The sequence below is a fragment of the Pseudoliparis swirei genome, chromosome 23, assembly GCF_029220125.1.
Source record: "Pseudoliparis swirei isolate HS2019 ecotype Mariana Trench chromosome 23, NWPU_hadal_v1, whole genome shotgun sequence".
NCBI lineage: Eukaryota > Metazoa > Chordata > Actinopteri > Perciformes > Liparidae > Pseudoliparis > Pseudoliparis swirei.
The window spans coordinates 22,657,622-22,729,463 of record NC_079410.1 but is presented as its reverse complement, the minus strand read 5'-3'; the positions used below and the strand labels follow the sequence as shown (position 1 = coordinate 22,729,463).

The 71,842-nt window shown below is 46.5% G+C and overlaps 3 protein-coding genes, 2 long non-coding RNA genes and 1 pseudogene across 9 annotated transcripts in view; 5 read left to right on the top strand and 1 right to left on the bottom strand.

Moving 5' to 3' along the window:
* The first annotated feature begins 19,948 nt into the window (after positions 1–19,948).
* Positions 19,949–21,743, top strand: LOC130189213 (uncharacterized). Of its 2 annotated transcripts, none has more exons than XR_008830728.1 (3): positions 19,949–20,096; positions 20,937–21,039; positions 21,602–21,743. It is a non-coding gene; the product is annotated as an uncharacterized LOC130189213 (long non-coding RNA). The 2 variants fall into 2 exon arrangements; XR_008830729.1 differs by lacking the exon at positions 19,949–20,096 and adding an exon at positions 20,608–20,785.
* Positions 21,744–21,988: 245 nt separating this feature from the next.
* LOC130189209 (uncharacterized) lies at positions 21,989–24,178 on the top strand (annotated as a pseudogene).
* A 2,339-nt stretch (positions 24,179–26,517) lies between these two features.
* LOC130189210 (transmembrane ascorbate-dependent reductase CYB561) lies at positions 26,518–38,951 on the top strand. 3 transcript variants are annotated; one of them, XM_056407945.1, is made up of 6 exons: positions 26,518–26,633; positions 27,134–27,335; positions 34,357–34,455; positions 37,584–37,687; positions 37,821–37,978; positions 38,055–38,951. In XM_056407945.1, exons 2-6 carry the CDS (start codon positions 27,137–27,139, stop codon positions 38,245–38,247), a joined length of 753 nt encoding a protein of 250 aa, XP_056263920.1. In that variant the 5' UTR covers positions 26,518–26,633; positions 27,134–27,136; the 3' UTR covers positions 38,248–38,951. The 3 variants fall into 3 exon arrangements, with proteins under 3 accessions (XP_056263920.1, XP_056263919.1, XP_056263918.1); XM_056407944.1 differs by having other exon boundaries at positions 26,518–26,651; XM_056407943.1 differs by having other exon boundaries at positions 26,573–26,716.
* LOC130189214 (uncharacterized) lies at positions 38,380–40,386 on the bottom strand. The gene is made up of 2 exons (XR_008830730.1): positions 40,079–40,386; positions 38,380–39,988 (listed from the first exon to the last, which is right to left on the bottom strand). It is a non-coding gene; the product is annotated as an uncharacterized LOC130189214 (long non-coding RNA).
* A 10,598-nt stretch (positions 40,387–50,984) lies between these two features.
* Positions 50,985–58,983, top strand: LOC130188631 (ornithine decarboxylase-like). Its single transcript, XM_056407041.1, has 8 exons — positions 50,985–51,101; positions 51,242–51,415; positions 51,511–51,683; positions 51,773–51,989; positions 55,848–55,931; positions 56,169–56,331; positions 56,718–56,839; positions 58,702–58,983. The coding sequence occupies exons 1-8, from the start codon at positions 50,985–50,987 to the stop codon at positions 58,981–58,983; spliced, it is 1,332 nt and encodes a 443-aa protein (XP_056263016.1).
* Positions 58,984–67,971: 8,988 nt separating this feature from the next.
* Positions 67,972–71,842, top strand: part of LOC130189300 (protein TANC2-like) — a 63,757-nt gene continuing 59,886 nt past the window's right edge. Inside the window, exon 1 of one of the 2 annotated variants that reach the window (XM_056408086.1) lies at positions 67,972–68,262. The gene's annotated coding sequence lies outside the window, so the exon portion shown is untranslated. Of the gene's footprint in view, positions 68,263–68,978; positions 69,034–71,842 lie in introns of those variants that run through there. The other variant, XM_056408087.1, reaches the window with a different exon arrangement.

Sequence of the window (71,842 nt, the reverse complement as noted above, 5' to 3'; positions counted from 1 at the left end):
TGTGTGTGTGTGTGTGTGTGTGTCTGTGTGTGTGTGTGTGTGTGTGTGTGCTGCAGTAGTTCAGCGGATGACTCATCCCTGCGTTTCTATTTGAGGCGCATGAACCCCTGGAGTCACATCACTGTGTGTGTGTGTGTGTGTTTTGTACTACATCTGTATCCATGACAACCGCATTACAGTCAAGTCAGTGGACCTGTCACTCACGGAGTCAGGTGTCTTCACTGACCCAACACACACACAGTGTATGGATCGATGGCGTCCTCACTGATTGGTCTGACGACATGTCGATGCATCTTAACAACGTGGTGACCAGACGGCGTCCACGTTGTTTCTGCTGCGTCCGTCTTGACGCTCGGAGCTCCAGGGCCTCGTTGCCGAGCGGCGCTGCGTCTCTCTTGGACGTTGTTTAACAAAAAGCAAGAAGACAAACACGGTCCGGACAACCACTTCCTGCCAAGTTTTCAGAATAAAATCAGATGACGCAGGTAATCACCAGCTGTGCGGGACCTTTGATGACGTCACACCACACGATCCATTGCAAGGACTGCAAACAACAACAACAACAACAACAAACTATTTGAAGCTTTGTGCTCTGCCCAAAATGTTATAAAATACTTCAAAATAAAATTCTGCAGCTGCAAAGACACATGAGCACCGACTGTGCTGGCTAGCACGCTAACATGCTAAACTAAGATGTTGACCGTGGTAAACATTAAATCTGCAGCATACTCATGTTAGCACGCTCATGTTAGCACGCTCATGTTAGCACCCTCATGTTAGCACGCTCATGTTAGCACCCTCATGTTAGCACGCTCATGTTAGCACGCTCATGTTAGCACACTGATGTTAGCACGCTCATGTTAGCATGCTCATGTTAGCACACTCATGTTAGCACCCTCATGTTAGCACGCTCATGTCTGCACCCTCATGTTAGCACCCTCATATTAGCACGCTCATATTAGCACGCTCATGTTAGCACCCTCATGTTAGCACCCTCATATTAGCACGCTCATATTAGCACGCTCATATTAGCACGCTCATGTTAGCACCCTCATATTAGCACGCTCATATTAGCACGCTCATGTTAGCACGCTCATGTCTGCACCCTCATGTTAGCACCCTCATATTAGCACGCTCATGTTAGCACCTTTATGTTAGCACCCTCATATTAGCACGCTCATGTCTGCACCCTCATGTTAGCACGCTCATATTAGCACCCTCATGTTAGCACCCTCATGTTAGCACGCTCATGTTAGCATGCTCATGTCTGCACCCTCATGTTAGCACCCTCATATTAGCACCCTCATGTTAGCACGCTCATGTTAGCACCCTCATATTAGCACACTCATGTTAGCACCCTTATGTTAGCACCCTCATATTAGCATGCTCATATTAGCACCCTCATATTAGCATGCTCATGTTAGCACCCTCATGTTAGCACGCTCATGTTAGCACGCTCATGTTAGCACCCTCATGTTTCCACGCTCAAGTTAGTACGCTCAAGTTAGCACCCTCATTAGCACCCTCATGTTAGCACCCTCATATTAGCATGCTCAAGTTAGCACCCTCATGTTAGCACCCTCATATTGACAAATCACACAAGATAAAAAGGCTATACAGCCCTCACTGCTCATAAGGATTCCCCAAACCACCAATGAACTGGCCAGACGGCGTGTCATTGGTCCGGCCCGGCCCTCCCCAGCTGCTCTTTGAGAGCGACTTACCTGAGGCGTGTGAGGAATTCATGAACCTGGACTCCCGATCCCTCCGCCGTGCGTACGCGTCTGTTAAAGTGGGTCCTCTGAGTCGGCCATGTGTCGGGGGCGGACCAATCAGGCGCTCCCCTCAAGAACAGCTTCTCTGCAACAGACACAGTCGTGTGTTTCAGCACTTTGGTTTTGTTCCTCAGTTGTTGTTGTTGTTGTTTTTCTGTTCTGCTTTGGGAGCTGCATAAGAAGCCCATTGATAGTGATGTCATGATGAGCCCCTGTGGACCTTAGTGATGTCATGATGAGCCCCTGTGGACCTGAGTGATGTCATGATGAGCCCCTGTGGACCTGAGTGATGTCATGATGAGCCCCTGTGGACCTGAGTGATGTCATGATGAGCCCCTGTGGACCTGAGTGATGTCATGATGAGCCCCTGTGGACCTGAGTGATGTCATGATGAGCCCCTGTGGACCTGAGTGATGTCATGATGAGCCCCTGTGGACCTGAGTGATGTCATGATGAGCCCCTGTGGACCTGAGTGATGTCATGATGAGCCCCTGTGGACCTGAGTGATGTCATGATGAGCCCCTGTGGACCTGAGTGATGTCATGATGAGCCCCTGTGGACCTGAGTGATGTCATGATGAGCCCCTGTGGACCTGAGTGATGTCATGATGAGCCCCTGTGGACCTTAGTGATGTCATGATGAGCCCCTGTGGACCTGAGTGATGTCATGATGAGCCCCTATGGACCTGAGTGATGTCATGATGAGCCCCTGTGGACCTGAGTGAAGTCATGATGAGCCCCTATGGACCTGAGTGATGTCATGATGAGCCCCTGTGGACCTGAGTGATGTCATGATGAGCCCCTGTGGACCTGAGTGATGTCATGATGAGCCCCTGTGGACCTGAGTGATGTCATGATGAGCCCCTGTGGACCTGAGTGATGTCATGATGAGCCCCTGTGGACCTGAGTGATGTCATGATGAGCCCCTGTGGACCTGAGTGATGTCATGATGAGCCCCTGTGGACCTGAGTGATGTCATGATGAGCCCCTGTGGACCTCTAGTGATGTCATGATGAGCCCCTATGGACCTGAGTGATGTCATGATGAGCCCCTATGGACCTGAGTGATGTCATGATGAGCCCCTGTGGACCTGAGTGATGTCATGATGAGCCCCTGTGGACCTCTAGTGATGTCATGATGAGCCCCTGTGGACCTCTAGTGATGTCATGATGAGCCCCTGTGGACCTGAGTGATGTCATGATGAGCCCCTGTGGACCTGAGTGATGTCATGATGAGCCCCTGTGGACCTGAGTGATGTCATGATGAGCCCCTATGGACCTGAGTGATGTCATGATGAGCCCCTGTGGACCTGAGTGATGTCATGATGAGCCCCTGTGGACCTGAGTGATGTCATGATGAGCCCCTGTGGACCTTAGTGATGTCATGATGAGCCCCTGTGGACCTCTAGTGATGTCATGATGAGCCCCTGTGGACCTGAGTGATGTCATGATGAGCCCCTGTGGACCTGAGTGATGTCATGATGAGCCCCTGTGGACCTGAGTGATGTCATGATGAGCCCCTATGGACCTGAGTGATGTCATGATGAGCCCCTGTGGACCTGAGTGAAGTCATGATGAGCCCCTGTGGACCTGAGTGATGTCATGATGAGCCCCTGTGGACCTTAGTGATGTCATGATGAGCCCCTATGGACCTGAGTGATGTCATGATGAGCCCCTGTGGACCTGAGTGATGTCATGATGAGCCCCTGTGGACCTTAGTGATGTCATGATGAGCCCCTGTGGACCTCTAGTGATGTCATGATGAGCCCCTGTGGACCTGAGTGATGTCATGATGAGCCCCTGTGGACCTGAGTGATGTCATGATGAGCCCCTGTGGACCTTAGTGATGTCATGATGAGCCCCTGTGGACCTCTAGTGATGTCATGATGAGCCCCTGTGGATCTGAGTGATGTCATGATGAGCCCCTATGGACCTGAGTGATGTCATGATGAGCCCCTGTGGACCTGAGTGAAGTCATGATGAGCCCCTATGGACCTGAGTGATGTCATGATGAGCCCCTGTGGACCTGAGTGATGTCATGATGAGCCCCTGTGGATCTGAGTGAAGTCATGATGAGCCCCTGTGGACCTTAGTGATGTCATGATGAGCCCCTATGGACCTGAGTGATGTCATGATGAGCCCCTGTGGACCTGAGTGATGTCATGATGAGCCCCTGTGGACCTTAGTGATGTCATGATGAGCCCCTGTGGACCTCTAGTGATGTCATGATGAGCCCCTGTGGACCTGAGTGATGTCATGATGAGCCCCTGTGGACCTGAGTGATGTCATGATGAGCCCCTATGGACCTGAGTGATGTCATGATGAGCCCCTGTGGACCTTAGTGATGTCATGATGAGCCCCTGTGGACCTTAGTGATGTCATGATGAGCCCCTGTGGACCTCTAGTGATGTCATGATGAGCCCCTGTGGACCTGAGTGATGTCATGATGAGCCCCTGTGGACCTTAGTGATGTCATGATGAGACCCTGTGGACCTGAGTGATGTCATGATGAGCCCCTGTGGACCTGAGTGATGTCATGATGAGCCCCTGTGGACCTGAGTGATGTCATGATGAGCCCCTGTGGACCTGAGTGATGTCATGATGAGCCCCTGTGGACCTGAGTGATGTCATGATGAGCCCCTGTGGACCTTAGTGATGTCATGATGAGCCCCTGTGGATCTGAGTGATGTCATGATGAGCCCCTGTGGATCTGAGTGAAGTCATGATGAGCCCCTGTGGACCTGAGTGATGTCATGATGAGCCCCTGTGGACCTTAGTGATGTCATGATGAGCCCCTATGGACCTGAGTGATGTCATGATGAGCCCCTGTGGACCTGAGTGATGTCATGATGAGCCCCTATGGACCTGAGTGATGTCATGATGAGCCCCTGTGGACCTGAGTGATGTCATGATGAGCCCCTGTGGACCTTAGTGATGTCATGATGAGCCCCTATGGACCTGAGTGATGTCATGATGAGCCCCTATGGACCTGAGTGATGTCATGATGAGCCCCTGTGGACCTTAGTGATGTCATGATGAGCCCCTGTGGACCTGAGTGATGTCATGATGAGCCCCTGTGGACCTTAGTGATGTCATGATGAGCCCCTGTGGACCTTAGTGATGTCATGATGAGCCCCTGTGGACCTGAGTGATGTCATGATGAGCCCCTGTGGACCTTAGTGATGTCATGATGAGCCCCTATGGACCTGAGTGATGTCATGATGAGCCCCTATGGACCTGAGTGATGTCATGATGAGCCCCTGTGGACCTTAGTGATGTCATGATGAGCCCCTGTGGACCTTAGTGATGTCATGATGAGCCCCTATGGACCTGAGTGATGTCATGATGAGCCCCTGTGGACCTTAGTGATGTCATGATGAGCCCCTATGGACCTGAGTGATGTCATGATGAGCCCCTGTGGACCTGAGTGATGTCATGATGAGCCCCTGTGGACCTTAGTGATGTCATGATGAGCCCCTGTGGACCTGAGTGATGTCATGATGAGCCCCTGTGGACCTCCAGTGATGTCAGAACCAGTCAGAATCCCTCAGAACTCCTCTGAAGCCATCAGGATATTCGTATGAAGCTCCAGTGACGTCACGGAGTCACAGGAGAGCGATCTAGTCACAGAGATATCATAGATTAAAATATATCTAAATGTCGGGAATATTTCCTAAAACTTAACCGCTGATTGTTAATGACAGGTGACATTTGAGTGTGAGCCAGCAGCAGAGCATCGGGTTGGGCGCCACGCGTCATCGCCCTGACGCCATGTGACCCTGAATGGATGGATCGATAAAGGCAGCGGCGAGGGCTGCAGAGGCCTCGTGTAACCATGGGTTACCACAAGGTGACGGACCCCTGATGTCACGCGTGTCATCCGTCTGTAGACTGATTTCATTTCTTATTTATTCTATTTTTTGTCTACGTTTTGTGTGTTTTTAGACCGGGATAAATGATATTTCCATACAACGCAGAAATTCTGTCGCACTGCTCGACATTCCTGAATGTACCTGTGTGTGTGTGTGTGTGCACACAGGAGTAACACAAATTTAATAAGAACAAGCTGCGCCCTGTTGCTCTCTGAGGCTCCCTGGTCCTCTGGCGCCACCTACTGGTCGGGTACAAATGTATAATGTATAATATCCAATATAATATAATATATTCAATACGACAGACCCGAAATATATATTGAAATGCAGCAATGTTGTGTCTAATGTTATATCTAAATACTCTTAATAACTAAAGATGGTTAAATACTCTTAATAACTAAAGATGGTTAAATACTCTGAATAACTAAAGATGGTTAAATACTCTTAATAAATAAAGACGGTTAAATACTCTTAATAAATAAAGACGATTAAATACTCTTAATAAATAAAGACGGTTAAATACTCTTAATAACTAAAGACGGTTAAAATCTCTTTATAAATAAAGATGGTTAAATACTCTTAATAACTAAAGACGGTTAAATACTCTTAATAACTAAAGATGGTTAAATACTCTTAATAACTAAAGATGGTTAAATACTCTTAATAACTAAAGATGGTTAAATACTCTGAATAACTAAAGATGGTTAAATACTCTTAATAAATAAAGATGGTTAAATACTCTTCATTAATAAAGATGGTTAAATACTCTTCATAAATAAAGATGGTTAAATACTCTTAATAAATAAAGATGGTTAAATACTCTTAATAACTAAAGATGGTTAAATACTCTTAATAACTAAAGATGGTTAAATACTCTTCATAAATAAAGATGGTTAAATACTCTTAATAACTAAAGATGGTTAAATACTCTTAATAACTAAAGATGGTTAAATACTCTTAATAAATAAAGATGGTTAAATACTCTTCATAAATAAAGATGGTTAAATACTCTTAATAACTAAAGATGGTTAAATACTCTTAATAACTAAAGATGGTTAAATACTCTTAATAAATAAAGATGGTTAAATACTCTTAATAAATAAAGATGGTTAAATACTCTTCATAACTAAAGATGGTTAAATACTCTTCATAAATAAAGATGGTTAAATACTCTTAATAACTAAAGATGGTTAAATACTCTTAATAACTAAAGATGGTTAAATACTCTTAATAAATAAAGATGGTTAAATACTCTTCATAAATAAAGATGGTTAAATACTCTTAATAACTAAAGATGGTTAAATACTCTTAATAACTAAAGATGGTTAAATACTCTTAATAAATAAAGATGGTTAAATACTCTTAATAACTAAAGATGGTTAAATACTCTTAATAACTAAAGACGGTTAAATACTCTTAATAACTAAAGATGGTTAAATACTCTGAATAAATAAAGATGGTTAAATACTCTTAATAACTAAAGATGGTTAAATACTCTTAATCACTAAAGATGGTTAAATACTCTTAATAACTAAAGATGGTTAAATACTCTTAATTACTAAAGACGGTTAAATACTCTTAATAACTAAAGACGGTTAAATACTCTTAATAAATAAAGATGGTTAAATACTCTTAATAACTAAAGATGGTTAAATACTCTTAATAACTAAAGATGGTTAAATACTCTTAATAACTAAAGATGGTTAAATACTCTTCATAACTAAAGACGGTTAAATACTCTTAATAAATAAAGATGCTTAAATACTCTTAATAAATAAAGATGATTAAATACTCTTAATAAATAAAGATGATTAAATACTCTTAATAAATAAAGATGGTTAAATACTCTTAATAAATAAAGATGATTAAATACTCTTAATAACTAAAGATGGTTAAATACTCTTAATAACTAAAGATGGTTAAATACTCTTAATAAATAAAGATGATTAAATACTCTTAATAACTAAAGATGGTTAAATACTCTTAATAACTAAAGACGGTTAAATACTCTTTATAAATAAAGATGGTTAAATATTCTTAATAACTAAAGATGGTTAAATACTCTTAATAACTAAAGATGGTTAAATATTCTTAATAACTAAAGATGGTTAAATACTCTTAATAAAGATGGTTAAATACTCTGAATAACTAAAGATGGTTAAATACTCTTAATAACTAAAGATGGTTAAATACTCTTAATAAATAAAGATGGTTAAATACTCTTAATAACTAAAGATGGTTAAATACTCTTAATAAATAAAGATGGTTAAATACTCTTAATAACTAAAGATGGTTAAATACTCTTAATAACTAAATATGTTAAATACTCTTAATAACTAAAGATGGTTAAATACTCTTAATAACTAAAGATGGTTAAATACTCTTAATAACTAAAGATGGTTAAATACTCTTAATGAATAGAGATGGTTAAATACTCTTAAGAACTAAAGATGAATAAAGAGAATAACATCTCATATATAAATGCAACTATCTGTAGTTAAATCAAATATCGATGTATGTTTACTATGTTAAGACATTATTGTGGCCGCTCGTTAATCGAGACGAACATTTTTCTCTATTTTATGACAATTTATGAAGTAAATTATTAATCCTTTTTAAAAAATCACAAACCAAAAAAATATCTCCTCACAAAGAAGATCCAGGAATATAAATGCTGCTGGCTCCTCCCCCTCACACCAAAATGTCCTAAAATACATGGCCCCTCCCATCCTGAGAGGAGCAGGAAGTGCTGCCAGGCAACCGGGGAGCCGGCTGCCGTGGCAACGCGCCACCTGAACACCTCTTCCCTAAACAAACAGCAAGACGTGGAGCGCACGTCACACCAGGCCTAGTCACACACACACACACACACACGTCACACCAGGCCTAGTCACACACACACACACACACACACACGTCACACCAGGCCTAGTCACACACACACACACACACACACACACGTCACACCAGGCCTAGTCACACACACACACACACACACACACACGTCACACCAGGCCTAGTCACACACACACACACACACACACACGTCACACCAGGCCTAGTCACACACACACACACACACACACGTCACACCAGGCCTAGTCACACACACACACACACACGTCACACCAGGCCTAGTCACACACACACACACACGTCACACCAGGCCTAGTCACACACACACACACACACACGTCACACCAGGCCTAGTCACACACACACACACACACACACACGTCACACCAGGCCTAGTCACACACACACACACACACACACCAGGCCTAGTCACACACACACACACACACGTCACACCAGGCCTAGTCACACACACACACACACACACGTCACACCAGGCCTAGTCACACACACACACACACGTCACACACCACACACACAGTCACACACACACACACACACACACGTTACACCAGGCCTAGTCACACACACACACACACACACACGTCACACCAGGCCTAGTCACACACACACACACACACACACACCACAGGCCTAGTCACACACACACACACACACGTCACACCAGGCCTAGTCACACACACACACACACACACACACACACACACGTTACACCAGGCCTAGTCACACACACACACACGTCACACCAGGCCTAGTCACACACACACACACACACACACGTTACACCAGGCCTAGTCACACACACACACACACACACACACACACGTCACACCAGGCCTAGTCACACACACACACACACACACACACGTTACACCAGGCCTAGTCACACACACACACGTCACACCAGGCCTAGTCACACACACACACACACACACACACACACACACGTTACACCAGGCCTAGTCACACACACACACACACACACGTCACACCAGGCCTAGTCACACACACACACACACACACGTTACACCAGGCCTAGTCACACACACACACACACACACACACGTCACACCAGGCCTAGTCACACACACACACACACACACACGTTACACCAGGCCTAGTCACACACACACACACACGTCACACCAGGCCTAGTCACACACACACACACACACGTCACACCAGGCCTAGTCACACACACACACGTTTAACCAGGCCTAGTCACACACACACACACACACACGTCACACCAGGCCTAGTCACACACACGTCACACCAGGCCTAGTCACACACACACACACACACACACGTTACACCAGGCCTAGTCACACACACACACACACGTCACACCAGGCCTAGTCACACACACACACACACGTCACACCAGGCCTAGTCACACACACACACACACACACACACGTCACACACACACACACACGTTTAACCAGGCCTACAGTATCTCTCACACACACACACTCACACGGGACTGCATGGTTGTTCCTGTTGCACAGTGCATGTGTATTAGGGCTGCAACTAACGATTATTTTGATAATCGATTAATCGGTTGATTATTTTTTAGATTAATCGATTAATCGGATTAAAAAAACTAAAAAAACTGTAATTTTTAACCCTTTATTCAAAACAGGGTTCATACGGTCATGGAACACCTGGAAAAGTCATGGAATTTTTAAATGGCTATTAGCAGGCCTGGAAAAGTAATTGAAAAAAATAAAATCCCAAGATTTTTTGAAAAGTAATGCAAATATGTCATGACTTGTCTCCTCGGCATCGGGAGGCTTGTTTGACAGCACTGGGGAAAAGTCACGAAACAAACGTGTGACCGGCGAGGGGGGAAACCCCCCGGCGTGGGCGAGGAGCCCAGAAGACTGCCGCCGCTGTGTGAACGTCGTGTTCAAACGGCGGCGGAACACTGGCGCCTCTAGAGGAGCGAGACGAGGAGGCCGGCGGAGACGTTTCCACGCGGGCGCTCTGGACGGCTGCCACCGCGTTCTGGAGAGCTCCAAACATCTGCAGCGCGGAACACGGAGAGCACGCCGCGCTGAGACACTCAAACGCACCACGACACTCAAACGCACCACGACAACCGCCACCTCCCGAAGACCTCCGGTCCAACGTAAACACGACACGAGCCTTTATAACCAAAAGCACAAGAATAGATGAGCAGGTAGGCCACGCTACCATTACCAATAGAAACACAAGAGAATACAATAGAACATAAGAATATAATATAACAAAAATCAAATAAAAAGGAATAGAATATAATAACAAATAATACAATAAAATAGAACAGAGGAGAATAAAATAGAACATAAGATAATAAAATAGAACATAACAGAATAAAATAACAGAATGAAATAGAACATATAAAGAGAATAAAATAGAAGAGAATAAAATATATAAAGAAAAGAAAATAGGATAATAAAATAGAACAGAAGAGCATAGAATAGAACAGAAGAGAATAAAATAGAACAGAGAATAAAATAGAGAAGAGAATAAAATAGAACATAAGAGAATAAAATAGAACAGAAGAGAATAAAATAGAACATAGGAGAATAAAATAAAACAGAGGAGAATAAAAAAGTGAATAAAATAGAACGGAAGATAATAAAATAGAAGAGAAGACAATCTAATAAAATAGAATGCAACAGAATAGAATAGGTACATCACATCTGGATGATGGAGTTGAAGGTTAGTGGCGTCGCCTTAAAGCTTGTATGAAAGGGAGTGACCTTTGACCTGTGAGGCCTGACCTCTGGGCTTTAGTGTAGCTGCATGAGAGCTGAACATCCCTCCAACCAGAAGAGATCGACTACAACTGGATCCTCCTCCAGACACGCCCCTTATCTCCTTATAAGGCAACTGAAGAGATCGCCAACAACCGGATCCTCCTCTAGACACGCCCCTTATCTCCTTATAAGGCAACGGAAGAGATCGACTACAACCGGATCCTCCTCCAGACACGCCCCTTATCTCCTTATAAGACAACAGAAGAGTCAGTGGTCAGTCAGTCAGTCCATTAGGTAGGCGGCCCAGTATTAGTTCGGTGGAACCGTGTGGTATGTGGCTTGTGGACTAGGTGCGTGGCCCCGGGCCAGAGAGACAGGTACAGGTGCCTCGCGTGCAGCTGACCTGAAGTCACCCAGCCGAAGTGACAGCGGCTCATTCGTGAACCGGAAGCAGCTCTCTTGTGCACAACGTTAGCCTGCAGTGTTTAAGCCGAGCGGACCCGGATGTTCCGTCTCATAAGGGGACCTCATAGGTGTACTGATGAGGGCATGACGTCATACTAACGCCGCACATGTAGCTGCTGCGTGTGCTAGCTCGGGCTGCAGCGGGTCCCCGCTAGCCGCTTAGCCGTCCACGAGCCCCCTCCAGAGGGTCCTCTGCTGCCGCCTCCCGGCGCAGCGACGCGGGCCACACTGCGTAAGCACCCACCGGGGAGCCGTAACGCGTTACCTGTGCCCCGGTGAGCCGCCGTGGCTGTCAGGTGCCCTTTAGCTAGCCGCTGCTAGCCCCGCGAGAACAGTCCCGACTAGCCGCGGTGGTAACGGCGGTTATCCGTCACCGTTCTCACTCCTCCAGCAACACACACACCTTTCACTCTGTCGGCGTGTCCCTTCGTGACCGGTCACGCACACACGCTCTCTCTCTCTCTCTCTCGGTACCGTGGATGTCGGCGGGTCCTCCTCAGACCGCGTACCCGCGCAGAGGTCGCCTCTTCCCGGCTGTGGTCGCCCGCCAAGCCGCGCTGAGTGCTCCTCCTCCGCGGAGCTTTTATTAACACATTAAGACGAAGAATTCACCACCGAGCAGGACGCGAGTTCAGCCCCTCCATTATTTACAGTCTCTCTCTCTCTCCCTCTCCCACCCACAACAACATTATTGACGTCTTCCTCCTGCCACGTGACCAGTCTGCTGGGGCTAAAAATAGACCCAATAGAAACCAACGGAGGCAGAGAGACAGACAGGGAAATAGACAGAGATAGGCAGGCAGAGAGACAGGCAGTCAGACAGACAGAGAAAAAGAAAGACAGACAGGTAGACAGACAGAGAGAGAGACAGACAGACAGGTAGACAGAGAAACAGACAATCAGACAGACAGGTAGACAAACAGACAAGTAGACATAAAGAGAGACAGACAGACAGACAGAGAATCGTCTGCTCTTCTCTCTGTGGGTCTTGACTCGCTCCTTCAACGTATTTACATGAGTCAGCGAGTCGAGCGTCGGCTCTGATCCGTGAAGACTCTGAAGCCAGAACCTCCAACAGAACTCTGGGAAGTATTTCAGAATCCTCCAAGTCTGTCCTGGCCACCTGGACGAAAACAATGTTCCTTCAGACGCTAGAATATGAATGCAATACTGAGTGACATAAGAGGCAGCTGAGTACAGCCGGCCTCGGGGCTCCGGGCCCCCCAAAGACCGCCAGGAGCCACCAAAGGCCTCCAATGGCCTCCAGCGGCCATCAGGGGCCTCCAAATACCTCAAAATGCCTCCAGGGGTCTCCAAAGGCAACTGACGTTTTACATGTTTGCCCGTCCGTAACACCAAGAGCCCTTCCATTGCCTCTCAACCAGTGTTACTGTAATTCCACTACTTTTAACGGTAACGAGCGTGTAACAAAGTATTTTTTTAACTCAACTAACGCAGTTACAATGACTGAAATGTAAATGAGTTCGTTACTCGCGTTACTCTCTTTTGTGAAAAATGAACACTTGCAGACAAGAAGACAAGCTAGGCTACTTTAGCTGCTTCTGATCCGATATCGCAGGACCTTGGTGGCGCAATGATGTAACGTCTCGGACGTTATGGACTGATGACACGGAGACGGGACGACGGTATCAATCCTCCTTTATTGGGCATCCACCAACACAGACAGCTGCTCCTCTCGGCTCAGCAGCTCCAACGTCAACCACCCTTAACTCCCGTTTTCCGGCAGGTTAACCCCGCCTCCCCTCTACTCCGCCAATCACAGGCCCGCCCCCTCGACCAGCATCACGGTGCCACACTGTGATTGACAGCCACTTCCAGTGTTGCCAGGTCCGCGGTTTTCCCGCGGAATTGGGCTACTTTTGAAGTGTTGCCGCGGGTTGAATTTTTTTGTCCGCTGGTTCGGGTAGACCTATTTTGCATGCAAATTACATGAATATCTTTAAATAAAAATCCATATTTTAAATGAAATAATTTATTAATACCCAAATCCTACCAAACTGACTCCAGATCAGCACGTACACGCCGACACATCCGCGCACACAGGTGAGCACACGCTCACTAGCACCCCCCCCCCCCTCAATTATATGCAGCACCTCAAGGCACCTTTGTTTTCTCTTTTAATTAGTGTTAATACTGTAGGCCAATCACTTTTATTTCATTGGGCCTAATGTCGTAAAAAAAACACTGTTAAATGACAGACAGTTATTTTGTATTAAGTTAAGTATTAAAAGGGTCTTTTGTACTCCTGCTTGATTTGAAGGCCTGTTGCCCTGTTGATTGCAATAAATAGGTCTACAACATGTTTATTGTGTTTGACTGTTCAGTACATTAAAAAAGCAGACATAAAAGTAACTTAAAAGTTACTTTCCCTAGTATATACAGTAACTAGTAAAGTAATTAAATTACTTTTAAAAGAAGTAACTAGTAACTGTAACTAATTACTAATTTTCAGTAACTTGCCCAACACTGCTCTCAACGGCTCTCAACATGGCGACGCACAGAGAAGGAAAGGGACTCTGGTCGTCTGGTCTCCCCTGTATCTTGACATGGAGAATCCAACATGGCTCCTCTTCGTCTCATTTGAAGAGCGTCGTTGTTCTAGTGTTGTGCTCAAATCTTTCATAATCCAAAATGAAAGTGTTGAACACATTTACCAAATGATATCCCAAAGAAAAGCTTTATGGAAAGAGAGGAGTACCCAGCGGGTTGTATGAATGTTCTGGTATATGGTGTATAATACTGGAACAACCCCAACACACGGTGACCAGCCATTGGTTGTTGTTGCTGCTGGATGTGCGTGAACAACGTTAGCATAGCTTAGCATAGCCTTCATATCACCACACAACGTTGTCCTGGATGACCCTGAGATGCCTGCTGCTAAAGGATTCTAGTGGCTCTACTGGTGGAAATGAAATTCAACATTCATCACCATGTTGTCGGCGGTGTAAAAACAACCGAGGCGTGGTTGTGTTTGGCTTTGAGCCGAGAGCGTCGGCCATGTTTCACCGTGTCGACGGCGGCCTGGAACGGACAAACCGGCCCTTGGCTCTGCTGGAGCCTGTGTGTCCCTGAAGGCCACCGTAGCTCCCCGACAGGCCTGGACAGGTGGGAGTGACCAGAGGCGTTCAGTTGGCTCCAATATGCAACCTCACCACTAGATGGCACTACTTCCTGCACACTGGCCCTTTAAGAGCAAGACGTGGAGCGTTGGCAGCACACCGCCGTGGCTCAGAGGCGTGATCCTCTGACTCTTCCGCCATTTTTTTAAATGACATATCTCAACAACCATTGGTCGGCTTGACGTTATATTTGCTGCAGACATTCACGTTCCTCTCAGGATAAATGGCGACTTGTTTGGCGGCCGACGGCCTTTGGGCCAACAGCGCCACCATCAGGTCAGAGTCTGTGTGTGTCGGCAGAGCCAGGAGCAGGGCGACAGACTCGGAGTCTGACTGGACCAGGGTCTCATGTCAGACTCTGATGCTCCTGAATCTGAGCAACGTGCTCATGAGTCACAGAGAGCTGCAAACAGTGGATCATAAGAAACATTCAAATGAGATAAAAGGGGCGGAGCTACGAGACCGAGCCCACAGATCCACTGTGGCGAGGACTCAGGTAAACGTCTCACTGTCATTTATCGTTGTTTGCATTTTAAGGAGAGAAGAAGAGCTATAAATAACTCACTGCTAGCACAATGTGAGGAAGAGGAGGAGGAGGAAGAGAAGGAGGAGGAGGGGGAGGAGGAGGGGATCGAAAACATGGAGATTGGGAAAATGAGGGAGGAGAGAAGGTAAGAACATGCGACAGAGCAGGGGGGGTTGGAGGAAAGATGGAGAGAAGCAGGTAGAGATGGAGGGAGGGAGGGAGGGAAGGGTGAGAAAAGATGGAGAGAAGCAGGTAAGAGAGGGAGGGAGGGGTGAGAAAAGATGGAGAGAAGCAGGTAGAGATGGAGGGAGGGAAGGGTGAGAAAAGATGGAGAGAAGCTGGAAGAGAGCTGGAGGGAGGGAGGGAAGGGTGAGGAAAGATGGAGAGGAGCAGGGAGAGAGATGGAGGGAGGGAAGGGTGAAAGATTGAGAGAAATGAAGGAAAGGGGAGGGGAACTATTCTGCAAGAGAACAAGGTGGAAGCGATGGAGAGACGGCTTGAGGGGGAATGAGAGAGAGAGACAGAAATAGAGAGAAAGAGAGAAAGAAAGAGCTATTTTGGTAACGATGTGGTTGCCATGGAGACGCTGCTCAGTCAGACCACTGCACAGGTGCCCCGTGGGTATTTTTAAAAGCGCATCACTGATTGGCTGAGGCCTTTTGAGACGCAGCACTACTGATTGGTTGACAGAGGTGAAGGTCAAAGGTCATGCCGTGACCCTCGTCTACTCCCTCCTCCTGTCGGTGCTCATCGTCTCTGAAAGATCACCAAATCAATCGGCAAACAAAGGATGCCAAATGTTGAAATGTTGCGTAACGGGAGGAAAGCACACCTGCAGTTACCGCGTTCCGCCACAGGGGGCGCCGAAGGAGATCTCCTCCTTTGTTCCTCTGACAAGGAGAGAACTCCTCTGAAGGGTTTTCATCCTTTGTGACCGAAGAATGAATGCAGTCACTTATAAAGTATTGAGATATAAAGTATTGGTATATAAAGTATTGATATATAAAGTATTGGCGTTGTAGTCCATCATATATTTCGGAAGAGCACATTTCTAAATAATTCTGATTAAAGTCCCCACAACGGGTAACGCCCCCTGGTGGCCAGGAGAGAGAATGCAGCTTTAACACACGAAGCATAGACTTCTATACAACCAGAGGAGTCGCCCCCTGGTGGCCAGGAGAGAGAATGCAGCTTTAACACACGAAGCATAGACTTCTATACAACCAGAGGAGTCGCCCCCTGGTGGCCAGGAGAGAGAATGCAGCTTTAACACACGAAGCATAGACTTCTATACAACCAGAGGAGTCGCCCCCTGGTGATCAGGAGAGAGAATGCAGCTTTAACACATGAAGCATAGACTTCTATACAACCAGAGGAGTTCCCCCCTGGTGGCCAGGAGAGAGAATGCAGCATTAACACACGAAGCATAGACTTCTATACAACCAGAGGAGTTGCCCCCTGGTGGCCGGGAGAGAGAATGCAGCTTTAACACAAGAAGCATAGACTTCTATACAACCAGAGGAGTCGCCCCTGGTGGTCAGGAGAGAGAATGCAGCTTTAACACACGAAGCATAGACTTCTATACAACCAGAGGAGTCGCCCCTGGTGGTCAGGAGAGAGAATGCAGATTTAACACACGAAGCATATACTTATATACAAGCAGAGGAGTCGCCCCCTGGTGGTCAGGAGAGAGAATGCAGCTTTAACACACAAAGCATCGACTTCTATACAACCAGAGGAGTCGCCCCCTGGTGGCCAGGAGAGAGAATGCAACTTTAACACACAAAGCATAGACTTCTATACAACCAGAGGAGTTGCCCCCTGGTGGCCAGGAGAGAGAATGCAGCTTTAACACAAGAAGCATAGACTTCTATACAACCAGAGGAGTCGCCCCTGGTGGTCAGGAGAGAGAATGCAGCTTTAACACACGAAGCATAGACTTCTATACAACCAGAGGAGTCGCCCCCTGGTGGCCAGGAGAGAGAATGCAGCTTTAACACACGAAGCATAGACTTCTATACAACCAGAGGAGTCGCCCCCTGGTGGTCAGGAGAGAGAATGCAGCTTTAACACATAAAGTATAGACTTCTATACAACCAGAGGAGTCGCCCCCTGGTGGCCAGGAGAGAGAATGCAGCTTTAACACACGAAGCATAGACTTCTATACAACCAGAGGAGTTGGCCCCTGGTGGCCAGGAGAGAGAATGCAGCTTTAACACACGAAGCATAGACTTCTATACAACCAGAGGAGTCGCCCCCTGGTGATCAGGAGAGAGAATGCAGCTTTAACACATGAAGCATAGACTTCTATACAACCAGAGGAGTCGCCCCCTGGTGATCAGGAGAGAGAATGCAGCTGTAACACATGAAGCAGAGACTTATGTCAACCGTTTGGTGTTGTTTGGGTTTTTAAAACCTTTTTTTTCGACGGAGTCAATTTTCAAAGGTTTGCTATTCAGAATTAATATAAAGGCAAAATAACACTTTACACCTCTGAAAGGGTCACAGGGTCACAGGGTCACATGGTCACAAGGTCAAAGGGTCACAGGGTCACAGGGTCACAGGGTCAAAGGGTCAAAGGGTCACAAGGTCAAAGGGTCAACGGGTCACAAGGTCACAAGGTCAAAGGGTCACAGGGTCAAAGGGTCACAGGGTCACAGGGTCAAAGGGTCAAAGTGTCACAGGGTCACAAGGTCAAAGGGTCACATGGTCAAAGGGTCACAGGGTCAAAGGGTCACAGGGTCAAAGTCACATGGTTACAGGGTCACAGGTAATGTGTCCAGTCACAGACAGATTGTTAAATATTGGTTCTTTGGTAGAAGAGAGAGAGAGTGTGGAGGTGATTGCATATCAATATGCAGCGCATACACACACACACATACACACACACATACACACACACACACATACACACACATGCAGCAAAAGGAGCTGTGGTGAGTCAGCCTCCTTCTATGAGTCACAGGAGAAATCAGAAATGTCTGACAGAAAAAGAGTGCACACACACATACACACACACACCACACACACACACACCACACACACACACACCACACACACACACACCACACACACACATACACACACCACACACACGCGCACATGCGCACACACACACACACACACACACACGCGCATTACTCTGAGAACACAGATCCATCCTCCCCAGCCAGCACACATGTTCTACCTTCAGAGGAGCACCTGCTTCACTCTCCCCGCTCCAGGTGACCCTCACGTCCCCCAACGGGCCCCCGGACCTCAGGGTGAACACCGCTGGTCCCAAGCCGCCGCCGCTGCTGCACCGACTGGCTGCGCTTCGTGCTGGCCACGGAGTGAGTTGTCCAGGACCACAGCGCCCCCTGGAGGAGAGGAAGAGCAGCTGCTGGGATGCTGTCATGGCTGATCACACCGTTAAAGACACAAACACATCAAACCTTCCTTCTTATTTATGTGTCACTCTTGGTCTTCATGGTGGGAGGATGTGGAATGAGGCCTTTATTTATATTTTATATTTAGTATTTTAACAACCCCAGCCGGTCTGTGACTGCATTGTGAACAGAATGTTGTGTTTTTAGTTGTATCTCTGTATAATGCATCAGATGTAAAAATACACTGAGCTCCTCTCTCCTCTCCTCTCTCCTTATGGACGCTTAGGATACACTGAGCTCCTCTCCTCTCTCTCTCCTTATGGACGTTTAGGATACACTGAGCTCCTCTCTCCTCTCCTCTCTCCTTATGGACGCTTAGGATACACTGAGCTCCTCTCTCCTCTCCTCTCTCCTTATGGATGCTTAGGATACACTGAGCTCCTCTCTCATCTCCTCTCCTCTCTCCTTATGGACGCTTAGGATACACTGAGCTCCTCTCTCCTCTCCTCTCTCCTTATGGACGCTTAGGATACACTGAGCTCCTCTCTCCTCTCCTCTCTCCTTATGGATGCTTAGGATACACTGAGCTCCTCTCTCATCTCCTCTCATCTCTCCTTATGGACGCATAGGATACACTGAGCTCCTCTCTCCTCTCCTCTCTCCTTATGGATGCTTAGGATACACTGAGCTCCTCTCTCCTCTCTCCTTATGGACACTTAGGATACACTGAGCTCCTCTCTCCTCTCCTCTCTCCTTATGGACACTTAGGATACACTGAGCTCCTCTCTCCTCTCCTCTCCTCTCTCCTTATGGACGTTTAGGATACACTGAGCTCCTCTCTCCTCTCCTCTCTCCTTATAGATGTTTAGGATACACTGAGCTCCTCTCTCCTCTCCTCTCTCCTCATGGATGAATGTTCATCTCTCCATCACATATTACTAACTCTTCCTCTCCAGAGTCCTTGTGACTTCTCGTGTCAGAGGGTCCATTGGACCTGCTGGGTCTGATGCTGGTCACATGACTTCTAATTATCTGAGAGTATTAGTGTCAGTGGAGGTAGTGATAGAGGTTGTGTATTCAACAGTACACAGCAAAATTGGTAATGTCAATTTCCCAGTGTCAAATATTCTGAGTTGATCCGTGTTGATCGTGGTGTTCCTTTAGCACTTACAGTGTTCAAACAGCTCTGGGCGGAGTTCTTGCGGCGAGTTAAGTGATGCTCTCCTGACCGAGTTACTTGCACATCCGGTTTCAACGCGCTCTTTCTTCTTGAAGTCACGGTGAAGAAAACCCGTGGTCAGGAAGATATTTAGCTGTTATTTCAGAAGGTAAGTACAAATTATATTTACTTATACAGGCTGTTCATCTTCATATGAAATGATGTGTTAACTTCAAGTGTGGTGAGACGTGTTTTATATTTTAGTGAAGCTTGTGACTAATAGCTAACTTAACGTTAGCTGACGTTAGTTGGTTGAAGGGAGGAGAAATAAGCCAGGAAGTGTAACATCAGTCAATAAATATGAACCTGTTCAAACCGGCCGAGCATATTTAATTCCAGGCCAAAATAATAAATAGACTTTTTTTGTTTCAGTAAATTTCTTTAAGAATATTTAACTTAATTATGCCACATTATTTTGCGATCAGAAATTCGACCATCCACCATGACAGGACATAAACGAGAGTTTCCGGTACTTCTGCCTCGAGGGCTAGCTTTACTAACGGGAGTTTCGTGGTACTGCTGTGTCGAGGGCTAATATATAACGGTAGTTTCGCGGTACTGCTGTCTCGAGGGTTAACGTTAGTTTCGCGGAACTGCTGTCTCGCGCGCTAACTTTACTAACGGTAGTTTCGCGGTACTGCTGTGTCGAGGGCTAACGGTAGTTTCGCGGAACTGCGGTCTCGCTGTCTTGCATTTCACCGGCGTATGGTTTAATTGGCCGACTTTTATCGCAGGTATATGCTAAACTGCGACAGGGACTAAAGAGGAAAAAGCGAGTGCCTAATTGATACCAAAACGGTAATTATAGACTCCCAACATCTCTGAGACGAAGGTTCTCATGTTAACTTAGCTATACCTTGTAACTTTAGCCACTTGTTGGACTTAATACATGTTTAATAACTCCTTGCCTAGAGAAAGTTGAACAGCTATCTTTTTCCACTCTGTACAGTTTCTGCAAGATATCACCATGCTGCTGAAGGTGAGATACCAGAGGACCAAGAAGTACATCCGATTACAGCTAGGTTTCACCTATTTTGAATTCATCACTGCAGGTGAGTAACATATTATGTAAAAAAACAAATTATTGCTGGTTTAACAACACATACACAATGTTTAAGTGGCATTGTTCATAGGATTGTCATAGTCCTAATGGGTTTTTATTATTTTACTTGTACTTGGTGCTGTCCGTCTTATGGCGTGAATAGTCTACTTCTTGCTGCAGGCCTTTTTTTGGTTTATTTTGACATTCTAAATACAGCAAACATTGACAGTTATGGAGCTTCTACCTCTTATTGTTACTTTGTTTAAATTCCATATCTGGATTATCTTGGTTGCTTGGCTACACATTCAAGTCTTGCCACAACTGGAAAACAGGTCGTCTGCCATTGCAGCTATACACAACAGTAGATAACTGATGGTGTTTTTAGTTTTCAACTTGCTTCTGAAAGTTATTGTTTTTTGTACAGTAATGGCGACAACACAACATTGTAATACTGCTGTTAAGTCAAAGCATGCAATTTCAGATATGTTATATAGATAATATGGTTGATCAGTTATTATGTGCAGTTAAAACCTGTTTTCTATCTTTATGTTGTCATGCTTTTCATCCTGTAGTCAAAAACAAATTTGGACTCCATGATGCAGCTGAACTTCACATATTTGATGAAACTGACACTGCAGTGGAGGAAGACATTCTTCTTGAACTGATAAGAGTCCAATCCAGACCTTTGCCTGATCGTGCGTGACAGCATTTCAGATGAAGGTAGGTTTCATTATTAAATCTGCATTTTGAAGCCTTTTATGTCCCTAACTGTCTGACTACAGTGATAAATTAGATGAACAAAGAAATAATATTCACATAAAAGACAGATCAGCATCTAATTGCCCAAAAAGTTTGTAAATGTGTGTTTGGTTGTAATTTTTTCACATTTCAATCGGGTAACTGGATTTATTTTAATTTAATTTTGTAATAAAAAAGAAGATTTTTCTCCTTTATATCATTCAACACCATCTTCTCTCACGGATACCATGACGCTTTCTTCAAGTGACAATGACCTCTCCGGTCAAAGACAAAGAGGGATTTTGAGCTCTGAGGTCATGGACAGGTCTACAAAAAAGGTTTCGGATTCAGAGGCTGCAAAAGAGGTACTTGAGAGCAGTAGATGTCAGTTCACATGTTTACTCACAATATCATCAAGAAAATTGTTTAACTGAATTATGATTCTTACCAATTGGACTATAATTAAATTTAGAATGGTGAGTGCCAGATTGAGAAAGTTACTAAACTTAATTTAGTGTAAATTAATAATTAACCCAGGGTTTAGCTGTTGTGTAGCTTTGTATTATGTAACTCTTCTTTCCATACATATTTATTCAATTAGGTTAATTTACATACATGGAACGGTGCCTTGTCTTTTGTAGAGTAGACTATATTGCTTATTTTGGCTTCAGCATGCCCCACATATCCTGAAAAGATGTTTCTACGATACCTGACCAATTTGTTTGTTTGATTAAGACTGAATTATACACTAACAATTTTTTAAAATCTTATGCGAGTAGATGGTAGAAAATGCCTTGCTCACCAAACCTGGAGGTGAAGATGTCCTTGAAGAGTACAAGTCAAGAAATTAGCTGAAGCACCGCACCCGTAGACAGCTTGTCAACATGTTGGCTAGCCATATGACTGAAATGGATGGGTAAGTGTTTCTTCAAAATATTGTAGAATTTCTTTCCACGTTTTTTAGATGTCAAAGGACTCGTGAGTTGTGCACATCTTTTATTTAAACTCTAGTCCTTAATTTGGTTGGATGTAAGTAGTTATCAGCACACACACCTTTTGCTTAATTATTATTATTGTTGGCATCTGTATGATCAACAGCTGAATCAAGACTTCACGCTGCTGTTTGGTGCTGAGACGGCTTCCAAGGTGCTCGAGAAGTGGGATACAGCATTCAAGCCCACGGTCATCAAAGAGGCCAAACACCTGACTCCGACAACTGAGCTGTGCCAACTTCTGACAGCTGCAGAGAACCTTCCAGAAGATGATCATACCGGTAAGCTACATGATATCCTTAATTTATTATCCAAATGGCTGGTGCTATTAACTTTGTGCATTCCAAGTACATATACATGATTTGTTTTGCCTCATTTACTCCTGGTAGACTGAGACAGTGACATGGCTTCTCTGCTGCTGCTTCTCCATCTCTTGCCACCCACAGCTGGACGGAAGAGGATCAAAATAAGTCCCAGTGATGCAGTGAGAAAAATGTTGCATTGTCACAAGGTATGTGTGTCTCATCTGCGTAAATCCCACAAGCCGATTTTTCAGTTATATTAACTCAATAAAAAAGTGATTTAAGATTGCAAAATAACAACTAATCTGAACGTCTCAATGTTGCAAACTTTACAACAGTTCTTCAACAGAAGGACTTTTTGGACACAGGAGCAAATCAACATTTATTTTATCTAACAGACTCAACTATGCAGTGAGCAGTTGAAAGCTTGCTAACTCTTCCTTTTCCTACACTGCTTTAAAGTGATAATTCGAATTCTTATACACGCTTCACTGAGTGTTCCTTTTTCAAAATAAAGTGGGACTTAATTTGGGAGGAAGACACTTCCAGTGAAGCTCACATCTTTGCAACACAAGGCCAGATGACTGCTCAAATTGGAGGATCTATTAAACTCATGGAGCAACAAGTACCACTGCATGGCTAATAACTTGAGCTAAGTTTGTCATGTTATTGTGTTTTCAGTCATGCTGCAGCATCAGTGAACACCTGCTGGGAAGAGAGGCTAAACAACCGTACATCCTTGCTGTTGGCCGAAACAAAAACAGAATGGATGCCTTCTCCATCGTTGTGGATAAACAGCTCATCCCCTGCCGAGCTACGAGCTCGTTGGGTGCTGATGAACTATTTAAATCCCTCCGTGTTCAACCTGTCTTACGGTGAAACTTTGGTGCCACTCTTCACCTTTGTGCAGACAACAGTCTACAACATCGATATTACAACAGATCAGTCTCCAAGAGTACGTGAGTTCCGGGCGAAGGTCTTGCACGTGGTTTAAAAATGAAGTGTTTCATTTGTGGTGTTGTACATGCGGCCTGCCAGGAGTTGATTTTTGTAAATGTGCATGATGGTGCTTTGAAGATATTTTCTGAATAAAATAAAAAGAATTGTATCAATAATTTATTGAAGTTCACTGTTTTTGGGGTGTAAGCATTTGACTGTATGTAGATATACAATTTTAGTGTTAATAGTACATTTTTACATGGCATTAAACATGACGAGTGTTAGAAATCACTCTTACTGAAAGCAAACAACACAATTTAGTGTTAAAAGTACACTGCAATGTGTCATTAAATAACACCAAGAGTGTTAGAAATCAACAACAATTTAGAGTTAAAAGTACACTTTTTGCGTGTCTTTTAACAACACTAGGTGTTAAATATTAACACTATTAATGAGTTAAAATATTAACACTATGCAAAGTGTAAATTTAACTCGGAGCTGAGGTGGATTATATAAACACCAGCATAGTGTTGATATTAACACTATGTGAGTTAAATTCACACTTTCGATTTTGCTGTGTAGACGGTATGGACTTGTTAGGTCTTTCATGTGCACATGTTTCGCTTGTATATATATATATATACTGTATATATATATATATTAGTGCTGTGAAAAATAACGCGTTAACTCAGTTAATTAAATTACAGGTTTAACTAGTTTGTTTTTTTAACGCATTTAACGCATGCGCAGAATGAGCTTCCAATCCGTCTGTTGTTGGTCGTCTCTCCAGCAGCGTGTCATTCTCTCTCTAGTGTCGTTAACACGACTCAGAGCTCCGTCTCGCGCGCCGCAGAGCTCGGATGCCGGCGTGTGCGCGCACATCGGGACGAAAAAAAGTCACTTGCACCCCCCCCCCTCCGTCAACAACTCTTCTCTCGGCTCGCGCGGCAGAGCTCCGATGCTGGCGCGCGCACTGGTGAGCAATGCAGGGCTCTCAAGTGTCACGCATTGACCGTGAGACTCACGCATTTCGGTCTTAACTCCCGCACTCCCGCCACACATCGTATTTCTCACGCTGAAAAAAACTCTCGGCTATTTAATGTTTTAATGCAGGGGTGCTCAATATGTCGATCGCTCTGTCGCGCGAGCCGACAATTGTTGACGGGGGGGGGGGGGGGGAGACGAAAATTACAGGGTGACGGGTGGTTAGATTTCCCCCTGTTATAATAGTAGGGGAGACACTGGAGTTGATAAGCGTGTCTTCTTATCTGATCAATACGCAACTGTGAGGTGCGCGAATGGACCGAGCGGCCAGCTGCTGTCACTCACTCAACGAACAGACAATTTTTTTTGGGACCACCGAAAACCCATTTTGACTCAGGAAAAACCCTGAATGTATATATGGGATTAATCATGATTAATCCACAGAAACCTGTGATTAACCTGATATTGAATTTTAATCGTTTCACAGCCCTAATATATATACATATATATATATATATATATATATATATATATATATATACACATAAACATACATATAAAATTGTAATTATTTTGCAAGTATATATTTTTTATTAATTCATATATCACTGATTCTTGAGATAAGGGAAAATTCATGTCCTCCACTGAAATACAAAGCTTGGCTTAAGAATCCAGATATAAATTAATTGAAATAGACTTTAAAAGCTCAACATGAAAGACTTAACTCCGCCAATGTACTTAGTTTTGTCTATATTTATATATTTTCATCGCAATTTCACCAAGTGCAAGCATTGCCATAGAAAGTACATGCAAATTAACACGTCCTCTGCAAGAGGTTACAGGTTCTAATTGCAAAGAAAAGTCATTAAAAATGTAATAAATACATAAATATCAATATGAAATGAATTGCATGGCTTTATAAAATGTAACCGAATACATAAAGCAAAATACCCATCAAATTATATATTAAAAATTGCCGCTCAAAGTAGTGTCCTCAGTTCATGTCAACTCCGTCAGAATTGTTACAAATAAAAAAATCTGGCATATTATGGTCTGAACTATAACCCTGAGGACCCCTTGTGCATGCTTCTTCTCTTGATGGATGCAGCAGTACAGCACATGGTCTCGTAAGTTTAACATTTATATATATGTTTCGCAAACTAAGTTGATATAACTGTTGTCACAGGTTTTGTATGTGAACTTTGTCATCCAAGAATTCACTAAAACATTGCATGGACTACATGCAGTGGTGTCTTAACTGCATATAACCAGTGATTAAATATGTAAAGTATCGAAAGTATGAGTTGATATGTTTGAAAGTCATTGTTTTTATAATAACGTAGAAACTCCAAAGAAGGCTATATTAATATTATTATTAATAATAAAAATAATAATACAATTAAAAACAATAGGAATAGTAGCGGTGTATATGACACTGCACTTTTCATAACGTTATTAGTCGCGCGGCCACGTGGGTTGGGCTCGTTCAGGACAACCAAAACACACACACATGCACACGCACACGCGCGCGCATGCAAACACGCACAGCCTGCGCGGTGACGGGGGCGGACCTGTCGCCTAGTCAGGACTTCCTCTCAGGCAGGGACGGGACTCTCACTCCTGCTCCGGTCAGCGCGAGACACGCGACGGTACGCACGCGGCGACAGGTAACAGGTGACGTCATCCAGTGCGTCCTGTGCTCGTGGACGTGTGGCGGCAGAACAGCAACAAGGTGAGTGGTGAGCGGGATGGAAGCCGTCCGGCACCGAGGCGCGCCCCGGCCACCGGGTCCGCTCGGTGCCGGTCCGTTTCTGCCGCTCCGTTCTGGTGCCGCTCCGTGCTCTTGCCGCTCCGTTCTGGTGCCGCTCCGTCCGCGAGGCGCGACACTTCCTGCCGCGTTATCTCTTCGGCTGCTGGAGATAAAAAGCAGCAGATGCGGGTTGTGTGTTTGTGTGTTTGTGTGTGTGTTTGTGTGTGTGTCCCACCTGTGAGTCTTATTTTGAAGGGCCAGGAGCTGGTTGTAACAGTTGTTCTGTAACTGGATGTTGACTCTGCGTGTTGCTCTAGGTAGATTTGTCTACCTGGCGACTCGTTCACAGTCAACATTAATGATGACGTCCCTCAATGATTCTGCCCTTTAACCCTTCAGAACATGGAGGCCCCGCTCGCTGCCCGCTCCGGGTTCCCGTGGCTGGTGGGCGCGTCGCAGCTGGTGGGTCTGACGGCGGTGGTGCTCACCGGCGTGTGGATGGGCATCTACCGCGGCGGCTTCGCCTGGGACGGCTCGGCCCGGGAGTTCAACGTGCACCCGCTCTGCATGGTGCTGGGCCTGGTGTTCCTGCAGGGCGACGGTGAGTCACTCCATCACCTCATCTGGGGTGTTCAGAACGTGTTTGAGGACATCGCTCATGACGGGGCTGAGAACGTTTCACTGGAGGTCAGAGCGGGAAGCCAACGCGAACGAGCCATGAAGCTGCAATCTCTCTCCTGACCACCAGGGGGAGACTCCTCTGGCTGTATAGATGTCTATGCTTTGTGTTACAGCTGCATTCTCTCTCCTGACCACCAGGGGGCGACTCCTCTGGTTGTATAGAAGTCTATGCTTCATGGGTTAAAGCTGCATTCTCTCTCCTGACCACCAGGAGGTGACTCCTCTGGTTGTATAGAAGTCTATGCTTCTTGTGTTAAAGCTGCATTCTCTCTCCTGACCACCAGGGGGCGACTCATCTGGTTGTATAGAAGTATATGCTTCATGTGTTACAGCTGCATTCTCTCTCCTAACCACCAGGAGGTGACTCCTCTGGTTGTATAGATGTCTATGCTTTGTGTTACAGCTGCATTCTCTCTCCTGACCACCAGGGGGCGACTCCTCTGGTTGTATAGATGTCTATGCTTTGTGTTACAGCTGCATTCTCTCTCCTGACCACCAGGGGGCGACTCCTCTGGTTGTATAGAAGTCTATGCTTCATGGGTTAAAGCTGCATTCTCTCTCCTAACCACCAGGAGATGACTCCTCTGGTTGTATAGATGTCTATGCTTTGTGTTACAGCTGCATTCTCTCTCCTGACCACCAGGGGGCGACTCCTCTGGTTGTATAGATGTCTATGCTTTGTGTTACAGCTGCATTCTCTCTCCTGACCACCAGGAGGTGACTCCTCTGGTTGTATAGAAGTCTATGCTTCATGGGTTAAAGCTGCATTCTCTCTCCTGACCACCAGGAGGCGACTCCTCTGGTTGTATAGAAGTCTATGCTTCATGTGTTACAGCTGCATTCTCTCTCCCGATCACCAGGGGGCGACTCCTCTGGTTGTATAGAAGTATATGCTTCATGTGTTACAGCTGCATTCTCTCTCCCGACCACCAGGGGGCGACTCCTCTGGTTGTAAAGAAGTATATGCTTTATGCGTTACAGCTGCATTCTCTCTCCCGACCACCAGGGGGCGACTCCTCTGGTTGTATAGAAGTATATGCTTCATGTGTTACAGCTGCATTCTCTCTCCCGACCACCAGGAGGTGACTCCTCTGGTTGTATAGAAGTCTATGCTTCATGGGTTAAAGCTGCATTCTCTCTCCTGACCACCAGGAGGTGACTCCTCTGGTTGTATAGAAGTCTATGCTTCTTGTGTTAAAGCTGCATTCTCTCTCCTGACCACCAGGGGGCTACTCCTCTGGTTGTATAGAAGTATATGCTTCTTGTGTTAAAGCTGCATTCTCTCTCCTGACCACCAGGGGGTGACTCCTCTGGTTGTATAGAAGTCTATGCTTCATGTGTTACAGCTGCATTCTCTCTCCCGATCACCAGGGGGCGACTCCTCTGGTTGTATAGAAGTATATGCTTCATGTATTACAGCTGCATTCTCTCTCCCGACCACCAGGGGGCGACTCCTCTGGTTGTATAGAAGTATATGCTTTATGCGTTACAGCTGCATTCTCTCTCCCGACCACCAGGGGGTGACTACTCTGGTTGTATAGAAGTCTATGCTTCATGTGTTACAGCTGCATTCTCTCTCCCGACCACCAGGGGGCGACTCCTCTGGTGGCACAAACAAGTGGGATGTATAGAACTCTTTGAGACAATGACTCCTCAGTAAACATGAGTTCATGGTCTCGAGACGATTCACCACGCCCTGATGCTTTTGGTGTGAACGCAGCATTCGGACGTGGGAAATTGTCTCGAGATCATAAACTCTTCAACGGAAAATTTGCCCGACGGCGAGTTGTGACAGCCAATCAGAGCTGAGCTGCTCCTCCGGTAGTGAATCTAACGGCTGCTCTAGTGGAGCTGAAGAGACATTCAGACTAGAGGTGAAGGTCACCGAGCTGTGAGCCTACGGGGGATGTCATGTTTAAATATATGTTATATTTATATATGTTATGAACCCAAACCACGTGTTTGTGATGTCCTCAATAAGTATGAAGCAGAACTAGTGGTTAGTTCTTCATGGCGGATGACGGAGATGAGAACTGTTTCCACGGAGTAAAGACACAGAGATAAGCCCCGCCCCCTCTAAGGCGAGAATGACGCGAAAAACCACAAATAGTCAACCGAGTAAACTCGCGATGGGAATATTCTCCTCAGGCTTTTGGGTGAAGGCAGCATCAGACTCGGGGCGGCGCCAGTCGGTACCAAATGACGCCGCGGAGACTCGGCCCGTCGTTCTTCGGTGGCTTCACGCCGTTAGCTTCTTGTTCCTCGTGTTGGACTGTCGAGGCGCCGCGGGGCAGCGAGGCAGGAAGGATGAGCACAGCTGGTCTTCCATCAGTTTGTAGCCATGGTTACGCCGCGTAATTGTCAGATGACTTTCTGCGAAATTGAGTGAAACTGGAAGTGTGTGTGTGTGTGTGTGTGTGTGTGTGTGTGTGTGTGTGTGTGTGTGTGTGTGTGTGTGTGTGTGTGTGTGTGTGTGTGTGTGTGTGTGTGTGTGTGTGTGTGTGTGTGTGTGTGTGTGTGTGTGTGTGTGATCCTGTTCTTCAGCTCCAGAGCTGAAGGGGTCTAGAGGAGCACGTATGCTAACATATGCTAACTTTAAGAACACACAGCACACACTGGAGGTCCCAGTTTCCATGGTTATTTGCGTGGTTATTTTAGTATGCAAGCTCTTTTGTGACTTTAGAGAATTCCACCCTGACGATGACGAAAGCTTTAAAGCATTTATTTCACAGTACATACAAATATAAAGAAACAAAAAATGGGGGAAGCTAGCATATATCTCATTAGCGGTGGCGCCACATTGTTTAACTTTATTTCATCGCAGTATAAACATCAAAATGATCGACGGCTAACTAAAGCTCGCTAACTGACAATTAGCAACATTTAGCATGTTTGCTAGCTTTGAAAGCTTTCTTCAGTCCTTCTCGATTGAATGAAGTGACGTACAGTAAGAGTGACAGACGGAGAAAACAGGAAGTAGAACAGCGAGCTGCTGTGACTAGTGAGCTTCGGAAGAGTTATCCAAGTAGCCCCCTAAGTCGCTTCCTAAGTAGCTTCCTAAGTAGCCCCTGTGTAGCAGAGTCTCCAGAACCAAACAATTCACCGTGAAGTGTGTTAAAACATCGTGAAGTGTGTTAAAACGTCGTAAAGTGTGTTAAAACACATGAAGTGTGCTGTATCATCGTAAAGTTTGTTAAAACACGTGAAGTGTGTTGAAACATCGTAAAGTGTGCTAAAACACGTGAACTATGTTGAAACACGTGAACTATGTTAAACACGTGAAGTGTGCTGTAACATCGTAAAGTTTGTTAAAACACATGAAGTGTGTTAACACATCGTGAACTATGTTGAAACACGTGAACTATGTTAAACACGTGAAGTGTGCTGTTAGCATTAGCCATTAGCCTGTTGCGTCTCCATCTCTTTCAGAACTCGGTCCACGTGGGACGATTTCACCCAAGAGCAAAAACTCAAATGTAATGTACTTTACAAACTATAACTCAAAACGTGTTATCGGTCTTTTCACGTCCGCGGTGACGTCCGCGGTCCAGGAAATGGCGACAAAGCGAGATGTCGCCGTCTCTCTGCTCTCCGCCTCGCGCCTGAGGCCCTCGGGTACTTTAGCTAACGACAGTAACCAGATTAGCTCAACTGCTTCACAGCTGCTGCAGAGCTGGATCGCATTAGAGCGATAAAAGACAAGGTCAGCTGGACATTAGACGGGGAACCAGGTGAGTTATGGAGGCAGCCTGAGGGGGGGGGGGGGGGGCTCTTAGCAAACAGACAGACGCTGGTTACCTGTGATTAAGAGTGTTTGTTTGTCTCGAGGTTCTCAAACTGTGGGGCGCCAGGGGGAAGTGCGGAGAACTTCACACATTACAAAAGTACGTGTATATGTTTACGTTACAATTACGCCGTCAACAGGTTACGCATGCGCGACGTCCAAGCTCCTTTGTGACTCACGTGTAGCTCAGTAGCGTGTAGCTCAGTAGCATGTAGCTCAGCAGCGAATAGCTCAGTAGCATGTAGGGTGTAGCTCAGTAGCCTGTAGTTCAGTAGCATGTAGCGTGTAGCTCAGTAGCCTGTAGCTCAGTAGCCTGTAGCTCAGTAGCGTGTAGTTCAGTAGCATGTAGCGCAGCAGCGAATAGCTCAGTAGGGTGTAGCTCAGTAAGGTAAGGAAGTGTATTGTCACGGTGTGGTTCTGGGTGTGATGGAGGAATCCGCTCCGGGGAGAAAGCTGTTCCTGAGCCTGTTAGTCCAGGTTTTAATAGTCCTGCATCTTCGTCCTGATGGTAGTGGAACAAACAAGAGAGTGTCCCGGGTGTGTGATGTCTGAGTGGCTCAGTAGCGTGTAGCTCAGTAGCGTGTAGCTCAGTAGCGTGTAGCTCAGTAGCGTGTAGCTCAGCAGCCTGTAGCGTGTAGCTCAGTAGCGTGTAGCTCAGTAGCGTGTAGCTCAGTAGCGTGTAGCTCAGTAGCTCAGTAGCGTGTAGCTCAGCAGCCTGTAGCGTGTAGCTCAGTAGCCTGTAGCTCAGTAGCGTGTAGCTCAGTAGCGTGTAGCTCAGTAGCGTGTAGCTCAGTAGCCTGTAGCGTGTAGCTCAGTAGCGTGTAGCTCAGTAGCCTGTAGCGTGTAGCTCAGTAGCGTGTAGCTCAGTAGCGTGTAGCGTGTAGCTCAGCGTGTAGCTCAGTAGCGTGTAGCTCAGTAGCCTGTAGCGTGTAGCTCAGTAGCGTGTAGCTCAGTAGCGTGTAGCTCAGTAGCCAGTAGCGTGTAGCTCAGTAGCGTGTAGCTCAGTAGCGTGTAGCGTGTAGCGTGTAGCTCAGTAGCGTGTAGCTCAGCAGCGTGTAGCGTGTAGCTCAGCAGCGTGTAGCGTGTAGCTCAGTAGCGTACACAACGAAGAGACATTTGGCAGGAGGGAAAAGAAAATGAATGAACCTCCTGCGATGAAGACGAGGAGAGAAGAAGCCCAAAGACACCGGAGACGTCTCACCTCTCTCACGCCAAGAAGCCTCTGGAGTTCTTTCAGAGGAAGCTTGGTGGACACCAGACGGTGGGAGACGGTGGCGGGGAAAGGAATGCAGGCGCTGGTCAGGAAGTCTCTCCAAATGGACACGCCGAGTCACAGAAGATCCAGACGCCGTGAACGACACGAGGCGATCAGCGTGGGCAATTCCATTAAAAAAAGACCCCTGAACGCACCGCTGGGTTTCACACGACGCTCTGTGTCTCACGAGGAGACGCCATGGTGACGTGTCACACAGGACAACACGAGTGAAACATGTGACCCAAACACATGTTGTTCTGCCAGGAGGAGGTGGACTCAGTTTATCATTCATTTCATCTTGAATATACTTTTCAGTCAAATGTATTATTTCAATAATTATTCATTTGCAGGCAAGTTTGCTGATGAATACTTTCTGATGAAATTCTCAGTGACATATTTGGAAAGCTGAATGAAGTGACTGTTCCTCTTCCAGGCCGAGAGCAGCAGCTTCCCCTGTCGACCACATCGGGTTTCACTGAGATGAGGGTCAGGAGACCTGATCAAGAATATTGATTCCTTTCCGAATCCGAGTGAATTTGAATTAATACTGATGCAACTTGATGGCTCTCACATATCTGCACTCATTTTGTTTAGCAAGTTATTGTTTTGAAAAGATATTTTAATGTAAAACTCAGCGAAACTCTTTATTGCTAACTATTTGAACTTGTTTTGTTTAGTTTTTATTATTTTAAAAAGATATCAAAACCAAACAAGTTAATTGCAGCCACAAAAAGCTATTTTCCAAATACGAGTTATTTTTACACAACTTTATTTGCATTGTTCTCACAAAGTAATTTCACTTTTGAGTCTGATGGAGCTATTTGGTTTAATTAAAAGTGATTTTCTTTATTCTATTATTTGAACAAGCTCAGATGGAGAAGTCACAAAATTATAATTTAAATATTTTAATAATAATTCAGCGTGGACCATTTATTTTGGGGGGGGGGGGCGTCAACATATTTCTTCCTCCGACAGTTGAGAGCCACTGGTCTACGCTCATGTGGGTACATTTGACAGTACACAAATACACACATACATATATATATATACACACACACACACCTCTTAACATAGAGTCTTAGCATTTAGTATTTCAGGTGACATCTTCTACAAGTCAAAGAGTTTTATGAAGGGTTTTTGATTATTTGAGAGATTTTAACGTCTTGGCGTCAAACATTAATTCCACCGGCGGATACCTTTTGTCAATTTTGAAACTTTTACTCGGTTTAAAAAAGGTTTCTAACGAGTGGTTTGTTGTCAATCTGACAGTAAAGGATTATAATATGTAAATAATAATCTGAGAACATGTCTTTCCCTTAGTGACGAGCTAACGGGCTAACGGCTAACGAGCTGTCTTGCTGACCGTTAGCAACAGTTAGCGCTCTTGTTAGCTTTGAGAAGGTTTTCTTCTCATGAGGTTTGACCAGTCCTGGAAACAGACTCACTGACAGCCGGCTGAGGAGACGCTGACGCTTTGAGACACAAACAACAACAGTGGAAACCTCATGTGAACGTTTCAGCTTTGAGGCGTCGTAGAAAAGACGTTAGCTAACGAGTGGCGACGCGTCTTCACAGCCTTATGGGCTAACGTTAGCCGTTCACTTCTGCAGGTTGCGTTCACAATTATTCCGATATGAACAAAAGCTCCGGCTGCGTTCACACTCAGCGCTCCGGACGTCCTCAGCGCTTTACCCGCCTGAGTTCACGTTATTCATTCTGAGTGATGAAAACAATCTTTTGCGTTCCACGTCATCGTCTGTATTAAAACAGTTTGACATCCATTATCTTTAAGAACAAAATCTATTCTTCACATGCTAACTGTCGTCCGTGTTTTGGTTCCCCTCTCTGATTGGTGTGCTGTTTCACACCCTAATGCATCATGGGTAATCCTCCTCTCCGCAGCCATCCTGGTCTACAGAGTCTTCAGGAACGAAGCCAAGAGGAACGTGAAGATGCTGCACGGCGTCATCCACCTCATGGCCCTCGTCATCAGCATCATCGGTGAGCGGGGGAGGGGGGGGGGAGAGGGAGAGAGAGAGAGGTTCGCTTGTGAAGGGATGTGATTCAATTCAGTTTATTTGTATAGCCCAATTTCACAAATTACAAATTTGTCTCGGAGTGCTTTACAATCTGTACACATAGACATCCCTGACCTTTGATCTTTGACCTCACATCGGATCAGGAACAACTCCCAAATAACCCTTCAGGGGGAAAAAAGGGAAGAACCCTTGAGGAGAGAACAGAGGAGGATCCCTCTCCAGGATGGACAGAACAATAGATGTCATGTGACCAGAAGGACAGATTAGAGTTAAAATACATTCAATGAATGTGACAGAGTGTATGAATAGTTCGTAGTCGGCATATTCCACGATGGAGACCTCCACGATCCATCAGGCAGATGGCGGTAGAGAGGAGGAGTGGGCGGAGTCTCAACAGTGGGCGGAGTCTCAACAGGGCAGTGGCGTAGTCGGTAGCAGGAATTCCACGACCCAGACCTCGATGATCCATCAGCAGATAGGATCTATGCCGTCTCATAGGGTCCAATGACCCCATGAGACGTGAAGTCACAAGGACACCGGGCAGCACGGTGGCTCAGTGGTCACTGTCGCCTCACAGCAAGAAGGCCCTGGGTTCGAATCCTGGTCGTCCCGGTCGTTCCAGGTCCTTTCTGTGTGGAGTTTGCATGTTCTCCTCGTGCCTGCGTGGGTTTCCTCCGGGTACTCCGGTTTCCCCCACCATCATAAAGACATGCACCGCAGCCTCACCCCGGTTCGTATGGATGAATGAATGTTGGTGGTGGGGCAGGGGCCGTAGGCGCTGATTGGCTGCCACGCTTCCGTCAGTCTGCCCCAGGGCAGCTGTGGCTACTGATGTAGCTCACCACCACCGGGATGACTGTGTGTATGACTACTGGACTCTGTAAAGCGACTTTGGGTGCCTTGAGACGTGCTATATAAAATAAATTATTATTATTATTATTATTATAATCATTATCAACATCCACATGAAAATTAAAATTTCCTACAATAATAACTTTATCAGTTTTAAGAACCAGACTTGATATAAATTCTGAGAATTCAGATATAAACTCTGAATATGGACCTGGTGGCCGGTACAGAATCACAAATCGAATTGGCTGTAGTGTTTTCCAGGTTGGATGTGAAAGACTAAGAACAAGGCTTTCAAATGAGGTGTAGTGTAATTTTGGTTGAGGATTAATTAATAGGCTCGATTCAAAGATGGCTGCTACTCCACCTCCTCGACCGGTGCCTCGAGGAACGTGAGTATTAATATGACTTGGAGGAGTCGATTCATTCAGGCAGACATATTCTTCATGGCTCAGCCAGGTTTCAGTTAGGCAACATAAATCAATGTGATTATCTGATATTAAATCATTTAGTAACACAGCTTTAGATGACAGAGATCTAATATTTAGGAGACCACATTTAATAGTCCTGTTTTGTTGCACTGCTGAAATAATGGTGTTAACTTGTATAAGGTTATTGTGTACGACTCCTCTTCTGCTTACTTTTGATTTAATTGAAGTGGCCGTGGGACAGACACAGTCTCTACTCTAGAGTCATGGGTGGGTAACTGCTCGAATGGAAGAGCAGAGAAGGGTGTTAAACTACAACTCTGCTCCCGGTTCCTGATCTGAACCCTGGGTTGTCATGGATACGGCTGTCCGTTGATCAACGTGGTCATGTGGTCAGAAACGAGACGCGCTCCGTCCAGCGTGGGATGGATGCCATCTCTCCTCATCAGGCTTTCCCCAGAAAGTCTTCCAGTTGTCTACGTAGCCCACATTATTCGCTGGGCACCACCTCGACAGCCAGCGGTTGAAAGACGACATTCGGCTAAACAATTCGTCTGTCTGCAAATTTGGGAGAGGGCCAGAGAAAACGACGGTGTCCGACAACGTCTTGGCATAAGCACACACCGACTCCACATCAGAATCAGAATCAGAAACAGGTTTATTGCCAAAGAATGTTTTCACAAACAAACGAGGAACTTTTTTTGGCGGAAGGTGCAAGAATCGCGCACCAAGACACCGAGGCGCCGTCCATGGCGCCATCTAGAAAGGGTGGATGAAAGATGACAGCATAACATGAGGGAAGAGGCGAGAAAGAAAAAGCCACCCCGACTATGCCCTAGAGGTACAGTGTGGGAGCAGGAGAAACAAAAAACACCATTGCACATAAGCACATACATCTTAGACATGACTTGCAACGAGTAGGAAGGGGGGGAGGGGAGGTAATCCAAAGACTGGGCGATAGCCCCGCCATTGGGGGCAGAAGGTAACCAGCACCGACAAGCAGCCAGCCCGGTCCATCGCCGTCACGGCGCCGGACGCAGACCCCGTCCTGTCACCCTGGGGGGGCAAAGCAGGCGGGCTCGGGCGTCATCACCTTTAGTGACCTCCGAGCGGCGGGCTCGGGCGTCATTACCACCGGCGTGTATTACAATCTGACTGTATCTCCGCTTGTCCTTAGCCAGCAGCTTCAAACAAGACTCCACGTCGCCCGCTCTGGCCCCCGGGAGGCACACGACTGTGGGCCGCGGCTTCGCTAACGTCACGTTCCTGACTATAGAGCTCCCGATAACCAGGGTGTGTTCCTCAGTGTGTCGCTGAGCATGGAAAACCGGTTGGAAACGTGAAGTGGTTGGTGCACAGCGGGCTTCTGTGTAGACTTACTACTCCTGCGAACAGTTACCCAACCACCCGGCTGCACGGTTACCGCCGGGGAACAGCTAGCAGCTAACAGCTAACAGCTGACTGTAGCTCCGCGCCAGCTACGGGAGAGGGCGGGCTAACTAGCATAGCTGTCTGAGCTTCGATGGCGCGGAGCCGTGCATCTAACCCACTTAGACCTGCCTCCAACCTAGCAAATAAACTACACTTGTTGCATGTATCGTTATCATTAAGGGAGGCAGGGGGATAACTATACATGAGACACACTGAGCAAGAGGAGCGGGAGGGAGAGAAGAAGAAGTCATGCTCGCTGCTGAGCTGGCAACCGGAGCTTACCGGAAGAGTGAGATGATGCGTTCAGGAGCAGCTGGGAGAAAAAGGTTCATGTGGTGCATTGACAATGTGTGTGTGTGTGTGTGTGTGTGTGTGTGTGTAGGGATTGTAGCGGTGTTTGACAACCACAGACAAGCAAAGTACCCACACATGTACACTCTACACAGCTGGTGCGGCATGGCGACCATGGTCTTCTTCTGCATACAGGTACACACACACACACACACACACACACACACACACACTTCCATCACTTTCCATTGACTTGCATTTATTCCCTGGAGACGTTCCCTAAACCTGACGGCTGCTTGACTGATGCTAACTCCCCCCCCCCCCCCAGTGGGTGCTGGGTTTGATGTTCTTCGTGTTTCCCGTCGCGTCGTCATGGTTACGAGCGTCGTACCTGCCCATCCACGGGTTCTGCGGCACGATGATGCTGGTGACGGCCATCGGGACCAGCCTGCTCGGCATCACGGAGAACCTCCTCTTCAACATCATGTACGTCTCCTTGGCTTCAAGCATCTGGACCGGTTCTGTCTCTAGAGGGTCTCTCACCCCCCCTCTGTGTCCCCAGGCCCACCTACTCCCAGTTGCCCCCAGAGGGGGTGCTGGCCAACGTGTTGGGGATCCTGCTGGTGCTCTTTGGGGTGCTGCTGTGCTACCTGATCACCAGGGACGAGTACCGGCGCCCGCCCAACCCCGAGGAGGAGGCGCTGTCCGTCCACTTCAAGACCCTGACCGAGGAGGGGTCGCCCACCACACCGTGACCCCCCCCCCCCCATCTTAATGCCGTGTGCTGCCAAGAAACTCGCTCGTGTTACAAGTGTCTGTTATCAGCTGGTGACGGAATGTTTTCAGTCTCCACAAAATCAACAGAGTGAGACCTCTTCTCCCGGGAAAACGATTCAACTCAGTTTATTTTGTAGAGCCTAAAATCACAAATGATCCTCAGAGGCCTTTAGAATCGTTACTCCTACCACATCCCTGACCTTTGACCTCACATCGGATCAGGAGGAACCCTTTAACACGGATACAAAGGGGAGAAACCTTCGGTGTTAAGATGTTTAACAATCATTTATATTCAGAATTTAAGCTTTTCAATGCATTACTTTCAATCTAGTAAACCCTGCGTGGTGCATGTCAGCCTCTTGTGGCCAAAACAAGTATTACAACAACAACCACTCGCTCATCTAGACCAAAAACACTCAACTGTTCACAAACCAAAGCTTCTATTCATTGCCAGTTTCACGACAAGTTTGACGACTTGATGCATTTTGACCAAAAGACGTGACATTCCTATATTTCCACGTGTTTATCCCAAACTAAATATCTGATGTTCGATGTTTCCTGAGTTCAGGCTCCGCCCCCGCGCCTAACAGAGTGAACCCTGCTGAATGTTGTTGAATGTTCTGTTAGTGGGAGGTTTTAATGTCAATGTGAACACCTGATGGAAATAAATATGTGTAGCGGCTCCAAGTGTTCTGGTCCAGTTGTGTTTTAGATATTTAAAACCCTCCTGTCGCCTTCACATGTACTAACATCTTTAACCCCTAGACCAGGGGTGGGCAAACTTTTTGACTTGCGGGTCACAATCGGTTCTAACATTTGACAGAGGGGCCGGGCCAGGAGCATTTGGACACGCAATGTAATTTATCAAACCTGGAGATTGCGTCTGTTTTTTATACATTTCAATTGAAGGTGCAAAGTTAAAGAAATCAACATTTACTGGAAAGCGATCAATGGAAGCACTTTCAACATTAAAAACAAATTATTACCCAACGAAATAATCAAGCTCAATAATTTCTAATTGTTTTAAACCCCGCAAAATAATGGACGGATTGTCCTGAGAGTATTAAATATCCTGCCTGCAGCAGAAACTAGAAAGGGGTCTTTAAATTGAGGGCGATGTGCGGCGTCATCTGGTCAGCATGTGTATGAACCCGTCACAAACAGACTGACAGCGCTTTACTCGAGAAAATATGACCCTAAAGCTGACAATTGAAGTTCGATTTTTAAAAATTCTTCATATCTCTTCTGAAAACACACCTTTACTCGTGGACGAACTGTTTTGGTGTTTGAAATTGGTTTACCAAAGGTCATAGGTTCACAAGAGCAGTGAAATATCTGAATATAATGCTAGATACATGTAAATAAATGTGGAAAACCAAATTTTGGATTATCGTTTTTTGAGTAGAAATGATGTGGTCTGTCACACATTCACCAAAATGATAAAGATGGGACTGAGAAATTACTTCATATTGCAGATAAAGTTTCATGGGGTGTGTGCAAACAAAAAATGACCATTACGTTTTATTTTATTTTTTATATATAAATATGTATTGTACATTAAAAATAAAAAAATCTACATTATATACATGTTGAGAAATAAACAGAACACAACTATTGACTATTTATAATATGGCTTCACTATAATAACATCATGTCATCGTGTCACGAGACCTCTCTGCTGGCCGGGCAGGTGGAGCTGCAGGCGCTGGTGAATCCTCTCTGTAAAATACAAGACTAGTCAGCACCGCGCACAAGTTACGGACACCGGGACGGACACCGTGACACGTAACGTGTAGTAAAGACTCTTACCCGGTCCAAGTGGACCTCTTCTGGCTGCGTGTTCCTCCTCGTGGCTCCGCAGCTCCTCCAGGCTCCGCGCTGCTCGCCAAAATCACTGCGGCTGTTTCTAAATGAGCCTCACCTGTGTGGTGGGCGGGTCCTTTGTGATTTACTGAGTGTTCATTGGTTGTTTTTTTCGCAAAATGTTGACAGACAAACGAATTGACAAATCACGGTGAAGGGTTTCGTGTGACGAGTTCTTTCCGCGCCAACGCACACCGGAAGTAAACAAAACTGCGATTTGGACAAGTTCGGCGGGCCGGATTAAAAAGCCTAACGGGCCGGAGTTTGCCCATGTCTGCTCTACACTCTCCCACGGCACACCCCTCTCCCTACTGCTCCTTTATGGAAGCAGCCGAGGCCAATTAGAGACCCCACCCCCACACCTCCACAGCTCGACTTAGTCTACCCCCCCCCCATGAGAACTCTGGGGAACTGGGCTCAGGAGGAGGGGGCTCTGGGGGACCGGGCTCAGGAGAAGGGGGCTCTGGGGAACTGGGCTCAGGAGAAGGGGGCTCTGGGGAACTGGGCTCAGGAGAAGGGGGCTCTGGGGGACCGGACTCAGGAGATTCAAGATTCAAGATTCAAGATTCAAGATGTTTTATTTGTCACATACACACACAGGGTGTGCAGTGAAATGAAAGTGGCAATGCTCAGCAGGAATGTGCAAGGGCAACAAGTACACACTATTTACAATAAAAAACAACACAATATTTACAGTAAGTGTGTGTGTGTGTGTGTGTGTGTGTGTGTGTGTGTGTGTGTGTGTGTGTGTGTGTGTGTGTGTGTGTGTGTGTGTGTGTGTGTGTGTGTGTGTGTGTGTGTGTGCCTAAGAGGGGCAGTTGTGTGGGTGGGGTCCTGGTGAGGTCGGAGTTCACAGTCCTGATGGCCTGAGGAAAGAAACTCCGTCTCAGTCTCTCTGTTCTTGCAGCGTGACTACGGAGGCGCCTGCCTGACCGCAGCAGCTGAAACAGTCTGTTGTTGGGGTGGTGAGGATCCTTCATGATCCTGCCGGCTCTGGTTCTGCACCTCCTGGTGTACAAGTCCTGCAGGGTGGGGAGTGTAGTTCCAATAGTGCGTTCAGCCGAACGCACTACTCTCTGCAGAGCCTTCCTGTCCTGAGCGGAGCAGTTGCCAAACCAGGCTGTGATGCTTCCTGTCAGGACGCTCTCTACAGCTCCAGAGTAGAAGGACTGAAGGATCCTCTGGGAAACTTTAAATTTCCTCAGCTGCCTGAGGTGGTAGAGGCGCTGCCTTGCCTTTCTCACCAGAGTGTCTGTGTTTTGACCATGTCAGATCCTGGTGATGTGGACTCCCAGATATTTATACCGCTCACCCTCTCCACAGTTGACCCGTTAATCCCCAGAGGTGAGTACGTCCTCTGTTGTTGTACCCTCCTAAAGTCCACAATCAGCTCCTTAGTTTTGGTGACATTCATGATGAGGCTGTTGTCCTGGCATCAGAGTGACAGATCAGCAACTTCCTCCAGGTAGGCCTTCTCGTCGTTGTCGGAGATCAGGCCCACCACCACTGTGACATCCGCAAACTTGATGATGGTGTTGAGCTGAACCTGGCCCCACAGTCTTGTGTGTACAGGAGTACAGTAGGGGCTGAGGACGCAACCCTGGGGATCCTGTGTTCAGGGTGAGGATTTGAGGGTGTGTCTGCCCACCCTGACCACCTGTGGCCTGGCGGTCAGGAAGTCCAGGATCCAAGCACACAGGGGTGTTCAGTCCCAGCTCAATCAGCTTGCCGGCCAGTCTGGAGGGGACTATGGTGTTGAAAGCTGAACTATAATCAATGAACAGCAGTCTCACATAGCCCCCCCTCTGGCTGTCCAGATGAGAGAGTGTGGTGTGCAGTACCTGGGAGACAGCATCATCTGTGGATCTGTTTGGGCGATAAGCAAACTGCAGCGGGTCCATGGAGGAAGGGAGGAAGGCGCAGAGAAGGGGGCTCTGGGGGACCGGGCTCAGGAGAAGAGGGCTCTGGGGAACTGGGCTCAGGAGAAGGGGGCTCTGGGGAACTGGGCTCAGGAGGAGAGGGCTCTGGGGGACCGGGCTCAGGAGAAGGGGGCTCTGGGGAACTGGGCTCAGGAGAAGGGGGCTCTGGGGGACCGGGCTCAGGAGAAGGGGGCTCTGGGGGACCGGGCTCAGGAGAAGGGGGCTCTGGGGGACCGGGCTCAGGAGGAGGTGGCTCTGGGGGACCGGGCTCAGGAGAAGGGGGCTCTGGGGGACCGGGCTCAGGAGAAGGGGCTCTGGGGACCGGGCTCAGGAGAAGGGGCTCTGGGGACCGGCTCAGGAGGAGGTGGCTCTGGGGGACCGGGCTCAGGAGAAGGGGGCTCTGGGGGACCGGGCTCAGGAGAAGGGGGCTCTGGGGGACCGGGCTCAGGAGAAGGGGGCTCTGGGGGACCGGGCTCAAGAGGAGAGGGCTCTGGGGGACCGGGCTCAGGAGAAGGGGGCTCTGGGGGACCGGGCTCAGGAGGAGAGGGCTCAGGAGGAGAGGGCTCTGGGGGACTGGGCTCAGGAGTAGGGGGCTCTGGGGGACTGGGCTCAGGAGGAGGGGGCTCTGGGGGACCGGGCTCAGGAGGAGAGGGCTCTGGGGGACCGGGCTCAGGAGAAGGGGCTCTGGGGAACTGGGCTCAGGAGGAGAGGGCTCTGGGGGACTGGGCTCAGGAGAAGGGGGCTCTGGGGGACTGGGCTCAGGAGAAGGGGGCTCTGGGGGACTGGGCTCAGGAGGAGAGGGCTCTGGGGGACCGGGCTCAGGAGGAGAGGGCTCTGGGGGACTGGGCTCAGGAGGAGGGGGCTCTGGGGGACTGGGCTCAGGAGAAGGGGGCTCTGGGGTCGGCCCGGGGTGGCAAGGGGAACTGGGACCGGCCGGGATGGAGATGGGGCAGGAGTAGGCTACCTGAAGCCGGCGCCCGGACACGGGGATCAGGGGTCGGCAGCGCCGACGTGTCAAGGGTCACAGGGGTCGGCCTTCTCGCTGACGGGTCACAGAGAACAGGGAATAATTGTCTTTTCTTGATCGGTTACTTCCCTCAATATCTTTTGTTTGGATATAAATAAAATCAGAGACTGCTGGGGAGAGGAAGCACTTTTTCATGATTTATTGTCATTTCCATTCAATCACGTGAGGATTCAATTCAATTCAATTCAGTTTATTTGTATAGCCCAATTTCACAAATTACAAATTTGTCTCGGAGTGCTTTACAATCTGTACACATAGACATCCCTGCCCCAAAACCTCACATCGGACCAGGAAAAACTCCCAAATAACCCTTCAGGGGGAAAAAAGGGAAGAAACCTGCAGGAGAGAACAGAGGAGGATCCCTCTCCAGGATGGACAGAACAATAGATGTCATGTGACCAGAAGGACAGATTTAGAGTTAAAACACATTCAATGAATGTGACAGAGTGTATGAATAGTTCATAGTAGGCATATTCCACGATGGAGACCTCCACGATCCATCAGACAGATGGCGGTGGGGAGGAGGAGTGGGCGGAGTCTCAACAGTGGGCGGAGTCTTAACAGGACAGTGGCGTAGTCGGTAGCAGGAATTCCACGACCCAGACCTCGATGATCCATCAGCAGATAGGATCTATGCCGTCTCATAGGGTCTGATGACCCCATGAGACGTGAAGTCAAAAGGACTCCGGGGAGAAAGCAGAGTTAGTAACGTGTGATGGAGAGATGAACATTCATCCCTAAGGAGAGAAAAGAGGAGAGAGGTACTCAGTGCATCCTAAACGTCCCCCGGCAGCTATAAGCCTATAGCAGCATATCAAGGGGCTGGACCAGGTGAACCTGATTCAGCCCTAACTATATGATGATCTGAGTGTCGGGTTTCATGAGTTATAATTTAAGTTCAACCTGAACTATTCAGCCTAATAAATTAATTCCAATGTTCAAGAGAAACCATAATTGTATTCTGGGTTTTTCCGCGTATTGGCTGCATCAGGGTTGCCAGGTCTGTGTGACAAAACCAGCCCAATGGCCAATAAAACCAGCCCAATATCAGAACTCAAAACATTCCTGTGCCAAACCATATACACTGCTTTTAAAGTCCAACAGCATTGCTATCATTGCCAAATGTATTGTAATATCTACAAAGTATCACCAAATTTTTAGTATGCCAGCATTAAAAGCAGTTTTCCCTAAACAGTTATTTCACCTAGGTCCTAAAATGGCCTTGTGTAATTAGATACAGTATATTATCATAAATAAAATATAGCTCTGTGAACGTGTAGACCAATTCACTGACGGACAAACTAACCTGTTGCTTTGTCTTCCCTTTTCTCTCCCTCCCTGCCTGGACAACATGAATGTACTGTTTTCACTTCATATGCATATACTGTAGTTAATGCAATACCTTATTTCAACTGAAACACCCTATCATGTTGCTTCACTATATTTTAATCATATACTTATAGTTCATACATGTTTAAATAGGCTATGCATTGACTGAATTAAAATAATTTCAGCTTACCTGTTTGACTTGTACTGTTGACTTACAGTAAAAAAAAGAAAAAAGAGATAAACTCCTTGAAATGGAACTATTTACAATTTCCAATGTCTTTTGTTTAGACGCTTTGAGATCCCTCGCCCTCTTGGTCCTTGTCATACATGTCTGTACTGAACAAGGCCAGCATCTCTCTGGTTGGCTCCAACTGGTGGCAGCAGATTCCATGCCTCTGCATGAAGGCCCGAATGCGAAGGATGTTCTCCAGAAGGCTGTCTTTCATTCGATTGCGCAATTTGGTCTTGATCAAATTCATCTCCGAGAATGTGCAGCTGCGTTGCTGAATGCCAATGCCAGAAGTGAGAGGGCAAACGATCCAAGCTCTTTGTCACCGGCAGCATCAATGTGATTTTTCACTTCAATCCAGAACTGTTCGGTTTTGCAGTCTTCTGTATTCTCCCACTGAAGCGTGTCCAGCACTCCACTGTTGATCAAGCTTGCCGAGGTTTCCTGTGTACAGGTGGAGAAATGACACAGATGCTAGCTGGGGGTTTTCTGAACACTGAGCACCGTAGATGGACTCAAGACCCCGAGAGACTGGAGTTGCTGCATGTTGGTAGGCAGACGTCGTTTCATTTGCTTCGCAAATTCAAGCAGATAATCTTTGCAACGTTGTTTGACGTTCTCTGCTGCTGGTGCGTGTAGATGTGCGTTCTCCAGCTCCATCTGGAACCGAATTCCATAATCAACAGCGGAGAGAGGCAGCTGGTTGGTTTCAATGGCCCCGTCAAAGGCTATGATGTCTGTCCACCTTGAGCTGTCCACGACCACGGTGCTGATTGTTGTGACTCTTCGTAGCGGGCTCAGGAGCCGGCGACGGAATACCGGGACCAGGAGCTGACGACGGGAAATCGGGAGCAGGGGTCGGCCGGGGTGCCGACAGGACACAGGGAGCCAGAACCGATGTGCACTGAAGCACAGAGGCAACAGCGGGAACCCTCAAGGTCTTTAGCTCAAGGGCCCGGAGGGACTCCCACATGTTCTGGAGAAGAACGTCATGGTAAACTGGCCAGACAGGAACTTTGCTGCGGAAACTGGAGCTGGCTAAGCCCAGCCCAGACCATGACAGTAGAGGCGTCCCTTGGAGGGGAAGGCCCTGATAAGGAGGTCGATGGCGCAGTTATAGGGTCGGTGAAGAGGAAGACAGGTGGTACGGGACTTGCAGAACACCTCCCTGAAGTCCTGGAACATGGGGGGGAATCCCAGAGAGGTCTGTCATCTGGAAGGGGGCCTGAAGGTTTAGAAGGTATGTTATGAGAGGCAGACCAGAGACAAGAAGAATGACATTGGGTACTCCACCCCAGTATGGACCCTGTAAGCCAATCAATGTTCCAGTAACCAGGGATAACCAAGACTGATGGGTAACTGAGGTGAGTCGATGACATGGAAGGTGTACTGTTCAGAGTGGTTACCTGACATGAGGAGGCCTAGAGGTGGAGTACAGTGAGTCACATGACAGAGCAGACTGCCGTCTAAGGCGTGGGCAAGCAGGGGATCCTCAAGGGGTACCAACCGTAGCTGGATCCAGAGAACCAGTAGGGGAGACAAGATAGCGTGCATCAGGTTTCTGGAATGTTTAGTTGTCTCGGGTATCCAGGTGATATCTTTCGTTACATTGTCATAAGGACTGTTTGAAAATATCGGTTATTTCTTACATTTAACACCTTTCTAAATAGATATTTTAAGAGTCAAATCTCCGGGTTAAAACAGGGTGATAATATACAGTATAAAATCTATATTTTACAACACTTAAATACATTTCCACAAAAAAATAGAAGGAATTTCTTCAAGGGGAGAAATAATTAACTTATTATTTTTAGTATTGAAAATTCATGACGGACAACAATTTAAATAATAAAGCCTAGAAAGAAAAGTATAAGAGAATATAGTAGCTCAAACCTACCCATATTTTCAGTTTTCATAAAAGGTACAGATCAGAGTGTGAACGGCTTGCCCAGGTACAGTCTACCTGCAAACATAGAAACACTGAGATAAGTAAAGGGTACACCCTGTTCTGTTGCAAGGGCATGACCAAGAACAGTGGCATCACAGATTGACGAGATACAACAGGTTTCACTGTGTTTTAGGGTCCATTGACTGACTGGTTTCACTGTGTTTTAAAGATACATCAACTCAGGCTTAGACAAAAACATGAATTACAACTATGATAACAACGACGAGATTTATGAAGCAATAGAGCGCTGATGAGATAAACAACAGATAACGCCATTCAGACATACGAGTTTGGCTGGGGAGGGGTAGGAGGTGGGGCATGGACTGTATGAAGTGGACGTAGTTATCAGGGCAGACCGGAGACAAGAAGAATGACATTGGGTACTCCACCCCAGTATGGACCCTGTAAGCCAATCAATGTGTGGGGTAAGTTCCAGTAACCAGGGATAACCAAGACTGATTGGTAACTGAGGTGAGTCGATGACATGGAAGGTGTACTGTTCAGAGTGATTACCTGACATGAGGAGGCCTAGAGGTGGAGTACAGTGAGTCACATGACAGAGCAGACTGCCGTCTAAGGCGTGGGCAAGCAGGGGATCCTCAAGGGGTACCAACCGTAGCTGGAGTTGCTCTGCCAGCTTGCGATCAATGAAGCTCGTATCTGCTCCAGAATCGATAAATACCATGCAAGATCCAGAGAACCAGTAGGGGGAGACAAGAGAGCGTGCGTCAGGAGCCTAGAAGAACATGAGGAAGAGGCTCACTAGAAATCCTCCTAATGGTGAGCCTGGTCTTATACAAGGCACCTCGCCAGGAAATGTTCCAGCTGCCTACAGTAAAGGCACCAAGCTGTATTTTTCCTTGTACTTCAACTTCAAAATTCAAATTCCCTTGTTAAAAACGGCTTAATCGGAAAGTCATTTTTGTAAATATGTGGTTTAATGATGTCCAGCATTAATACATGTCCAGAAATCTTCCAACTAATCATGATTTTTACTTTTCTCTGGTATCCAGGTGATATCTTTCCTTACATTGTCACAAGGACTGTTGTCGGTTAAAATCGGTTATTTCTTACATTTAACACCTGCACGCAATTTCGAAATAGAGATTTTAACAGTCAACTCTCTGGGTTAAAACAGGGTGATAATATACAGTATAAAATCTAGATTTCACAACACTTAAATACATTTCCCATTACATTTCCATAATAAGAATAGAAGGGGGCTCAATGACATTACCATAAAGAACCGCTACCCACTCCAACTCATCTCTTCTGCCTTTGAGTTGATGCGGGGGGCTACCATCTTCACAAAGCTAGACCTGCATAACGCCTATCACTTGGTCCGGATCCGAGAGGGGGATGAGTGGAAGACAGCTTTCAACACCCCTACTGGACATTATGAAAACCTGGTTAAGCCCTTCAGTCTGACTGATGCCCCAGCCGTCTTTCAGGCCCTGGTGAATGATTCAAGATTCAAGATTCAAGATGTTTTATTTGTCACATACACACACAGGGTGTGCAGTGAAATGAAAGTGGCAATGCTCAGCAGGAATGTGCAAGTACACACTATTTACAAATAAAAAACAACACAATATTTACAGTAAGTGTGTGTGTGTGTGTGTGTGTGTGCCTATGTGCTCAGAGACATGTTAAACAAGCAGGTGCTCGTCTACCTAGACAACTTTCTCATTTTCTTGACGTCCCAAGAGGAGCATGTTCACCATGTCCAAGCAGTCCTTCAACATCGCCTGAGGAATTCTCTGTTAGTTAAGGCAGCGAATTGAGAATTCCATGCCGCTTCTGTCCCCTTCCTGGGTTAGATTATGGGACAGAGGATTGTGCAGATGGACCCTGCCAAGGTAAGCAGCTGCAACGATTCCTGGGGTTCGCCAATTTCTATCAGAGGTTTATCCGCGGCTATATAGCACCGTGGCTGCCCCAGTCACGGCTCTCACCTCATAAAGGTGCAGTTCCAGTGGTCACCCTCAGCTGAATAGGCCTTCCAGAAACTTAAGGCCTGGTTTGCCTCTGCCCCTATCCTCCAAGTTCCCGAAACAGAGAGATAGTAGTACATGTACTTATTTTTAGGGCTGCAACTAACGATTATTTTGATAATCGATTAATCGGTTGATTATTCTATCAATTAATCGATTAATCGGATACAAAAACAAAAAAACTTTAATTTTCAACCCTTTATTCAAAACAGGGTCCGTACGGTCATGGAAAACCTGGAAAAGTCATGGAATTTTTAAATGGCTATTAGCAGGCCTAGAAAAGTAATTTAAAAAAATAAAAACCCTAAATATTTGGAAAAGTAATGCAAATTTGTTTTATTCACATTTTAATTTACACGGTATATATACGGTATGCTTTGGAATTCTCATTGTTAGTTTAAATACTACATCTTCTCACTTTGTCACGTAAAGACAGTTTTCACAAAATGTTTAATCATGGAAATTTGGTTTAAAGTCATGGAAAGGTCCTGGAGACCCACTGGTCACCATGGTGATGAACCTGTTCACTGGTCACCATGGTGATGAACCGTCACAAACAGACTGACAGCTCTCCTCTCCTGAGCAGTGGTCCCCATGTGGCTCCGCCCCCTGAACAATATCAGAGACGCGTTCCGATTTATTATTTTGTTCACCTGGCCCGCTGCCGTTGAGATTGCAGTGAGACACGGAGAAAATGTGAAGTGGTGCTCTTCACAATAAAACATCTTTGATGGACGTGTCGCGTCTCGGCCAATCAGCGTTCAGATGTCCACAGCGTTTGGGAAGTTAGGTTAGCTTGAATGTTACGCTGCACGGTGTAGCGATACTAACAAAGTACCCGTACGTTAAACACGATGTGATTTAGCATATTTTTAGTATCGATACTTCATTAAAAGAGCGATCAGAGCGCACGCAATGCTCCGCTCCGTTAAATGTTGTCTGCACGCGCAGCGCTCACAACGAGTGGGGGCGTGGCTTATCTCCGCTGCCTTTCTCCATGGACAAATATGTTCCGCTATCCGCCACGGAATAAATAACCACGTTTTCTACGTTATCCTCTTGTGGAAATGCCACACACGTCGTGACATGTAGCGCCCTGGTGTCTGGGGTCATGACGTCACCCGGAGGCGCACTCAGCTCCGTGAATGTCTCCGACGACGTGAAGGACTTCCGCATCCAGCGCCACGTGAGCAGCAGCAGCCAATTAGATTCATCAACAGAGGAGCAGCTCAGCGCTGATTGGCTCTCACAACGCAGCGTTCCGTCTCTCCTCTCCTCTCCGCTCTCGTTTCTCCTGCGCCGCTCTGCGCTCAACTCAACTTTGTTTATACTCTGTGACTTATTGAGCGCCGTAATAATCGCGCGACACAACGAATCGATAATGAAATTCGTTGCCAACTATTTTAATAATCGATTTTTATCGATTTTATCGATTCGTTGTTGCAGCCCTACTTATTTTGAAAGCAATTTAGAATATTTAGGCAATAGGTTCAGGTTTTATGGAAAAACCTTGTTTTTTATTCAACATCACATAATTCACAATCCAAAAGCTATGAACAAAGACACAACAGGTTTATATTATAGCCTTATATATTAACAATGTGGTGGTTAAAATGTTTCAAATTGTGTGCTTCCACAATATATATATAGGGTGTATTAAACTTTTACATTGTGTTATATTAGGCTTAAATGACATCTACAAAGATGATTGAGAGGGCCCACACACACACACACACACACACACACACACAGCTCTCTCCCTCAGACCAGGGTCAACAACGCCAGACAGAGACAGACCCAGCGGCCTTGTGCTGCTCCAGTCTGAACCGGTAGAGAGGAGACTGCAGAGAGGACCAGGAGGCTCAGACACAATAACGATAAGAGAGACGAGGGGGGAGACGTCAGCAAGAAACCTCACATTCCTTAAAGTAACCAGTGTGGACTGGGACAGAGGTCACACCGAGGTCACACTGAGGTCACTCTGAGTGACGAGAACTGATATGTAATGAGGGAGTGGACGGAGGCGGCACCTGCATTGAGGCTGATGTATAAATAATATGTCAATGTGTTTGTTCGGGAAAGACAGATGTGGAGGGAGGTCGTTGTCTTTAATACCCAGACCAGGTTTATTTGTGAAACTGTTGGTTACAAATAAATCTACGTGAAATGAACTCTGATCCAAACTCTCTGTGTCCTGTGGGTGTTTGATTACTGAGGTCCAGAGGGTGAGTATTCTGTGGCGTCTCACCAGCATTCAGATAGGAGAGAGATACAAGTGTATATGCATCAGGTTAAGAGATTAGTCAGAATGGACCAAAAAGGAAGAAATCCAGCCACAACAACAATATGTGTTGATTCATTTCAAGCTTTTGTCTTTTCCTGCTAGTCGTCCTGACACCAGTCACGATGGAGGGATCAGTTGTGCAGGTTTTGTCCCCTGAGAAGTGTGACGTTGACATTTTAGACGATGGAAGGACCATCAGAGACTTCATAGACGATAAAATAAAAGAGCTTGCTTCAGCGGTGAGTATCAGAGACATTGTGTCGCTTTAGTTTTCCTCACTATGAATCTCTGTGTAATTGTGCCCATGCATCGTGGTCGTTGAGGTCTCTTGTGGGCCCTTGTCAAAAGAAAAGCAGTTGACTTTGCTCTATTCGTTCAGGACAATGAACAGCCATTCCATGTGGCCAATCTGGATAGCATCTTTGAAAAGCACCTCAAGTGGCGTACAAACTTACCTCGAGTCAAGCCTTTCTATGCAGTGAAGTGCAACAACGACGCCGCAGTGTTGAGGATGATGACTGCTCTGGACACAGGGTTCGACTGTGCTAGCAAGGTACCAGGAGGTATTTCAAAGAGCATCCAGCTCTGCCTTGGCTTCATTGTGGAGAAGTAGTTTACTGATTTGAAACACGCCTTGGTGGAACACAGGTGGAGATCCAGACGATGCTGTCCCTCGGAGTGACACCTGACAAAATCATTTACGCACACACAACCAAACCGCTGTCCCACATCAGATATGCCCGTACTCATGGAGTCCATACCATGACTTTTGATAGCGAGGAGGAACTCTTGAAAATATCTCGTTGCCACGCCAAAGCCAAGTGAGTAAACTATTAGTATTTGTTGCTTCTGTGTTTAGTGTAGATTATTGTGAGCGGACCGAGTAATACTTTGAAATCTATTGTTCCAGATTGGTACTCCGCATTGCAGTGGATGACTCTGCATCCAAGGTAAGGCTGAGCTTGAAGTTTGGAGCCAGACTGGAGTCCGTTGCTAAGCTGCTGGGACGTGCTGGAGATCTGGGCTTGGAGGTCATTGGGGTCAGCTTTCATGTAGGCAGTGGGTGCACTGACAGTTTGGCGTTCAGGCGGGCCATCGCAGACGCCCGACGTGTCTTTGACCTTGGGGTAAGTCATTGTCGCAGCAATAGAGCGTTGTATTGGGGATTAATAAAGTATATATCTATCTATCTATCTATCTATCTACAGAGAGCCATTGATCAAGTTTGTTACAATGCTTTGGAATTGGGAAGCAAACCATCTCAACAGACCAGTGTTGGAGTACGAGTGTGATCATCAATACAAGGGAGGGCGATGGTCATTTGTTTTTGGGAAGACAGCTTTGGACAAATAGGCTTTCGGACCAATGGACATTTTTTAAATAATGGGCCTGTGGCAGCTGTGTCTGATTTGGCCTCGGCTGCTGGTGATTGGCAATCACTCAGCAGCCGAGGCCACCCTTATAAAAGCTGCCACTTGAGTAATGGCGTACGGATGGCGTGCGTGGGCGCTGCTGTTCTGACTTTGTTTTTTAGTAGTTTTTTATTCTTCTTTCTGCTACTTATTTTTTTTTTAAAACGTTAGCAGCAGTAGTACGACCGACAGATGCACACTTCTGGAGATTGAGTCACGCAGTTCGCAGTGCGCCTATTTTTTTTTTCAACCTTACTCGACGCCCCGCAGGAACAGTAGCGGAACTATCTCCGTCCATTTTTAGCGCGCATCCAAACGCGCGTGGACGACGGGGGAGGAGCGCTGGCGGGTTGTTAGGCTGAGACCGAAGCCAATCGACCCCACTACCCACCATTTTACTGGCAAATGTACAGTCTTTGGACAATAAGCTATGCGAGCTCCAGGCTCGTATTCAATTCCACCGAAACTAAGGACAACTGCATCATCTGCCTTGGAGACATGGATGTCGGAGGAGGTTACCGACTCAGCCATCGAGCCGGCAGGATTTTCTCCAATCACAGCGGACAGAACAAAGACTCTCTCTGGTAAAGATCGTGGAGGTATGTCTCATGATAAACAGATCTTGGTGCAACCAAAGTCATGTACATACTCTCAAGTCGTTCTGTTCCCCGGACCTGGAGTACCTACTGCTCATGTGTCGACCACTCTGGCTACCGGGAGTTTACAGCAGTCACCGTAACTGCTGTGTACATTCCGCCTCAAGCTAACACGGACATAGCGCTGAAGGAACTCTAGGCGATCAGCGAGCAGGAGTCGGCACACCCGAGGCTGCTTTCATTGTGGCGGGGACTTCAACAAAGCGAACCTGAAGAAAGTTCTCCCGGTTCTACCAACACATAAAAGCAACACGAGGGGGAGAATTGGCTCTCACTGCTACACTCCCTTCGGGATGGATTCTCTTTCCGGATGGATACACAGCCCCTCTCCGCCCACCGTTCGCAAATCGGACCACCGCCCATCCAACTACTCCCGCCTACAGGCAGAGGCTTAAGCAGCAACCAATCGCTGTGAAGGAAGTGCAACGCTGGTCGGACCAATGGAGTCTATGCTACAGGACTGTTTTGAACGTGCTGACTGGGATATGTTCAGGGTCGCGTCGGACAACAACGTCAGTGAGCCGCGTCCTCAGTCACCGGGTTCATCAAGAAATGCATAGATGACGTTGTTCCTACCAAGTCGGGTCGGATTTATCCCAACCAGAAACCGTGGATAAATGGCTATGTTCTTGCACTGCGCACGCTAATAACACCACCGACTGAGGAATATGGCGGGATACAAAAGAGCCCGCGACCTCCGTAAGACCATCGGCTCTGCCAGCGGGAGTTCAGGAACAAGGTGGAGGAAAAGCTCAAGAGCCATGACGTGAGAGGTGTGGGAAGGGCTACAGACAATCACGGACTTCAGAGGAGAACCAGCGGTGAAGAGAACTCCTCTACCTCCCTCCCAGGCGAGCTAAATACATTCTTTGCTCGGTTCGTGTGCGGCAGCCGCGTCAAGCAGCGCGCCCGAGGAGACCAGCCTGCTGATCATCTCAGAGGCCCGTGCTGCAGAGCCTTCAAGCGGGTGGACATCCGGAAGGCGGCAGGTCCCGATCCCGGCGGGCGCCTCAGAGCATGTGCAGACCAGTTGGCAGGAGTCTTCGCAGACATCTTCAACCTCTCCCTGTCCCAGGCTGTTGTTCCTGAGAGCTTCAAGATGTCCACCATTGTGCCTGTCCCCAAACACCCCAAGGTAACCTGCTTGAATGACTGGAGACCGAGGCCTCACCTCGATTGTCAGTAAATGCTTGAGAGGTTGGTCAAGGACTTCATTTGTTCCATGTTGCCTGCCACGCTGGACCCATGGCAATTTGCATATCGTCAAAACAGATCCACCGACGACGAATTGCCATGGCACTTCACACCGCCCTTTCCCACCTGGAGGAGGAACTGTTGTGCGAATGCTGGTTATGGACTACAGCTCAGCGTTCAACACTATTGTTCCCGCCAAGCTCGACACCAAGCTCAGAGGTCTAGGCCTGCACTCTACCATGTGCAGCTGGATACTGGACTTCCTGTCGGGCCGCCGCCAGGTGGTGAGGATGGTACCACCTCAGAGCCGCTGACCCTCAACACGGGAGCCCTCAGGGATGCGTGTTGAGCTCCTCTACTCCCTGTACACCCACGACTGCGGCCATGCAGCCCAACGTCATCATCAAGTTTGCTGGCGACACAACAGTGTTGGGGCTGATCACCCACGACACGACGAGACAGCCTACAGGGAGGAGGTTGGATCACTGGTACAGTGGTGCCAGGAGAACAGCCTCGTCCTCAACGTCAAGAAGACCAAGGAGCTGATCGTGGACTACAGGAAGCGGAGAGGAGAGCACACCCCATCTCCATAGACGGAGTTGCAGTAGAGGGTCAGCAGCTTCAAGTTCCTCGGCACATCTCCGAGGACCTCACATGGACCACGCACACCACTCACGTGGTGAAAAGCCCAACAACGCCTGTATTTCCTTAGGCGACTGAGGAAATTCAACATGGCCCCCGCATCCTCAGAACATTCTACACCAGTACCATCGAGAGTGTTCTGACAGGTTGCATCACCGCTGGGTACGGGAACTGCACCGCCCTGGAGCGTAGGGCACTACAGAGGGTGTGGTCGGCATGCAGTACATCGTTGGAGGTGAGCTTCCTCCATCCTGGACATATACACAAGCGGTGCGTGGCCAGGGCCAAACGGATGATGAAAGACAATAACCACCGCCACAAACTGTTCACCCTTCTACCGTCAGGCAGGCGATACCGCAGTATCAAGTGCCGACAAACAGACTGAGGGACAGCTTCTTCAGTCAGGCCATCAGGCTGCTGAACAAGGACTGAGACCCTCATTAACACTACACACCAGAACATATTCTGTGAATATCTATGGTGTATATTTTATTACATTGTTTATATATATATATATTGTATATATATATTGTATGTATATATATATATATATATATAGTCTAAAAAAGTGTATATTTTATTACATTGTTTTATATATATATATTGCCATGATGTATATTCTATTACATTGTTTTATATATATATTGTTAATACTTTCTTCTTTTTTTGTGTGTGGATATTGTATAGTTTATTCTCATTCTTATTCTTTTTTTAGTCTGCTACTGCTGTCGGGTGTTTTGCACATAAGAATTTCACGAACCGATGATACTTGTATAAAAGGGGATGTGACAATAAAAACTTGAAACTTGAAACTTGAAACTTGAAAAACTTGAGGTGAGCAGAGGCGCGTGATTTGCGGTCTGCTCGGTGTCGTGTGTGTGCCAAATAAAAGATGTCTTCAGACGAAACCTCTCTGAGCCTGGCTGGTCCTTGGTGCTGGTGGGGGAAACCCACGGGTAGTGGCAGGAGTCATGCTACAGGGCCGTAGGAACAATAGCCGGTCCCCCAGATAGTGGTTGCAAATTTGTAAAATCTTTATAAATGGTGCCTTATTAGACAGGGGTACTGATGTGTTTTTCAGAACTTGTTGGGCCTCCAGATGAGTCTGTTGGATATTGGCGGAGGATTCTCTGGGATAGAGGACTGTCTAGTCGAATTTGAAGAGGTAAAAGGAAGAAAATATTCATTGTAAAGTGTTAATTATGTCAACTATTTTCTCAATACGTGTGGGTTTTGCCTCTAATTACATGGCTCGTACTTCATAGAAACACATGCAGAGACCTTACCTGTGTTACCTGGACTGCCAGTGATAATGGTTACTGTAGGTCACGTGTCTGGAATATAAATAGAGGTGTGATACCTGTGAAATATGCTATTAACCCAACGTGATCTTCTTCCCTAGTTTTCAGAAGTCATTAACGCCGCACTTGATGAATTCTTCCCACCTGACAGTGGAGTGCAGATCATTGCAGAACCAGGCCGCTACTTCGTGGATTCAGCCTTCACACTTGCAGCAAACGTCATCGGCAAAAAAGTAATCGCAGATGATTTGGACGAACATAGCGGTAATGTAGAGATATCACTTTTGAGTATTCAGTATTATTTCATAGTTAAAAAATGTGTGATTGTATTTGAATATGTCTTGATTGAACAAAACTAAATACAATGTGTAGGTGGCAACTACCAGTTGAGTCTGATGGCTCCAAATGGCAATGGACTACAACAAGAAGCCTCTTCAGGAAACATCCATGCTGAGCCTCTGAGTGAGCACAAGGACTTGCAGATTTATGAATACTGATTTTGTGCAGAACCCCCAGATACCTGGTGGTTGCATGTGTTGGAGGGACAGATAAAAAAGCTAAATGTTTTATGACAATCTTCCTATTATCTGAACCATCTTTGTGAGATAGTTGCCATTTAAATACCTTATTTTGAGTGTATATATTTTCAGATGGTGAGCACAACAGCCCCGACAGACTAATGATGTACTACCTTAATGATGGAGTATATGGTTCCATGAGTTACATTATCAATGATGCTGCCCACAACCGTTTGGAACCATACCTTCACAGGGTAAATATCAAACTCATTACTTAAGAACATCAATATTTGAAGATTTTTCAAAACACTAGTTTAGGATTTTTATGTTAAATGCCACTCATTTAAAACCCTCGCCTTCCACAGTATCTGAGCATGGCAATTCCAGAAGAGTATGCGCTGAAAATTGTGGTTGTATAAATAATCAGTGGTTAAGAATCGGTTTGGGTGAGGCAAGGAACACATTTTGTTATGGCGAGGGTAATATCGTGGTTATGGTTGATAGAAAGGCAAACGCTAATTGTAGGTCTGTGTCAGAACACAGTCAGTGTTGTTGGGTGAGGGCAAAACGTGGACCCAAAAGCAGCACAAGGAGTCAGATTCCGGTTTAGTCTTCAAACAAAAGGTTTCTTTAATTGAAATGAGCAGAACCAGTCTGGCAACGGGAGGAAACAAAACGATCTGACAACGTCATGCAGGAAGACACAGACTAAATAGGCTGGGGAACGAGACACAGGTGGAAACAATGAGGGCGGGGCTAGATATTCACACAGGAGGAAACAATCAGGAATAAGATAGACGATCAAAGGGAAGGAAGTGCAGGGAAACAGAGGAAACGAAAAAAAGAAGACAGGAAAACTCCAGATCATGACAGCCGGACGGGATGGCGACCGGACACAGGGAACTGGAGCCGGACGGGACGGCAACGGGATACAGGGAACTGGAGCCGGATAGCGACGGCACACAGGGAACTGGAGCCGGACGGGACGACAACGGGACACATGGAACTGGAGCCGGATGGCGACGGCACACAGGGAACTGGAGCCGGACGGGACGGCAACGGGACACAGGGAACTGGAGCCGGATGGCGACGGCACACAGGGAACTGGAGCCGGACGGGACGGAAACGGGACACAGGGAACTGGAGCCGGATGGCTTCTCTGTTGTACAACCAAATTCACACGTGATAGCCAACCCAGTGGGTTGAGTTTTGCTCGCAGGTCCAGGACGTATTGGATCTCACTTTTGCTGGTGCTTTTACAGTTTTACTTTAATGAGGTCGAGCCCCCCCCCCCCCCCCCCCAGAGTTGGGATGAACAACAATTCAAAGGGAGAAAATCCCGTGGAGGCCTGAGGACCTCCCGTACTGCAAACAACAGAGTCAAGCCATTTATCCCAATTACAATCATCTTCATTAATACATTTATGGATCATGGACTGTAAAGTCTTATTCAGATGCTCCACCACACTAGGTCTGGGTGCATTCTTTTAAGGGGGCCCACGTTGCGCTCCAGTGTAACAGGTTCTTGGCTTACACATGTAAGTTTCTCTCCACCCCAACACCACAGGATGAGCACACTCAGCGATATATTCGTAATATCCTTTATATGGACTGCAGACTGTGCCTCTGCTCTCCTCTCCCGTCCTCCATCCCTATCCCATCTCATATAAGGTAGAGTTACTCATCAGCTGATCCCCTGCAGCTGAGGCCAATTAGGCCTCTTCCCGGCACCTGTTCCCTGAGCCACTCGTCCACAGCTGAGCCTAACCACGCCTCAGCAACCACACAGGTTATGATCTAGGGAGGACTTCTTTGTGCTTGACAGGTCGCTACCAGAGCAGTATACGGATTCTCTTTGTCACTCCCCCAGTCGAAATATGGTCACTTTCGTTGATTAATTGCAAAAATGCCAAGATAGCAGTGGAAGTAAATCAAATTGGTGACGGCCAAAATGCCCAATTCGAGGCTTCAAAACGTCATTCCACAGACCAATGGGTGACGTCACGAGAACCACGTCCACTTCTTCTACACAGTCTTTGGTTGAACAACATTCTGAAGGCTCCCCAACCTGACCTGAGAAAAGTCAGACATGATCTTTAGAGGAAAAGATGACCAGGTGCTTTCATATTTCAATGTCTGTGTTGTTGAGAGCAGCGAGCAGAGATTCCGGTCTGTTCTCTGGGGTCCAACCTGCGACAGCATCGACAAAGTAACCGACAGCTGCTGGATCCCTGAGTTGGATGTGGGGGACTGGCTCCTCGTCGACAACATGGGGGCTTATTCTGTTAGTTTGTCCACGGACTTCAACAGCTTTGAAAGAGCTCACATTTATCCTGTTGTGACAGCTGAGACATGGCACACCTTAAACCTTTCTGACATCTACAACATCTGCAAATGATCTGGGAACACTTCTATTAGACAGCGGCTCACTGCGGACCTTACCATATATCATAGGTATAGATTATTGTAGTGAGGCTTAAAATTCTCTATTTTTAAACTGTTTTAATATAAATACTCTCCTTATCAACAATGTTTTCTTCCCTGTGGAAAAAAATGTCACCCTGTATTTACCGATGTGTACGTGAGTGTATGGGTTAGACGACTGCTCGCTGATTGGTCCAGGTGCTCTTCCAGCCAGGGACCTGATTGGAAGATGAGTTTTTGTTTTAGATAAGTGAAAGGCCAACATTTTCAGAAAGTCTCTTTTTGTTATTTGGTATCTTTGATTGTAGCTTTTAGCCCCGTTGCCCATTTTGTTAACTCTCATTTACTTGTGTTGAAGCAAAGAGTTCCTTTCATCTTGAATAATTGACTTTGTAAACTGTTAAACATCTGGTCTCATGTGGCCTCCTTTTTCCTGATGTCAGTGTCACATTAAGAAGCCATTCAAACGCAGAATGGATAGTGTGGATAAAACACATGATTGTTAAAATTAATTGAACCATAGGCCCAATAACTTGTCAAGTGATTGTGAAACATAGCATGAATCGATAACTTCCAATTACATCCTGGATCCAGCACTTCAAACCCATTGGTCCCCAATGACGATGAGACAAATAAGAATGGGTAACAGGTGGTCTCATTATTTTATTTGTTAAAGTTTCAGTAATTTCCTAAAACAGGTCTTTATGTTGTTGTTTTTACCAAAAAGACAAGGATTACAATGTAAGTTTCTTTGGCGAACTATTTTCAGATGTGGTTTAACTCAAGCTGCGACTGTTGGTAAATTAATCGACTTGACAAAAAAGAAAATTAATTGCTGTATATTTTTATCTCTATATAAATCAATTAAACAGGGTGGGAAATGTAATTTCACAATAAAAAACTATGAAAAACAATGTGTTGAACTTTCCTTTAAGTTCCAACGTCAGGCAATAAAACAAACGTTCCGATGTGCAACAAAGATGTATCTGAAATCCCACCATTGTAAAATTGACAAAATGTACGAAAATGATGAATGTGACCAGATCCCCACATGTTTAAAGTTTGTATTTGTTCGAGAGAGACAATGTACTTTGATGAACACTTTAAATTAACCTCCCGGTCCAGTAGATCGGTTTTTAACAGAATTTACAGACTTCCTGACGTCTATTATTTAGTTAGATGAAGTGGTGCTGGTTGGTGATTTTAATCTGCATGTCAATGATGCAACAAACTGTCGCCACTGATGCTTCTGGCTCCACTCATAGGGATGCTCATATCCTGGACCCTGTGTTCTTTCTGGGTCTAGATATTGATCATATCTGTTGTGAGGATCTACTGATCAGTGATCACAAAATCAGGCACAGCGTTGAAGTGGTTTTCATCATAGCTGGTCATAGAAGGCAGTGGCGGTGCGTCCATAGAGGGCGCTAGGGCGCCACCCCTCTTAACATTTTGAGATGAAAAAAAAAAAGAAGAAGAAAAAAAATACATCCTGTCAAAAAACATTATATGCCAAATCATTTAAATAGTAAATATACCGTGTTGACGCGCTAAATGTGTGTGGGAGACCGTCAGCCTGTCAACAACCACTTAAGTTAATGTGAAAAAATATAATATATCGCCACTCATCCTCACGGAGAGAAGCCCCGCCCCATTTTCGGGGCACCGGCCCAACGTGTGTGTACAGGAGCGAGCAAACATTTCACAGTCATTTCGGCAAGGACGGCTTCTCATTGGCGGATGAAACGTGAATCTTGGGGCACAAAAATGTGCGCTCTGGTCAATGACATCGTTTATTATTTCACGTGATTGGACTATTCGGCTGATCAGAGACCGGTATCGTTCCCTCAGCCCAGAGAGCTGCACGGAGCTACAGGAGCAGGTAGCTAACGGAGCTGTTAGCTGGAGGCTCAGTGAGTAATGCACTGTTTAGTTTCCCCTGTCTGTTGTTCCAAAGTCCTGGGACTGAAACTTCAGACAAGTGTAAATCACGAATCTTGCCGCAGTTATCTAGCTAAGAGCATGGAGCTAACTCGCTAACAGCCTGAAGCTAACCCTGTTTGCAGAGCAGAGCAGCAGAAGGAGACCGAACTGGCATCGAAACACAACGAAGAAGTTCTGAAAAACAGACACATTCCCTCAAGAATAATGGAAACAGGCTGGTTACAGACATGATTGACTTTAACCAGAGAGTTATTGAGAAGTTTGACCACTTTAATTCAATTCAATTCAATTCAGTTTATTTGTATAGCCCAATTTCACAAATTACAAATTTGTCTCGGAGTGCTTTAAAATCTGTACACATAGACATCCCTGCCCCAAAACCTCACATCGGATCAGGAAAAACTCCCAAATAACCCTTCAGGGGGAAAAAAGGGAAGAAACCTTCAGGAGAGAACAGAGGAGGATCCCTCTCCAGGATGGACAGAACAATAGATGTCATGTGTACAGAAGGACAGATTTAGAGTTAAAATACATTCAATGAATATGACAGAGTGTATGAATAGTTCATAGTAGGCATATTCCACGATGGAGACCTCCACGATCCATCAGGCAGATGGAGTTAGAGAGGAGGAGTGGAAGGAGTCTCAACAGTGGGCGGAGTCTCAACAGGGCAGTGGCGTAGTTGGTGGCAGGAATTCCACGACCCAGACCTCGATGATCCATCAGCAGATATGATCTATGCCGTCTCATAGGGTCCAATGACCCCATGAGACGTGAAGTCAAAAGGACTCCGGGGAGAAAGCAGAGTTAGTAACGTGTGATTGAGAGATGAACATTCATCCATAAGGAGAGAGAAGAGGAGAGAGGTGCTCAGTGCATCCTAAACGTCCCCCGGCAGCTATAAGCCTATAGCAGCATATCAAGGGGCTGGACCAGGTGAACCTGATTCAGCCCTAACTATAAGCTCTGTCAAAGAGGAAAGTCTTCAGTCTACTCTTAAACGAGGTGACTGTGTCTGCCTCCAGGACTGAAGGTGAAGCTGGTTCCATAAAAGAGGAGCTTGATAACTAAAGGCTCTGGCTCCCATTCTACTTTTTAAGACTCTAGGAACTACAAGTAGTCCCGCATTTAGTGAGCGCAGCTCTCTAGTTGGGCAATATGATACGACAAGCTCCTTAAGATATGATGGTGCATCACCAATCAAGGCTTTGTACGTTAAGAGAAGAATTTAAAAAGTGATTCTAGATTTTACGGGGAGCCAGTGCAGAGCAGCTAGTGCAGGAGTGATGTGATCTCTTTTCTTAGTTTTAGTGAGAATACGAGCTGCAGCATTCTGGATCAACTGGAGGGACCTAAGAGACTTATTAGAGCAGCCTGATAATAAGGAGTTGACTTTAGAGACTTATAGAGCAGCCTGATAATAAGGAGTTGACCTAAGAGACTTATAGAGCAGCCTGATAATAAGGAGTTGACTTTAGAGACTTATAGAGCAGCCTGATAATAAGGAGTTGACCTAAGAGACTTATTAGAGCAGCCTGATAATAAGGAGTTGCAGTAATCCAGTCTCGAAGTAACGAACGCGTGAACCAATTTTTCTGCATCTTTTTGAGACAAGATGTGCCTGATTTTTGAAATATTACGTAGATGAAAGAATGCAGTCCTTGAGATTTGCTTTACGTGGGAGTTAAAGGACAAGTCCCGATCAAAGATAACAGAGATTATTTACAGTGGTGTTGGATGCTAGAGCAATGCCGTCTACAGAAACCACATCACCAGATAATTGATCTCTGAGGTGCTCAGGGCCGAGTAAAATTACTTCGGTTTTGTCTGAGTTTAACATCAAGAAGTTGCAGGTCATCCATGTTTTTATGTCTTTAAGACATGCTTGAATTTTACCGAGTTGGTTGCTCTCCTCTGGTTTTATCGATAGATATAGTTGAGTATCATCTGCATAGCAATGAAAGTTTATGGAGTGTTTCCTGATAATATTGCCCAAAGGAAGCATGTATAAGGTAAATAAAATTGGTCCAAGCACAGAACCTTGTGGAACTCCGTGACTAACGTTGGTGGTTATCGAGGCGTCATCATTTACAAATACAAACTGAGATCGATCTGATAAATAGGATTTAAACCAACTTAGTGCCGTGCCTGAAATGCCAATCGACTGCTCCAGTCTCTGTAATAGGATGTCATGGTCAATGGTGTCGAATGCAGCACTAAGGTCTAACAAGACCAGTACAGAGATGAGTCCTTTATCTGCTGCCATTAAGAGGTCATTTGTAATTTTCACCAGTGCTGTCTCGGTGCTGTGGTGTTTTCTAAATCCTGACTGGAACTTCTCAAATAAACTATTATGATGTAGAAAGTCGCACAACTGATTTGCAACCACTTTCTCAAGGATCTTGGAGAGGAAGGGGAGGTTAGAGATCGGTCTGTAGTTAGCCAACACCTCTGGATCCAGAGTGGGCTTCTTCAGGAGAGGTTTAATAACAGCCACTTTGAAGGAGTGTGGTACGTGGCCTGTTAGCAGAGACACGTTGATAATATCTAATAGAGAGCTGCCAATTAAAGGCAAAACGTCTTTAAGCAGCCTCGTCGGGATGGGGTCCAAGAGACAGGTAGACGGTTTAGAAGTAGAAACCGTTGACGATAATTGGTCACGGTTGATGGGAGAAAAGCCCTCCAAATATACACCAGGGCATACAGCGGTTTCCAAGGCCATTCCACTTGAGGACAGATTGGCACTGGTTAAGGGCAAGAGATTATTAATCTTGTCACTAATAGTTAAAATCTTTTCATTAAAGAAGTTCATGAAGTCATTACCACTGAGGTTTATAGGAATGCTCGGCTCCACAGAGCTGTGACTCTCTGTCAGCCTGGCTACAGTGCTGAAGAGAAACCTGGGGTTGTTTTTATTTTTCTCTATTACTGATGAGTAATCGGCTGCTCTGGCATTACGGAGGGCCTTCTTATAAGTTTTAAGACCATCCCTCCAAACTAAGCGGGATTCTTCCAGATTAGTTGAACGCCATATGCTTTCAAGCTTTCGTGACGTTTGCTTTAGTTTGAGGTCTCTGAGGGTTATACCAGGGAGCAAACCTCCTCTTCCTCACTGTCTTCTTCTTCAGAGGGGCTATCGAGTCCAGTGTCATTCTCAGAGAGCCTGTGGCACTATCAACAAGATGATCAATCTGGACTAAAGTTAGACCAGGAGTCCTCTGTTATATTGAGACCTGGACTAAAGTTAGACCAGGAGTCCTCTGTTATATTGAGACCTGGACTAAAGTTAGACCAGGAGTCCTCTGTTATATTGAGACCTGGACTAAAGTTAGACCAGGAGTCCTCTGGTATATTGAGACGTGGACTAAAGTTAGACCAGGAGTCCTCTGGTATATTGAGACGTGGTATCGAATCAAATGCAGAAGGAATCGCTTCTTTAAAGAGAGGAGGCTACTTTTCTTTACAGTAGTGGCTCTACTCTGTCACCCAATGTAACATGTGATCTCTTTCTGACTCTATTCTGCTCTGAACCTCTTTCATGTGAGGGTGAAACTCTTTTATTTTGCAAACCTCTGAAACCCAACCCAATGTTCCTTAAAGCTGCTCTGAACCTCTCATGCCCAAAGTTACAATGTGTTGATAGTTGTTATTGGACCGTGTTGAGCATGGTGTGTTCTTGAAATAAAGCTTTGTGTTCTACTTTATTCTACTCAAAACCTCTTTTCTTCTCATTGTTGAGTGCTATTTAAACCGCGTCGCCCAACTGCGCCCCCCCCCCCCAAAAAAATTCACCAGTCGCCACTGATAGAAGGTCTCACATCACCCCGATACTCAAGTCCCTTATAGACGGTCACGTATCACTTCGATACTCAAGTCCCTTATAGGCGGTCTCACATCACTTTGATACTCAAGTCCCTTATAGACGGTCTCATATCACTTTGATACTCAAGTCCCTTATAGACGGTCTCATATCACCTTGATACTCAAGTCCCATATAGATGATCTCACATCACCCCGATACTCAAGTCCCTTATAGACGGTCACGTATCACTTTGATACTCAAGTCCCTTATAGGCGGTCTCACATCACTTTGATACTCAAGTCCCTTATAGACGGTCTCACATCACTTTGATACTCAAGTCCCTTATAGACGGTCTCATATCACCTTGATACTCAAGTCCCATATAGATGATCTCACATCACCCTGATACTCAAGTCCCTTATAGACGGTCTCATATCACTTCGATACTCAAGTCCCTTATAGACGGTCTCACATCACCTTGATACTCAAGTCCCATATAGATGATCTCACATCACCCTGATACTCAAGTCCCTTATAGACGGTCTCATATCACTTCGATACTCAAGTCCCTTATAGACGGTCTCACATCACCTTGATACTCAAGTCCCTTATAGACGGTCACGTATCACTTCGATACTCAAGTCCCTTATAGATGGTCTCACATCACCCTGATACTCAAGTCCCTTATAGACGGTCACGTATCACTTCGATACTCAGTCCCTTATAGACGGTCTCACATCGCCCTGATACTCAGTCCCTTATAGACGGTCTCACATCACCCTGATACTCAGTCCCTTATAGACGGTCTCACATCACCTTGATACTCAAGTCCCTTATAGACGGTCACGTATCACTTCGATACTCAAGTCCCTTATAGACGATCTCACATCACCCCGATACTCAAGCCCCTCATAGACGGTCGCGTATCACCCCGATACTCAAGTCCCGTATAGACAGTCTCACATCACCCTGATGTCCTTCGTACGTGGCTGAACTACCTCGAGGACCTTCGGTCGGTCCCTCAGACTCACTTTAAAACTCGCGGTGGCCGAACTTTTAAGGCAATAGCAGCAAAGCATGTGGTAGGCTCTGCCCGCACCCCGAAGGTTGGCTGATTCCACAGCATCAGTTACACTCCATCTCAAAACATACACGTTTACACTTACTTATACCCCCCCCACTTAAGCTCGCTGCTGTCACCCCGGTGCTGAAAAAACCTAGTCTTGACCCTGACATCCCTAACAACTTCCGTCCAATCTCCAACCTCCCCTACCTTTCCAAAATCCTTGAAAGACATGTTGCATCTCAATTAAAATCCCACCTCAATCTCCATAATCTCTACGAACCCTTCCAATCCGGCTTCCGCTCCAAACACAGCACTGAAACCGCCCTCCTAAAAATCACAAATGACATACTTCTCTCTGCTGACTCTGGCTTCCTCACCATCCTCATCCTCCTAGACCTCAGTGCCGCCTTTGACACCATCAACCACTCCATCCTCCTCTCACATCTCCATCACTCCGTTGGCATAACTGGCCCCGCCCCCTCTCCTGGTTTACCTCATATCTCTCAGATCGACATCAATTCATTGCCATAAACAACTGTAACTCCTCCACCTCCCCCGTCTCTCACGGTGTCCCTCAAGGGTCCGTGCTCGGTCCCCTCCTCTTCATCATCTACATCTTTCCCCTTGGACAAATCATTCGTCGCCATGGTCTCAACTACCACTGCTACGCCGACGACACCCAACTCTATACCTATCATCCAAGACCATCACCTCAGTCACCCACTCCACTCTCACCACCTGTCTAACCGAAATAAAATCATGGATGCAACAGAACTTTCTCAAACTCAACTGCAACAAATCTGAAATACTCATAATTGGCCCTAACTCGCTCACCCACTCCACCCAAACCGTCTCTCTCAATATCGATGGCTCCATCGTCACCCCCTCCATCAAGGTCCGCAACCTCGGCATCGTCCTTGACCCCACCCTCTCTTTCCTCCCCCATGCCAACCACGTCACCAAAACAGCCTTCTTTCATCTCAGGAACATTGCACGCCTCCGGCCCTCCCTGTCCCCTGCCACCATTGAAATCCTCATCCACGCCCTCATAACATCAAGACGTGATGACTGCAGCAGCTCCTCTACGGCTCCCCCAACAAAATCATCAATAAACTTCAATGTGTCCAGAACTCTGCCGCCCGTCTGCTCACCTCCACCAGACGCTATGAACACATCACCCCGGTCCTCCACCACCTCCACTGGCTCCCGGTCAAGTTCAGGATAGACTTCAAGCTTCTACTGATCACCTACAAAGCCCTAAACAACATGGCCCCTCCCTATCTTTCAGACTCCTCCCCCTCCACGCTCCAACCCATTGCCTCAGGTCCGCCGGCACAAACACTCTGAAGATCATCAGGACCAAGCGTCGGACCTGGGGTGACCGGGCCTTCTCGGCAGCTGCACCCCCCCTCTGGAACGCTCTCCCCATCCACATCCGTCAGGCTCCCACCCTACCATTATTTAAGCAAGCCCTCAAAACACACCTCTTCCAAATCGCGTTCACCTGCTAATCCCTTACCCCGATATGACTCATACAGCTTCTCCAGTTTGTCACCCCGTTTGTTTTTCTTTCTTCACGTTACTGTTCCTGTTTGTTCGTCTTGTCTGCTAACTTTTTGTTTGGTTCTGTCTGTCTCTTGTTCCCTGTAAAGCGTCTTTGGGTATTTAGAAAAGCGCTATAGAAGTCCAAATTATTATTATTATTATTTACTTAAAGTAAAATGTAATTTCACATAATCTCAATTGTCTACCCCCAGAATGTACTGGAGAAGGAATGGGTTGCTCTGGGTTGCTCCTGCAGGAGGCCCACTGTGTGGAGCATCATGTTCACTAAGAACACATTGTTATTTAGTTATTTGATAGTGATGTTTTTTAAATTTAATCCTCCCTTTATTCCACCTCAGGAGTCGAGTCCATTTTATTAAAATGCCCTTAATTTAGCCCCGGCCTTGTAACACGGTACGATACTAGGTGTGAGTTCTCCTCTGGCCACTAGGGGTCGCCCTGCATCTCCTGGCCGCCGCATCGTGACAGCAGCTGTGGAGCCGGGGCATTCTGTTGTTGTCTGTAGCACGCGCACACGCGCGCGCGCATAAGCACATTGAGCGTATTGGCCACGCCCCTCTCGTGAAAAATGCATCACCTCCGGTCCACCGGAGGAGTCTCGTGCTCGGACGTCAGCTCGTGCTCCCCGGCGCTAGCAGAATAATGGTGGCGCGCGGACCGAGGAGCTCCTGATAACCCGGTAATAAATGGGGGATTGGGGAGACTGGGAATCCGCCTCGCGCACGACGACTCCGTCCGTTTCTACCGGGGATTTAACGGAGGAGGACACACCGAGGACTCGCTCTCAACCCGGCCGTGACCGACCCGTTAACTGCCGGCGTGACGTTGCTCCCACCGCCGGTGATATTTGAGGGGGGGGGGGGCAAACGGACAAGGTAGGTGTGTGTGGTTCCTGTGTGTGTTTGTGCGTCTGTGTGTACGTGTCTGTTCGCGCTCGCGCACGTGTGTTTGTGTGTGTATGAGCGAAGGAAGAAGAGATAGTGGCGAAAGAGGGCGTGCGTGTGCGCGCGTGCGTGTGTGGAGGATCACACATTGATCTCGTACCAGCGAAGCCACATCCAAGAAATATGTATATGTATGTATATATATGTATGTATATATATATATATGATATATATATGTATGTATATATGTATGTGTGTATATATATATATATATATAAACATTTGATATATTTGTATTTCTATATAAACATTTTATATATCTATATATATATATACATTAATCAATATTATATATATAATATTAATTTATTTAACTATAATATTGATTCATTTATATATATTTATACATATCTATATATACATACAATGTTTATATATAGATATATTTATACACTCATTTAATATACATTATATATATAATATATATATATGTGTGTATATATAGATGTATATCTAATATATATATATAATTTTTTGACATATATAAATCGTTTGACGATGATTTATTTGATTGTGTGTTGTGTTAGAATTATTTTAGTGTCCCAGGTCGTGGACGTCATCTTCTAATGACTTTACTGTAGTAATATTGTGGCGACACCATAAAGACGCTCCGCTCCGTCTTGATGATGTCACAGCTTTTGTTCTTCAGCCAGACACCTGCACCACATCGTGGTTGAACCAGGACACGCGGATAAAAGCAAGGTGTGTGTGTGTGTGTGTGTGTGTGTGTGTGTGTGTGTGTGTGTGTGTGTGTGTGTGTGTGTGTGTGTGTGCGTGTGCGTGTGCGTGTGCGTGTGCGTGTGCGTGCGTGCGTGCGTGCGTGCGTGCGTGCGTGCGTGCGTGCGTGCGTGCGTGCGTGCGCGCGCGCGCTTGTTTTAGAACGAATGAAATCCTTTATGTGGGAATGACGGGATTATCTCCCACAACGCTGCGTCCATTATTAATCTGGTCTGAGTGAGTTGGAGGAGGCTGGAGTCACATCTCGTCCGTTATAGAGAGCTACCGTGAGATCTCAACTTCAGGTTAAGTTGAGATCTCACCCCCCCCCCCCCCCAAGTCAGTCATTGGGTTAATGAGATCTCTCACACGCCGCCGCTCGTGTTAATTAAAGGAATATAACACTTGAGTGCCATAAATATGTTTTTCATCCCCACCTCGCGTTAACAAGTGATCCGGGGTCTTCATCTCAGCCGTGGGACCGCGTCAGCTCAGGCCGCCATTCACACTCCCTGTGGGAAGGAGGTGTGTCCCGGAGATGGTCAGTGCGTTATCGTTTTCAGGATCAGGTTTTATTGGCCAAGTAAGTTTACACAAACAAGGAATTTGGCTTGGTAAAGTGACTCTCAGTGTGCTTACACAAAATATACATTACAACACAAAACAAAACAAAACAGTGCAGTACAAAACAAACAATGCAAAACAGTGCAACGGTCTAAGAAGATTAAGAAAGTGAAAGTAAGTGACTTAAGAAAGTATATAGAAGGCGGAATGGCTATATACAGTAGCTGTGAAACAGTAGTGCCAGAAGAAGTGGAGAGTGCGAGAAGTGCAGGGATAAATATATAAATATATTAATATATATGCTACAGTGGGTTATTGTTTAGTCGTGAGACGGCGAAGGGGAAGAAACTGTTTTTGTGTCTGGAGGTTTTGGCGAGCAGTGATCTGTAGCGTCTACCAGAGGGGAGGAGTTTGAATAGTTAGTGTCCGGGGTGGGAGGAGTCTGCCGTGATGTTTCCTGCCCGTTTCCTGACTCTGGAGGTGTACAGGTCTTGGATGGTGGGCAGGTTGGCACCGATGATCTTCACTGCAGACCCGACTGTCCGTTGGAGTCGGTTCTGATCCAGTTTGGTGGCCGATCCAAACCAGACCGTGATTGAAGTGCACAGAACAGACTCTATAACTGCGGTGTAGAACATGGTCAGCAGCTCCTGAGGCAGGTTGTACTTCCTAAGCTGGCGCAGGAAGTACATCCTCTGCTGGGCCTTCTTGATGATTTTGTTGACGTTAGGTTCCCACTTCAGGTTCCGGGAGATTGTGGATCCCAGAAACCTGAAGGATTCCACAGCCAACACAGTGTTATTGAGTACGGTGAGGGGGGGCTGGGGGGCTCCTCCTGAAGTCCACTGTCATCTCCACAGTCTGAAGCGTGTTCAGCTCCAGGTTGTTGCGACCGCACCACAGGACCAGCTGCTCAACTTCCCGCCTATATGCAGACTCGTCATCATCACGGAGGAGGCCGATGACTGATGTGTCGTCTGCACATTTTAGGAGTTGAACAGATGGGTCTCCTGAGGTGCAGTCGTTGGTGTAGCGGGAGAAGAGCAGTGGGGAGAGCACGCCTCCCTGAGGAGCACCAGTGCTGACTGACCGGGTGCTGGATGTTGTTTCTCCCAGCCTCACCTGCTGCTTCCTGTCCATCAGGAAGTTTGTGATCCACTGACAGGTGGAGGCGGGCACAGTGAGCTGGGTGAGTTTGGTGAGGAGGACTTCTGGGATGATGGTGTTGAACGCTGAGCTGAAGTCCACAGCATCCTCATAGGTCCCTGGGGAGTGGAGGGCTGTGTCTACTACCGCGCACTTGAGCACTTCGAGCACTGACTTTCAGTGCTCGAAGTGCTCGAAGTGCGCCACACTGACAAAACCAGCAGAATTCAGTGCACTGAAAGTACCCGGATGGTGCACTGCAAACGGGCCAAAAATGTAGTGTAAAACGATGGACACTACTCGCACTAAGCGGCCGCCATCTTGGCGACGTAGCGGAAGAGGAGGAGCCATTTCGCCAGCTTTTCATTTTATTTCTAAAACAATGGCGGACAGCACAAGCGGTGAACCACGAAGCTACAGACCGTAAATGTAAGTATCAGCGGTAATTACACATTGTACTGGTATTACAATGTACTACTAACATGCCATTCTCACATTAGTGAGCATACCTAGGTAGCATTAGATGCCATTGGATCTGCATGGCAGTTATGATAAGCTAGCTGGGTAATCCACCACCCGGCCAGTCCGACGAAGGTGCACTTTTATCGGACACTTTTCGCTTGACGAGCGGGGGCAGGTCGGCTCCAGCGGCAAGTCCGACGACAGATAGCTATGTCAGTCATCGGACAGTGTTAAACAACGGCTGTTCTGTTAACCAATCTAATAGCAATTTTAATAATGGATTAACAATGGATATGCTCAGTTTAATAACGGGTTAACATGACACCGCGAACGTTTACCAACACGCCGCCCGATAATTAATACCGTTACGATCGCTATCTAAGCTTGTCCTTCTTGAAATAATTGTAGCTTTCAATCATCGTTGTGTTGTTTTTTTAATGTCGTGTATGTATTAATTTAAATGTAATCGTGGTCTGGGACAGAGCACTGAATGGCTATCCTATTTCTGTTTCCTGCCCCAGAGACGTTTCCTGGAGGTGCTGCTGGTCCTCTGCTGCCCTCCCGACATCTGCATCTGGCTCCAATGACCTCTGGCACCTCACATCCACCTCCAGGGCCTTTA

Excerpts from the sequence above, each read along its gene's own strand:
- LOC130189210 (XM_056407945.1), top strand. The coding sequence starts at position 27,137 with ATGGAGGCCCCGCTCGCTGCCCGCTCCGGGTTCCCGTGGCTGGTGGGC. Across the intron at positions 27,336-34,356 it reads GGTGTTCCTGCAGGGCGACG|CCATCCTGGTCTACAGAGTC; the intron begins GTGAGTCACTCC and ends TCCTCTCCGCAG. Across the intron at positions 37,979-38,054 it reads AACCTCCTCTTCAACATCAT|GCCCACCTACTCCCAGTTGC; the intron begins GTACGTCTCCTT and ends CTGTGTCCCCAG.
- LOC130188631 (XM_056407041.1), top strand. The coding sequence starts at position 50,985 with ATGGAGGGATCAGTTGTGCAGGTTTTGTCCCCTGAGAAGTGTGACGTT. Across the intron at positions 51,416-51,510 it reads GGTTCGACTGTGCTAGCAAG|GTGGAGATCCAGACGATGCT; the intron begins GTACCAGGAGGT and ends GGTGGAACACAG. Across the intron at positions 55,932-56,168 it reads GTCTAGTCGAATTTGAAGAG|TTTTCAGAAGTCATTAACGC; the intron begins GTAAAAGGAAGA and ends CTTCTTCCCTAG.